The following is a 72,089-nucleotide window of genomic DNA, read 5'->3' as shown; positions in this document are numbered from 1 at the left end:
ATGACCTGATGACTGCGTGGTACTTTAAAGTAATTGCGGCACCGTTAAAAAAGGGGATGGATAAATTCTCATTGCATGGTAATGCTTCAGTTTGCGTGGGAACATTTCATTCAGGGTTACAGCGTGAACATTCATTCGCTATATCAATTGCTATAGAATTTCAACTTGCTTGCAAAATGCGAATTTTTAAAGCACAACACTTAATTCTTACATGTTAACTGAAGATAGCCTACCTGTGATATTGGCGATAACTATGATCGTTTCTTTGTCATCGCACTCGATAGTTTTCTGGTCAACATTCACGTCCCACTTTCTGTTGTCCTGGTGTTGCAGTTGCACCTGCAATGTGAGGAATATGAAAACACAAATAAAAGCGATTGGATTGTGTGGAAGTATTATTTTGGCTTCTTCTGTGAAATGAAGCATTTCTTTCACAGTACACTGGATTTATTTTCGTATGTCTGTTTAATATGTACCGGTACCGATATTGAATGTAACATTTATGCGTACGGTAATTGTATTGGTATTAATACTAGGGTATTCGATAAGTAATAGGTAATACCAACAATGCTGTAAATCAGTGCTCCTAGCGGTGACCACTGAAATTTTGTACTACGTAATAGAGCAGCGACTGTTTCATAAATTTGCAATATTGAAAGTCTCGAAGTAGGCCACATTTTTTTAAATACAGTGACTGTTCCTGATTTGTAGTAAACAATACAGCTCCAAAGGTACGAACAAAGGTGCTTAATAAGAAATCCAAATTGCAATAAAAAACATGCAACTCGCTGCTTTAGGGCATTACAAGAAGCCTGTGGGAGAGAAGTCCTACCATACTGAACTACCGGTATTGCAGGTTGGGTAGAAGCGAGGCATTCACTTTCAATCAAGAGTTGACATCAGAAGAGCTTTAGATTGATCAGTGAGATAGATATCCACAAATGCTGCTGCAGATGGAGTCTGCCGTCTTCTAAGAATTTGGCAATGTATTGTTGGCATGGTAGGAGACTATATTTGAAGTAATCCCTCCTCTGGTAAACTAGTGAAAGTGACAAATTAGCGACCGTGTACTTAAGGTCTATATTGTACCATTAAATAGCACAATAGAGACCTTAAGTGCAGGGTCGCTTATTTGTCACTTTCCCTAGATTGCCAGAGGATGGACGGATGTAATGTCAAAAGTAACCCATATAAATAAAATTTAATGTGAAACAGTAACTATGTTATCATTACTTTTCGAATGCCCTAGTATTATGTCCAGCACATAATGAACGATGATTATTTCCATTTTCCATTATCTTCTGTTTTCTTATATTCATTTTGATTGCTGCAAAAATAACAGTACAATTTAATTTGCACACACTTCCACATTCTAGACATTTCGCAGTTAATATTAAATTAATAGACTAAAAATAACCAAGTTCATGTCGTGAAAAGTTATTAAATATGCATGCAAATATGCTTTTAAAGGTTAAAAATATCCCATTAAACATGCAATAATAAATTAAAAGAAATTTCGTTTCCTGTAACAGTCCGAATGGTAATGAGTATGATCTTATATTATTTCTTAGATAGAGGTTGAAGCAAAGGAGCTTGCGTTGTCTAAAATCAGCGATGACCAACACGTGGCTCAGGTTTTCAATTGAGAAAGTGTGTCTGTTGCCCCCGAAGATGCTTTTATCTCGTTAAAAATTACTTCCATGTCGCACGAGGTTATTGGGGAGTATTTAAACTATGTTAATCGTTCCACAAACAGAGACGTCTTTTGTGTGATGAAGTATTTTTCTTCGAGAATGTCCCGAATATCTTACATTTGCTGTATCCAGAATTTTTTTAAAACAATGTTGGTCACTTTTTCCTTTACTTTTTTCCCTAAACTTCCAGAATAAAACTCAGATTATATCAAATACCTTACTATAAAAATACCGGACAGCTGTATACTAACAGCATTGACGAAGTGCGAAATGTTGCGGAGCTGACATTTAGCAGAGAGGTGTGGTATTACGACCACAAATACAAATTAATATTAACATAGCGGGAATCGGACTATTGTTTACAAGTGAGGTATGTACTAATATGGAATAATATATGAGACACTTAAGAAATGTTAAATAATATTTAATGTAACATTGTTATTTTATATCAAAGCTGTATATTTGAGTAATATTGCATACTTCGTATTATTATCTGTAATTAATTGTTACCTACATATTTATTCTTTGCTTTATTGAGTCAAAATTAATTCTGACATTAAAAATGAATTTACAATAACGATTTATATACCAATTGCTGACAACCGCAAAGATAAATCGGTAGTAATCTTATGCTTGTAATAATTAGTAAAGGCGTGTGGCCAACAATAAAACTTAATTTGATAAAACCTTAAAATTTCCAATAGGCATACATTTTAACTTGTATTCATTTATTACGCCTAAATATAAAAGCTAATTTTTATTATTCTATCAACACAGAGACGAAGGCATTAGGCCTACTGAAGAATTTTGTTGACTCATGTTTTATGATCCCTCAGAAATCGAAATTACGATTTGCAGCAGTTTGTAATGCTGTAATTGTAGTAGTTATAAACACCACATAAACACCCTGACATTTTAACACAGCACTAATTAATAAAACTATTTACGAGCCCAGCAACAATCTACATTATCTAGCTAGCAGCACCTGTGTAAAACTGCTAGCCGTCCGGTATTATTATAATAAGGTATTTGATTATATTTTGCTTCTTCAAAAACGGCTAGTGATATGTGATTCCTTTGGTAAACCGGAAAAGTTAGATTCCCCTCTAACTCATTGCTTGCCGGTATATTTTATGCTGTCTCAATAGATGCAGAATCAGACGAGTCCAAAAAATTAAAACCTCTTTAATGGCTTATAGATACTGAGAATAATGAAAGACTTCATCGAGCCACATTCTCTATCGGATTAACTGGTGCAGGTAGGAGTGAAATATGATGTGCTATTGATTTAAACAACTGAACTCTCGATGGATATTTATGGAGGCCACTAACCCATCTATCAGTGGAAAACAATTACGTATCGTCTCAGCAACACCATGAAGAGCATTATGCTAGGGATGTCCTATGAATCAGGAAAAATGCATTTTAAAATTTCTCCTGATTTGACTGTTAAGGTAACTGCATCTATAACATATAAAATTAGGCCTAACAGATAATATTTAACATCAGTAGGTGATATTGATTTTAAGGAATCCATCACACACTAGGTTACAGTTAACTCGGCCAAGGGCGAGTGGAGCTGTGGGCGTAATGTGAACTATCGCAATGACGCTATACGAACACAGGAGTAGTACCTACAAGTGGCGCTCCAGGCTGCAGGACTCCACTGGCCTCGGTCGAGTAATGCATTGTTAGTGGCTTGTAATTGACACAGATTAACAAGATACAGTGTGGTCTGTTTGTCCTTACTTTAGCTATTACGTTTGCCTTCAAACTTGTTGGATGTACGACAAAAAAAACTCGTACATCTTACAATTATATGCCCTATACACCTTGAAGTATTGAAAATATTTTGCATTTATAAAAATGACGAAAACATGCAGGTGTAATATGAAACCATGTTTAGTTAACTCAAAAATTGAACATTCATATAGGTCTAGCTAATGTATAAGCATACAGTTATACTCCCTAATATGAAAATGCATGAACTTCCGGGCCATAAAGTTAACTGTGTGAAAATTGTTGAACATGTCGTTATAATGTAAGGCAGGCTTATTTTGAATGAAATAAATGAAGGGTACACGGGAATAACGATCAAGGTCCATTTTAGAAAGTTTCGAGAAAAACGAATTTTAAAGTTTAAGCACTTAATACTTTGTTATGTGTGTATTTAACAGAAATTGACGTAGTGGAATGTCAAGAACGATGATTTCTTATTACTAGCTAGACCACATGATAGTACTTCCTTTCCACTATAAGATAGCATTATTAACTCAATTTCGATTTTTGATGGACCTTGATCGTTTTTCCCGTGTACCCTTCAAATTTTAATGTCAGCAAGACAATTCAGCTTTTATTAGGCGTATTTAATATGTCTTAAATTACAACAGACAACAAAAGACTCACGTACTCAACAACATTACCTTACATATTAAAATCCGAGCATTAGGACTATATTCGGAATAAATCTATCAATAATGTGTGCGGTACTATGGAACGGCACATTAAGATAGTGCTTGAAATTTTTTTCTGAAATGTGAAAATCATAATTCATAACATATTAAGAAGTTTTTATGGAAGCCTATGTTTTTTATAATTAACAACTACTAAAAATCATCACTATTATTCCACTTTTAAAGAATTAGTACAGTCAACTGAAATAACTTTACACAGTTTTATTCTTTTCATATTTTCGTCTATTTGACGACGGTCTTGTTCGAAACAAACTGTAGTCTCTAGCTTTGAAATTTTTCTCACGGAAATATTTCGTGAAGAGAAGAACGTTTAATGTATTCAACAATTAACCAAATTAAGAAAACGTAATAAAATTTTACACTCGTGGTAGCAGGAAATTTAAACGTGTATGTAGGCCTATTAGGTAACAGAGATAGCTTTTCGTTTCTTCCCACCTTCAATCAGCTACAGCTCTATTGCTTACGGTTATTTAAGGTACTATGTCACGTTGCACTTATCCAAGGAAAGTGCCACCCACTCGCTTGTCATAAGCACTGACAGACTCAAGTGATAAGTGAAGTTACATGGAAATTTCTACGACTTATCTGTACCTGAGTGTTGAGATATCATGGTTTTACCTGAAAGCTTAGAATTAGTAGTTATTTATATTTTGTTATAACATAGTTGTAGTCCACACCTGTGGAGTAACGATTAGCGAGTCTGGCCGCGAAACCAGGTGGCAAGTTACCTGGTTGAGGTTTTTTCCGGGTTTTCCCTCAACCCAATATGAGCAAATGCTGGGTAACTATCGGTGATGGACCCCGGACTCATTTCACCAGCATTATCACCTTCATTGTAGGGCTATCTGAGATCTGGGCCAATATAGATGTGACTAATCATTTGGATATTAGTTTAATCAGTTATTTGGAAAAGGCCATATATCCGGAAATAAGGCTTTTTTGAAATAAACAAATAAATATATATACTCTATTCAGCTGCATATAGAAAGCTTAGAGAAATGGCTCTTTCACGACAAATGAGCGGCTCTGTTCATAGAACACATTTATACAATAAAACGCATTTTGGAAAAATAGGATATATGGCCTTTTCGAAATAACCGGTTCAGTTGTACGTAACGTTGGAATGGTATAGTCGTACCTGTGCATTCCATTTTCCATTCTCGTTACGTTGACTGACAAGAGAAAATTTGAGGTCGGTAGCCCTTGTGGAGAGGCAAGGCAGGCCGGCATAGACGCCTCCTAGACAGCAAACGACAATACAATGAAAGAATCTCATTTTTTTGCGAGACCTGCAACACAACAATCATGTACACTATAAAGGAGATGACTGCAGTATGAAGGACGTTGGAAATGTTGGAATAGTGTAAGAAACATGAACATTTTGGGAGCTAACTCTTGCGGTTTTGATTTAAAGTTCTTATCGTGGTTTGTTTTGTTTCAAGCGGAAGTCTTGTGTAATAACGACTGTTTGGTGAGAGAGATGCAAATCAACAGCATCCGGATCCGGTATACTGCAGTGATTTTCTACTAGGAGGTCAAGGACATCTGGGAGTCCGCAGAGCTGTAAATGGAGGTTGGAACATAATAATAATAATAATAATAATAATAATAATAATAATAATAATAACAACAATAATAATAATAATAATAATAATAATAATGTTATTAATAAAAGTGTACAATATTAATGGAAAGCAGGAGCTAATTACTATTTTTAAGTTTTTTTCAGACCTGTCCCTTATTTCTGTGAAATGTCCGTTATTTTTAATCTATGTCCTTTATATTAATCAAAAAGTGGCAACCCTATCTGTTAGCAAACGAGATGGCAAGGCCTATCATTATGTTGTCATTACTTAGTGCTTGGTGGAAACAGTCCAAAGCCATTGTTTTATTGTATGTTCAAAAAATATATTTTCTGTTTGACTTCAAAAATAAACTTAACTATAACAAGTTAAGACTGCGTTTAGAAATGATATTTGGAGTAACATCATTATTACACCGGGGACAGAAGAACTTGAGGCTTCAGTGGCATCGCTACAAAAGAGCCCACACACAGCAGAATTGTTCGTTGCACTACAAACTGAAAATGTTGACCACCTACTTTCACTGATCCAGCTATGCTCTCACAATACAATAACTTCCGTTCAGAAAATGTTTTGCAGATGAATGGTACCGTACCTGCTAGTGCGGGAGGAGGGGGTGGTTGGACTGTTTAAAAGTAACAGTCTTCAAGCTTCTAGATGTTCTGTTCCCGGTGTATTATCAGATCAGGTCTCTTCATTTATGATCTCTGCTTATGGATATATGAAATTTTCAAATTTTTAATTTTTCGTATTTTTAATTTTTCAAATTTCAATTTTTGGATTTTTAAGTCTTCGAATTTTTATATTTTCAATTTTTTGGAAATTTAAATTTTTCGTATATTGAACATTAAATGTATTTTTCGTCTTTTCAATTTTTGCAATTTCTCGATTATTCAGTTTTTCATATTCTGATTTTTTCAAATCCTTAAATTTCCGCATTTTTAATTTATAGAATTTTCTAATTTGCAGGTTTTGGAATTTTTTTATTTTTAATTTGTTGATTTTCAATTTTAAAAAATTAAATTTTTCGAATTTTCAATATTCCATTTTCCTAATTTTTAATATTTCAAATTTTGAAATTTTATTTTACATTTTTCGAATTTTGACTTTTTCAGTTTTCAACTTTAGAATTTTCAAATTTTCGATTTTTGAATTTTTAAATCTTAAATTTTTTTAATTTTCTGATTTTCTAGTTTTGAACTTTCGAATTTTCAACATTTCGAGTTTTTTTTAATTTTATTTTGTAGTATTCTCAATTTAAAATAATGATATTTTTTCCAAAATTTTAATATTTCATTTTGGTGGAGGTGTGGAGGGAAAATTGAAGAGAAAATAGAGGGAAAACATAGAAGATATAGGGATTATAGAGGGAAAATAAATTGGAATGTGGAGGAGAAAATAGAGGGGAAAATGGAGAGGAAAACACAGAAAATAAAAAGAAATTAGGTGCTAATTGGATGAGAAAAAGCAGAATAGACGAGAAATGAGAGAGAATGAAAGAAAAATAGAAGAGAGTATAGAGCAGAAAATATATTGAAGAATAGAGAAGAAAATAAACGAGAAATAGAGGAGAAAACAGAGGATAAAACGAAGGGACAATAGACAATATAATAAAGAAAATGTAGAACAGAAAATAGAGGAGAATGTAAAGGAGAAAATAGAGTCGAAGAAAGGAGAGAAAATAAAGTCGAAAAAAGAAGTGAAAATAGAAGGTAAATAGAAGAGAAAGTAGAGTAGAAAATAGATAGGAAAATAGAGGAGAGGTCAAGGAGAAGATAGGGGGAAAATGGAAGAGAAAATAGAGTAGAAAATGCATTAGAAGATGGAGGTGAAATGGAGGGGAAAGTAGATAAGAGAGAAATGAGACAGGAAAATACAGAAGAAATTTGAGTGAAATTTGTAGGAGAAAATACCGGGAAAAATACAGCAGAAATGGAGAAGAAAATAGAGATGAAAATAGATGAAAAATGAGAAATAGAGGGGAAAATAGAGGAGAAAATTGAGGGAAAATACATAAGAATGTAGATATGAAAATAGAGGAGAAATTAGAGAATAAAATAGAAAGAAATTGAAGGGTATAATAGAGAATAAAATACAGGGTAAATATAGAGAAAATGGAGGGGATGATAAGGAGCATATAGAGTTCAAGTAGAGAAGAAAATAGAAGATAAAGTATACGGAAAATGGGCTAGAAATTAGAGGGAAAAGAGGAAAAAATTTGGGGGAAAAAGAGGAGACAATAGAGGGGAAAATAGAAGAAAAATAGGGAGAAAACTATAGTAGAAAACAAAGAGGAAAATAAAGGATAAAATTGAGGGAAAAACAGAGAAGAAAAGAGACGAAAATTAGAGAGAAAATAGTGGTAAAAGAGAGTAAATAATAGAGAGAAAATAAATCAGAAAACAGAAGAAAAATTGTGGAAAATTGGACGAGAAAATAGAGGAGATGATAGAGGAGAAAATAAGTGGTAAATAGAGGGGAGAATAGATGAGAAAATAAAAATAAAAGATATAGACAAAATATAGCGAAAATAGAAGGAAAATATGGGCGGAAATAGAGGGGAAATTGGAGGGAAAGTGGAGGATAAAAGAAAGACGAAGTAGAAGGAAAATACAGGAGAGGAAAAAGAGAGAATAGAGTTAAAATGAAGGAGAAAATACAGGGAAAAGAGGAGAAAATTGTGGGGAAAATATAGGAGAAAATAGAGGGGAAGATAGAGCACAAAACAGAAGAAGAAATAGGTGGAAAACAAAGGAGGAAATTGAGGGAAAAATGGACCAGAAAATGGAGCGAAAAATATACATGAAAATAGACAAAATTGAGTAGAAATTAGAGGGAAATAAGGAGAAAATAGAGGGAAAATAAAGAAGAATATACATGGTAAATTAGAGGGGAAAGAGAAGAAATAGAGGGAACATACAAGTTTTAATAGAGGAGAATGGATGAGAAAATGAGGCAGAAAATAGAGAAGTAGAGGGAAAAATAGAGGAGAAAAAGACGGGAAAATAGAGGAGAAAAGTGTGGAATATAGAGGAAAAAAGTAGAGGTAAAATACAGAGAAAACAGAGGCAAAATATAGAAGAAAATTCAGACGATAATAGATTAGTGAATAGAGGAGAAAATAGAGAACAAAGTAGAGGAGTATATACGAAGAAAATAAAGAAGTTAGATTGAAAAATAAATGGGAAAATTAGAGGCGAAACTAGAGGGAAAATAGACTAGGAAATATAGGGAAAATAGAGGAACAAGTAAAGAAGAAATTAAAGAGAATACGCAGGGGTAAATGGAGGAGGAAATAGAGGGAAAATAGATGATAAAATAGAGAGGAACATAGAGAGAAAATGAAGGGACAATAGGCAAGAAAATAAAGGAGAAAATTGACAGAAAAATAGAGAAAAAATTTGAGGGAAAATAGAGAGACCATAGAAGGAAAATGGAGGGGGGAAATAGAGGTAAAGTAGAGGGAAAATAGAGAAGGAATTACAGGAGAATATAGAGAGAAATAAAGAGAAAAAGGAAGGAAATTACAAGCGGAAAATTGACGGAAGAATATAGCGGGAAAATATACGGAAAATGAGGGGCAATTAGAATGAAAATAGAGGAGAAATTAAAGGGAATATGGAGAAGAAAATGCCCAGAAAAGAGGGGAAATTGGAGGGAAAAGAGGGGAAAATATTGTAGAAAATAGAGAATAGGACAGAAGGAAAATAGAGGAGAAAATAGATAGATAAGAGGGAAAATAGTGTGAAAATACAGGAAATAATAGAGAATAAAATTGAGAAAATGAAGCGATATTTGAAGGAAAAATAGATGAAATAGAGGAGAAAAGAAGAGAAAAACAATAGAAAGTAGAAGGAAAATGAAGAATAAAATAGAGGTAAATAGGGACAGAAGAGAAAATACAGATGAAATAGATGAGAATATAGGGCAGAAAATAAAAGGAAAAGTAGATTGGAAAACGGAAGATAGAATAGAGGAAAAAATAGAGACAAAATGGAAAATAAATTAGAGGGATTATAGAGACAATAATGAGTATATAGAGGAGAAATTAAGGAGAAACTACAGGCTAAAATATAGGGGGTATAGGGAGAAAATAGAGGCAAAATAGAATAAAATAGGTGTGAAATATAGGGCAAAAAAGCGAAATTAGACACGAAAATAATGTAAAAATAGAGAAAATAGATGGGAAATATAGGAAAGAACATAGGAAATAGAGGGGAGAATAGATGAGAAAATAAAAATAAAATAGAAAATAGAGTGAAAATGCAGGAAAACAGAATAAAATAGAGCGAGAATAGAGAACAAAGAAGAAAACAGAGGGAAAATAGAGGAGAAAAGCCAGAGAAAATAAAAGGAAAGTGCAATAGAAAAACACGAGAAAAAAAGAGGAGAAAATGGAGTAGGTAGAGGAGAAAATAGCGGGAAAACAGAATGGAAACAAAGAGAAAATAGTGGAAAATAGAAGAGGGAACAGAGAGGAAAATAGATCAGGAAATGAAGGGAAAACAGAGGAAAAGAGAGACAAATAGAGGACAAAATAGAGACAAAATGCAGTATAAATTAGAGGGAAAGTAGAGAGAAAACAGAGGGAATAGCAGATGGAAAAATATAGTAGAAACAGAGAATGAAATGGAGATGAAAACAGAGGGTAAATGAAGAAGATAATAGAGGCAAAATCTATACTAATAATACATCTGTAGCCAAAATTTTTCTGGTAATTTTCGATTTTCCAAAAATAATTAGTCCTAACATATATAATTAATCACCCTGAAACCGAAAATCGCTTTTTTGAAATTTTTGTTTGTATGTCTGTCTATCTGTATGTTTGTTACCTTTTCACGCGATAATGGCTGAACCAATTTCGATGAAAATTGGAATATAAATTAAGTTCGTTGTAACTTAGATTTTAGGCTATATGGCATTCAAAATACATTATTTAAAAGGGGGGTTATAAGGGGGTCTGAATTAAATCGAAATATCTCGCTTATTATTGATTTTTGTGAAAAATGTTATATAACAAAAATTTCTTTAAAAATCATTTCCGATAAGTTTTATTCTTTGAAAAAGTTTGATAGGACTGATATTTAATGAGATAAATGAGTTTCAAAATTAAAATAACTGCCATCTAAGGCGGTGTAATGAAATAAACAAATGAATTCGTCTATAAGGGGCCTTAGTCAACAACAATCGAAAGCTATGAATCACAGCCTACAGAGAATGTTTCTGTGTTTGCATGAAGTAATATCGGAACCTAATTAACCGATTTGTGTAATTAATTATTATTTCACCATTGGAAAGTGTAGTTTCTCTATATGGACATAATGCTACAATGTTATTCGTTTCCTGTATTTCTTAAAATAATGTTAATCTCAGAGAATTAACGAACCACAAGAGTGTACTGATTTAGTATGCAGTAATAATATGTTAGCTTAGCATTCCATTATTTTATAATCCAAATTTTAACTATGCTCAATTGAATCGTGTTAAAATAAATAAAATACATTTGCATTAAATGCAATGCAAAAAAATTGGGTAATGAGCCAAGCAGATTATGTTGCACTGTTGTAAAATAAAATTTGTTCCTCCTGAGATTCAAGAGCCCCCATAACAAATTAAAAACTTACTTATCGGTGTACATCCGTTATCAACACATTTTTTATATAATATAATATAATATAATATAATTTAAGTTATTTGAAGGGTTCAGAACCATAGTGGCCCAAGCGCCATTTACTGAATACGTAGAAAACAAGGGTTAAAATTAAGTTATTTTCATAATTCAATGGAAACATATAACAAGTAAAATAAAGTATACACATTAAATCTAAATGATATGTCAGTCTTAATTAAAGTATGGATGGATGTAATAAAAATTAAGAAACATGTTAAAGGAATTGTCATTGCACCAAATGAGTGGTCTCTGGACCAAAATGATCGCATTTTAATTATTTAAATACAATTTAAATTAAGTAACATAATAAACGATTTATCCTTCTATCAAACACGAATGTTCCCGGGATCAAATGTCCTATTTTAATTATGTAATTACTTTATATTCATTTCTAACGGGTGCAGCGGAGCGCACAGGTACGGCTAGTAGATAATAATAACAATAATAATAATAATAATAATTATTATTATTATTATTATTTATTTATACCGGCCATAGGGCCTTCTCTTACGACAATTCATCCCAAGAATAATAATTCGACCCACGACAAATTGTTCCAAGAATATTTCGTCCCGAATCTACGACGTACCACGATATATTGTCCCATTGCGAAATTTTAATAATTGAGAAATTTTAATAATTAAGAAATTTCAATAATTAAGAAATTGTCTAGCAATAATCCTTAGCAGTTGCTTAACAACAGACGAAAATTTAAAACAAGATCAAAATTCGTTGTACAGACTGATTAAACATCATGGAACGTCCATGTCTCACCATATCTCAGGAAGGCAAAACCAAATTAATCTGGAAAGGATATTTGTACACCAACCATAGGCAAGGAAGGGAGAAAACAAAATGGAGATGTGAAAGAATAGGAGAATGTTCTGCTAGAGTTCATTTAGAAGTAGGGTCACATCAAATTCTAAAAGAAAGTGATCGTAGGCATGCTCCTGATTGGGGCAAGTACAGAGCAATAGAAGTTTTAGCAGAGATCAAAGAGTGAGCGCAGTCATCAAACAAAGCAACATCTTCAATAGTGAATTGTCATGTCAGTGTGGTGTCAAGTGAGACGTACTTAAAACTTCCAAAAAAATCAACCATAAATCGTTTGGTGCAAAGGGTTCATTAAGAAAATTTATCTCCCGATCCTAAACACCTGGATAATTTGGAAGTCATACCAAACCATTTCCAAATTGATAAGGACAGCAGACGGTGGCTCCTCTCTTTCAATGCGGACAGTAAACTGGCAATATTTACATCAGACCATCTACTACGATTGAGTCAATATGACTATTGGATATGTGATGGTACATTTAGATCGGTACCAAACATTGTGTGTCAGCTTTACTCAATTCATGGCAATGTTAGAGGACAGTGGTACCCATTGGTAATGTTTTATTTCACTCAACAGTGTATTAATAAATACTTGTGAAAACATGACTTATTTGGCACAAACGTGGGATGAAAACATGTTGGGACAAATACTTTGGAACAATTTGAAGGGTACACAGGAATAACGATCAAGGTCCAGTTTAGAAAGTTTCGAGAAAAACGAATTTTAAAGTTTAAGCACTTAATACTTTGTTATGTGTGTATTTAATAGAAATTGACGTAGTGGAATGTCAAGAACGATGATTTCTTATTACTAGCTAGACCACATGATAGTACTTCCTTTCCACTATAAGATGGCATTATTAACTCAATTTCGATTTTTGATGGACCTTGATCGTTTTTCCCGTGTATCCTTCATTTGTGATGGTACAAATCTTGTAGCAGTACCAAAATGCATTATAACAAATAGGTTGGGACGAACTGTCACAGTGCGATTTTTCCAGGACAAATAGTCTTAGATTCTTCTGTTACACTCTACCAGGTCACAAAGTATACAAGCAGTGAAAATTTAACATAAAATTAAAGAAGAGAATACTAACATATTACAAAAAAATAATAATAATAGCATAACAAAATCGACACTAAACAACATGAAAATAATACCATAATAGAAAAAAAAGTAAAATACATTGGAATATAATAAAAGCAACTCTATTAGTACAAATAGTTAATATGGAAAACGTAAGGAAGAATATGACAAAATGGAATGTAATAAAATATTAATAAAAAAGAAGAAAAGAAATACGAAAATTAAATAAAATCCACAATAAAAAGGGTATGATAATAAATTCATCTGGTGATCCAGAGAACAAAAATGGGAAAAGGAAGGGAAAGAAATAGACTATACAAATTTTTACAAAACTATCGCAGAGAAAAAAACGTATAATTATAATACAAGACAGGCAGAAATTTGAGGCCAAATACAGGAAAAACATTCAGGGGACATTAGAGGAGAAAACAGGAGAGAAAATATAGGGGGGAAATTGAATGAGACAATGAGGAGAAAATAGAGAGAAATGAGGGGGGACAATATAGAAGACATTCGAGGGAAATTTATAGGAGGAGAAAACAGAGGGAAAAAATAGAAGAGGAAATAGGTGAAAAATAGAGGGGAAATTATAGGATGAAACAGAAAGAAAAATAGAGGGGAAGGTAGAGCAGAAAACATAGGAAAAATAGAGAAAATAGATTAGAAATTACAGATAAAATAGAAGGACTATACTATAAATTATAAAGAGAATATGGAGAGGATAACAGAATAGAAAGTTGAGGCATAAAAGAGGGGAAAATAGAGGAGCAAATATATTGGTCAAGAGAGATGAATATAGATGGGAAAATAGAGGAGAAAATACAGGGAAAAATGGAGGACAAAATGAGAGAAAACAGAGACAGAGGAGAAAACACGGACAAAAATGAAAACATAGAAGGGAAAATAGGAGAAAATGGAAGGGAAAACAGAGGAGAAAGGACATGGAAAAATGGAGAAGAAAGAATGAAAAATAGAAGAGAAAATAGGCCAGAAATGGAGGGAAATATAGAGGAACATAGAGGGGAAAACGGAGACAAAATATATAAGCATAACTGTAAAATGTACTCACCTATTATTTTCTGGAGAAACATTAAAGTCATGTTTCAATGTTGCTGACGAAAATGCCTCATAACTTCACAGCTCCTGTAAACCCAACAGTGACCTTTGATGATGCAGCAAACCACTCTAAATTGTTCAAAGCAGTTAAAATTCCGTGACATATAGCCAGAATGACATCATCTTCCTCACCTTCTTCTGAGACAGTTCTCTCACCTCAGACACACCTGCTGGTACATCAGATTCCATTGGAGCACATACGGCAAACATCATTATAAACTCAAATTCCTCAAAATTCAGAATGTATTCCAGAATGTCTAGTTCACGGTTTCACAAACTGTGGCTCGCGAAATTTTACAAGTGGTTTGGCAAGATTTTTCCCTAATGGCAGATGGTTTTATTGCTATGTTATCATTGCAAGTAACACTTGGAATATCGAACTGTAGCAATTATGACTCTATATGGATTAGACATATTGTTCTTTGTGTGTTTAGATATTTAGTGACAGGGAGTAGCTTCGTCAGTCTGTTATAATTAGGAAACAGATTTTTATGTGCTAAAAATTTAAATATATTTATTTTTATGTGCTAAAAAGTACGAAAATATTTGCTAAAAATAAAGAAAAAATATATTTTTTTAAATATGACAAAAATACCTTACTTAGCTTGAAAAAAAAAAATGTTACTAGGTACTCACCAATCATACTTGAGTATAAGTTACTAATAGTTGTCCAAGAAATGCAGTGAACAACAAAGGTCATTTCCAAATTCTCCATCACAAATGCATGCCTATTATCTCTGAACAACGACTTATACTGTGAAAACGATCTTTCCACATCACAGGACGTCAGACGTGCATATTTAAAGAGAGGAATGTCACAAACACAACACCGTCAATTTCACCTTCAGGCACACCCTCCAATACTTGAGCAACTTTACACATTTTTTTATATCCACTGTTTTGCCGTGAATGCACACGTGAAGCAGCGGCAATGTGCTTGTTTCCAGACAAATGTTGGGTTACTTGAGAGCTCTGATCTGCACTTACTGATTTACCACATGGTTGGCAAAATAACACTTTTCCGTCGGTAGTAAAAATGTTTTTAAATTCATCTACATATTTCTGTAGACGCAATCTTAAACTCGATTTGATTTTAGGCATCTTAAGAGCTAATATACACACGTCTTAACGTAAAAAAATGTTTCTAGCTACTGACTGACAATGTCGGAGAAAAGCTTCCTGTAGCGACGCCACCACATCTACACTACGCAGCTAATGCTTATGGTCCGATAACAGGGAATCACAAGAAGATATATTTCCTCACTTCATACGCATGAACGAGAGATTTGTTTAAATTAAATAATGTTTATACCCGAGCTCTTATCCGTTGTGTTTCACAAACAAATTGCGGAATGAAATCATCTTCAGCAACAATGAACATTTCTAATTATGTGTTGCAAAATCTCTCCTTCTTGTTCATGTTAATTTATTCTCATATAATAACATTGATATGCTACCTAGCAGTCCTCAAAACTTGAGGCGATACTATTACAAAAATGGATCACGGATACACCACACAGCCCATAGAAACACGAAGCAACCAAGAATTCTTAAAAAGATAACATATTTCTGAGTGATACAATTGATTTAGTTTTAAAATATTTAAAAGTTCTTGTAAAAAAATTATTTAAGTAAAAAAAAAATCCAAGATTTATGTGTTTATAATAGATTTCCTGAAAATATGTATTTACATAATTTTTTTGTGAAAATATGTGTTTTTATGTGAAATAAAATTCGGGTTTTAAACTTGAAACTGACATTCGGAATTTTTAACTTTGTTAATTGTGTTTTATCACACGCAAGAAAAATATTAATTACATAGAAATCCGCTTCTTAGTTATAATCAATAGACTGATTATCGACAGGGAGATGCTTGCCAGGTAACAGATGGAACAGACAGGCGGGTACAAAGACACACACTGCTATGCTGTGGCCTTATGCGATTAAATAGTAGAATCTGCAGTCTGTCATAAACAGCAGATTTATGACCCGAGCTACGATGCAGTTCGGAAGATATTCTTTGTAGAGCACTTGCATTTCTAATTCCTGAATGATTTCTGTATACTTACATGTGCAATTATGTCCTATCTGTTAATCCTATTTTTTTTTCTTTTTTTTTCTTTCTAATCTGTTAAAAAGTTTGCAGACATCATGTCTGAACCTCTGTTGCATTCTGGTAGCACTTAGAGTAGTCATAAAATGTGCTGAATTGTATACTGAGGATCACGTAAGAGTAATTCCTAAAAGACTAATTTGGCCATCTCTTCAGTGTTGCCAATTAATACTAGATATCACCAAAAGAGGATAAAATCACACAATGCCATGTACTATAATAATAATAATAATAATAATAATAATAATAATAATAATAATAATAATAATGAGTGTGTAAAGCGTGCCAGGAGTGCGAAAGGAGTGGGCAATAGTGGAGAAAAACCTGTCTATAATCTGAGGAAATGGTGCATCAGTGGGTTGAAATAATAGTAGGTTCAGCTAGGTAATGGATAAATGGAAGTGAACTGTTGTACTTTTTTCAGTGTTAAATAGTGTTATAAATAAAGTGAAAGCAATGTTGCTAGGATACGAGCGCTAATATGTTGTGTGAGAAGAGTTTAGTCAGTGAATATAATAATAGTTCAAGTTTTTAGTGAAATAGTTAACAATGGTTAGGTCTTATATATTAAATAAGTTATATGTATTGTTATTTAAAGTATTAAGTTAGTTATGAAGGTAGGAATGATTTTTAAGGGGACTGAGAATAAGAGAAGGGAAGTAGAATAGTAGTGGATGTTAAATGTTATGTTTTATTTAACGACGCTCGCAACTGCAGAGGTTATATCAGCGTCGCCGGATGTGCCGGAATCTTGTCCCGCAGGAGTTATTTTACATGCCAGTAAATCTACTGACATAAGCCTGTCGCATTTAAGCACACTTAAATGCTATCGACCTGGCCCGGGATCGAACCCGCAAACTTGGGCATAGAAGGCCAGCGCTATACCAACTCACCAACCAGGTCGACAGAATAGAATAGTAATGGATAAAATAAAAGGATGGTCAAGTGAAAGTGAAGGGACATGAAAGACATAGCAAGGACAGGCTTCAAGTGTCAAAATACGTCTTGTTTAAAGTTGTAAGTAGTGCAAGTAAGGGAATGCTGGCCCGAATACAGAAATGTGAAGGGTCAGCAGGACCGAAGATTTTGAAAAATATATCATAATAATAATAATAATAATAATAATAATAGTATAGTATAGTATTCACAATAACGATGTTTTGCTTATTTACCACATCTCATATTTATGTGGGGGAGGTGTTTCCTAAAAGATTCAATCATTTGTGAAAAAGTATATTTTTCTTCTGGACCTCTCCCACATTATGTTAGTAGTTAGTAGATTAGTGTATGATCTAATATTAGAATGTATTTTGTCTGGCAACATGAAATCCATTGCTTTGATTGAACAGTTTACGATTCACGAGAACCTAACCTAAAAATGTATTTTGTTTGTTCACGTGAAATGATTAGTATGAATTCCTAAAACAAATGCCACTTTGAAATGTATGTTTTAGAATATTTAATCCATTATTGTAATAAAAGTCTAAACATGAAAGAAATTAATTAAAATGTGAAATGGTATTTCTATCAATTACCCCCATGAGCATGTATCACACGACATATGTTATATTTATTTACACTTAGCCTACCTGACTCTAATCTTGAAATTCTAACCACAACACAATGCAACACATACAATAACTACCTACCTGACTCTAATCTTGAAATTCTAACCACAACACAATGCAACACATACAATAACTATTATGTATTAATATTAATACTGATATTAATTAATTATTAGTATGTTCAAATTTCACTAGCTTCCAGTAATGGGCTCATAAATCTAGAACAATTTGAATTTTCAGAATTTAAACTATCACTGCTGCCAACATAACAGTTATAAAATCACTACCAGTTGTACTATTTCTCATTATCGAAATTCGAAACGAAGTTGGCAAAGGAAAATTCAACCTGCAAACTAGAAAATCACCATATTCCACTAGCTTATGTAGTAATGGGGGGAAAAATGGTTAGGTTTCACCCTTAGGGTAATAAGTAAGCTGACCCGGACTATACTTTGAGTTGGATTTTATCCTCCTCAAGCTTGAGACATTTGTTGTTTTGTTTTTAAAGTTAAATGTAATTCTACACTTCAAAAAAGTCACTGACATGAGGAAAAATGCTGAAAAAATTCTGCAGGTTACAGTTATGGCACAAATGCATGTATATTATACTATACTTTGGGTCTCTGCACGTACATCTTATATCATAATCATGTATTTTTATTTTATTGGGTTATTTTACGACGCTGTATCAACATCTAGGTTATTTAGCGTCTGAATGATATGTAGGTGATAATGCCGGTGAAATGAGTCCGGGGTCCAGCACCGAAAGTTACCCAGCATTTGCTCGTATTGGGTTGAGGGAAAACCCCGGAAAAAACCTCAACCGGGTAACTTGCCCCGACCGGGATTCGAACCCTGGCCACCTGGTTTCGCAGCCAGACGCGCTGACCGTTATCCCACAGGTGTGGACCATAATCATGTATTAAGTATGGTATAGTGTATTACACTGGTCAAAAAGAATTTTGCATATTGTCATAGATTCCATACAAGATCCACATCAGAGAAAAAAGTATTGTATCTTGCCTTTTTATGATCTTTGAAGTAAGTTTCATGTGTTTACCTTTTGAAGCTCCAAGTCAGTTCGTGACCAAGCAACAGTTCAAACGTGAGTGAGAGCGGTTGGAGAGGCTGCTGTTTCTTGGTGTTTAAATTACAATAATGCCACAACACACACTATTAGCAGTAATCACATTAGAATAGTCACTTTAAGACAGCAAGGTATGACACAATGGCTCAAGAAGACCAGTATCTCTGTATTTCTGCACAGTGATGCCCTACATTCACTGTAACTCACTTAGAGAGAGATCTTCACAGGGCTACAGAGGCCAACTAGTCAACTCAAACAGTATGAAATCGACTGCACAACATAGGGCTATGTCCCCTGAAATGGGTAAAGAGTAAGCGGAGCAACATGATTTGCACTGTCGAGCAGCAGGAAGAGGTAGAGAGCATACCTGCCAGCAGCCACGAATGCATGCTGTATGTAAGAGACCTGCGGGTAAGAGATGCTAGCCCGAGAGTGCACTGCTGCTCTAAAGGTTTGACTCAGTCCACAACACAGAGCACATCGTGTAACATGGACTAGAGACCACGTAAACTAGACTCAGGAACATTGGAGCCAAACATTGTTTACACATGAAGTAAGGATTGGCCTCCATCCAGATAACAGCAGCATTCCTGTGTGGAGATCCATAGTCAACGTTACAATGAATTGTTTATGGCTGAACACTACTAGCAGCATGGTGGTTCAGCACTGTTCTGGGCAGCAGTCATGTGGGGATATCGCTCATCATTAGTTCACATACAGGGAAACATGAATGCAAAGAGGACAACGTTCAACTTATCATTAATGGATTTGCACAGGATATTGGGATAGCATTCACATTCATGGATGACAATGCCTGTCCACACTGTGCCGGTGCTGTGAATACCTTCTTGCAGGGACATGAAATTCATATAATGAACTGGTCTGCAGCTTCTCCAGATATGAATTGTGTAGAACATGCATGGTGCCTTCTGAAAAGAGCAACTTCCAACTGTCCACACCCTCCAGAAACCATAAGGGATCTGATACCAGCTGCCATACAGGAATGGGACAATCCTCCTCAAAATGAATTTGATAACCTGGTTTACAGCATGCCACATTGTGCCCAGGAATGTGTAAGAGTTCGTGAAGGTCACACACATTATTGAATTGATTCAAACTGTGTTTTTGATTTGTTTCGCCAAATCAATGAGATTTTAATTTTTGTTGCAAATTAAGACTTTTTTTCCTTTATGTGGTGTAAGAAGTTTACAATCTTATTTTGTTTTTCCTTTAAGCAATGTACATGTAATAGAAATGCATAGAAATTTGTGGCAAATCAGATCCAGAAATAAAAAATTCTGTGCTATGAAAATTTTTTTGTTGGCCGGTGTATACTCTCAGGACTCAGGAGGTTAAAAGACATGTTTCTGCATCAATTTCTAAAATCCACACTTTCTTTCGGGAATGGTTAAGCTCAACCCCAGAAAATGAACAACAAACCAATCTTATATTTCTGCAGTGCTTGGGAAAAGTGACATAAGTCAGTTTCCACAAACTTTTTTTGATAATTATTTATTGACAACTTACACTGGTTTATGTCGATTTGATTTTTTTTCTGTATGAATTATTGTAATGGGAGAAATACTTACCGTATATATTTTTTTCCAAGCAAGCAGATTTTCCGTAAGTTGTCAAATTATCAAAAGAGGTTTGCGGAAACTGACTTATGTCACTTTTCCCAAGCACTGCAGACTTATAAACGTAATAATAACCAATCACAACTATAAAATTTTGTAGTCTCAACAATAGGCTGCCTCTACTTGACCTGATTGGCAAATGCAGTTGCAGAATCGCTTCAGTTCACATCTAAAATGGATAAGTTGTTGAAAAGTGGAAAACTGAAATGGAGGAGGAACGAGAGCGAGTGCTGCGTCAAGCTCATTGGGTGATTCAACTTCTAGTGATGTGTGTCAATCCCACGAAGGTCAATCGTGTGTAAGAGTGTGTTTACCCATTTAATTTCCGTTTTAATATATTATTACAATGTACCGAAGTACATATGATATTTCCGTGCAGATATTCTGCGTCATCATATGATGAAAGATGAGTGGAACGGAGAAAAATTCTCTCCGGCACCGGGATTTGAACCCAGGTTTTCAGCTCTACATGCTGACACTCTATCCACTAAGCCACACCGGATTCCTATCCCGATGTCGGATCGAATCCTCTCGATTTAAGTTCCACCTCTTGGGTTCCCTCTAGTGGCCTACCCTCATGCACTGCGTCATAGATGTATGACAGTGGCACAATGTCCACACATGTGCAGAGGAGCACTCGTTATAAGTGACTAAGTGGCCGGGATCCGACGGAATAAGTGCCATCTTAAATCACTAAGTGATTATTTTTCGCATATCATATATTACTATTATGTACCGAAGTACATATGATATTTCCGTGCAGATATTCTGCACCTCTGCACATGTGTGGACATTGTCATACATCCATGACGCAGTAGTGCATGTGGGTAGGCCACTAGAGGGAGCTCAAGAGGTGGAACTTATACTGAGAGGATTCGATCCAACATCGAGATGGGAATCCGGTGTGGCTTAGTGGATAGAGTGTCAGCACGTAGAGCTGAAAACCTGCATTCAAATCCTGGTGCCGGAGAGAATTTTTCTCCGTTCCACTCATCTTTCTTCGGTTTTAATGTTTTAAATGTAAAATAAATCTTGCAATTATTTGAACTTATGCAGTTTCAATGTTTTAGGTGTTGTTGAGTCACTTTTGGAAGTGAATCCCAAGGAAAGCCTATTTACCGTAACTACGAAAATTTAAGATTGTTAAATGTTATTTATATTAATAAGGAGTTCACTATAGCGGTTTCAGAATAAGAAGGCATATGGCCTAAGCCAATTGAGTGCTAGCAACAGTTCGACGTTGTCACACAGTGCACGGTGCACGAGACGTGGAAGACAGAGACAACAGATAAGGACAGAACATATCAGTTGCAGCTCTCTCGCTGCGCGAGCGGGTCGAGACCTGTTTCTTCATTGTGTGTAATGTTTAAATATAATTACTCTTACTGAAGTAATTCTCATCTCAATTTTTATTACTTCTTCGCTTCATAGATCAGTAGCTCTTGGAGTCAATGACTTGCGAAATAAAGTGACAGATATGTAGAAATTTACTTTGCTAATGTCTGAGAAAGAATGTTTTAATTCTTACTCAGACTTCCTTGTACAGCAAGCTGAATTTATTATTGTTTATTTCTCCAGAGGAAAGATAAGGTACAGTATGTTTGTAGGGGCAGCCTAAGAATCTAGCGATAACAAAACGAAAACATATCTGTAGATACGTAATTTAGTATTGAAGTTGGAAAGTATTTTATTTTTCCTCCGTTAAATGAAGTCTATATAATTTAATTTAATTCTCTAGCTTATACCTAGGGGTCCAGGGTTCTACATTCTGGTTACGAATCTGGCTATAATGCAACGTAATCATAATGTGTGTTCATACATAATTCAGTACTCATACTGGAACTGTAGATTATTTTATTTTTCTCTGATAAACTAAGTCTATCTAATTTTATTTTATCATATAATTTTTACATATCTAGAGGTCCAGTGTTCCATATTCTGGCTAAGAATCCGGCTGTAAGGATATAAGCATATCTGTTCATATGTAGGCCTAATTCAGTACTCATATTGAAACTGAAGATTACTTCCTTTTACTTTATTAAATCAAGCCTATCTAATTTAATTTAATCCTCTAGCTTATACCTACCTAGAAGTCCAGGATTCTATGTTCTATCACTCTGGCCTGTGGCAATATAAACCTACGAGTGAAGGTAGTTGTATAGAAGCGAATATGAAAACTGTAATCCAATAATATCGTTAATATATTGAAGATAAAATTGTATATTAGAAAACATCGTATAAAGTGTAATATATATAACGAAAGGTTTTTAAAATAAAAATTGAGTTTTGGAATTATAAAATCTCCTCGTTCCTAGCATGCTTGTATTTATTTTAAAAGTGAAATGTAGTTAATGTGCTTCATTTTATAAAGTTTTCTAATGCTCTTAAGGAAGTGTTGTTAATGCTCTTCGTATAATTCATGGAAAAAGAGGCAGGAGTGTTTATGTTTATAATATCATCCAAATATCTCAAGTTTATGCAATATTTCGTCTTATACCATGTATAATATTCCAATGAAAAGTAAAAGTCGTATCTATGATTATTCTCAGCTTTCTTCTTCTTTCCACGTTCTATTACAATGGCACTGCTAACACATACTACTAATGTATTTAAAATATCGTACGATGAAGTAATACACGGTTCTGAAAATTGTACAAATAATTGACACGTTTGTTTTGCGTTATTTTCCAGGAGAGGTAAATTCAAGTATACCACCTATTTTAATTGTCTCTTTGTCCTGTCCGAGAATATGAGATAACGTATGCACTTCTAAACCACACGTCTCTGCACTCAGATTCTTTGTTTGTGAAGAACTGACACGCACTGAAAAAAATTATGTACAAAAATACCATACTCCTCGCTTGTGAGTGTTGTACTATCCCTTTGCGTACAACAGATGAAACACCAGAGCCAATTGCAATCCCTTCAAGAGACATTGTTACGGTAAGTTACGCATCACACAAGAGAAAACAGTCCACATCTGAATTTGAAAATAAACAGATTCTATCTTCGTTTACAGAGACGGAATTCAGAGCAAAATATGTTCTATGCCATAGGTTGGATATCTCTGTTTAGTCTTAAAGCGATCAACACACGAACCAGTTGACATACAATTGCCATTCTTGTACTGTTGGATTCAGAATTCGTAGCTCTATCGAATGCAATAGCTTAAAATTCATTCCTAGCCATAAGTATTGTGCGCGCAAGAAAGAAACTAATACGCGACGCTTCAGCGAGACTTCGCGACGATTTAACTAGGCAACACCGCTTCACTGTCACTGGCTAGTCGACATAGACCGGCCTGAACTAGCTCCGCCTTATATGCCTTCTTATTCTGAAAGCGCTTTAACTCTGATCTTTGTGAAAGGGGTTCGTGAGTTGAAAAAGTATGGGAAGCACAGATATAGTTTATGTACTCCAATCATAACGCAAATGTCCTGTTATAGGTGCTTAGTACATTTTATGGGGGTCTCTTTCCAATTAGTTGCAGTGCATTTTCTGTGAGCAGATGTTTGAAGTCTTCCATTAGTTTCTCATGGCCAATAATGGTTGCTGTTCAGGTTCATAACGATACAACAAATAATACAATAGAACCTCACTAGATTGAACTAATTGGGATCAGGTCCTGTTCGTATTATCGAAATTTCGGACAGGTGGGGGACAGGAATGCAAGCAGAGAAAGCACGCCTTATCCCCTACAATCCTTTACTGTCCACTCCTCTGCTCAGTTTTGAGGTCACTTCTGGTTCAGTGTAGTGCATTCTGCAGTCTCTTCACCAGAAGAAGCTGACAGATCATCATAACACTATAGAAAAAAAAGGACTAATTCATTCACTATAGTCCCGACGCTGTTATTTCTGGCGTGACTCCACCCCTTTGCTTACGTCTTAGAAAGTAAAGGCTCTATAAAGTCTACTAGTAGCAGTAGGTAGGTAGTATCGTTCGCCATTTTTGTTCTCACATTGCCGAGCTACCATACGAGGAATCTATTTGCCACACTTGTAAACATTATCATGTTGTAGCTCCTATGATAATAAATCAAACGCAATGTAATTCAGCAAATAATTGAGCGGCAAATAACATCTTCATATGCTTTCTGCGAATGCCAAAAAAAGAGCTAAAATGGCTGGTGATTATATTAAGTATTTATCGAGCCTTAAGAAATGAATCAGCGAATCATAAGACGCACACGTTTAAATGTAGCCGACCTGCAACGCGATTGGCTGCCGGAAATTAGAGCGACGGGACTATAGTAATGAAGTTTTATGCATTGTATGTTGTATATTTTGAGTTTCTAAATATTGTGGCATTAAGCTGAGTTTCAGTTCAAATACTCTTCCCCCCCATTTCTTTCTTCCTTTCTCTCTCTCTTTTTCTTGGGCATGTTCGAATTAGTTGGGTTTGGATTAGCAGGGATCTGCTGTGCAACCTCAATGTACAATGCAATTGAAGTTATATAAACGTCAAAATATATCAAACCTTGCTTCAGTGATTCACTCACATGTAACAATGTATTTATTTGATAAACTAATCTGTGAAAATGAGGTGCACACTGTTCCCCACCTCTATCTCAACTGGCACTTGAAACTTCGAAATTTCCAATGAAAAGTAGGAATTATGTAAATAATAATTTCTCTTAGAAACGAGTTCTTTCATAAATAACATGACTCACTTGTCACTTTATTTTGTGTATTACAAGCACGAATAAACTCTTAAGGTTTGACTGGACCAACTCATCACTGTATTTCCTAACAAAGCTTCTATCTTTCCACGAAATTGTCTTCATTCAATATATATATTATAAATAAATAAATTAGAGGCAACATTTTCAATAAAACATTTTATTTTTTCACGTCGTTAGGTATGTACATTTATGAAAGAAATCGGACTATTTTAAATAACATAAAAAACAGTGTAAGTGAAATCGACAACTGTCATCCACAGGAGCATAAAGCAGCTATCAGATAAGATGGCAATTCTTCGAGATCCAAGATACAGATATTTGAGAGTAGATATTCCATCACATTGTCAACTCCTGAAAAAATAAATAAATAAATTTTAATATGATAATTATAACGCACATCTCACTCACTCACACACGCACACAGACACTGTATCCCACTTAAAACACCAATAAAACAAATGGCTACAACTTAAAATATATACGCCAAAGAGAAATAAATTTACCTAGTTTGGTAGTGCAATTCTTGCAATTTATGTAACAATGGTTGTCACTGAGATTGAGAAATGACTAACTGTTAATTCTGTGAAGCTAGAACTATGTGGAAGATTGAGCACAAAATCTAACGTGTTCTTTGGTTAGCAGAAACAAAGTCTATGAAGGATGTACAATGTAGATTTCATTGACTATTACACTTTTACTACGTCATAATACTGTACGAAAGGATGTCTTAGCGCACAATTTTATCGCGTCCCTAGAATTTGTTTAATTTTATCGCTTCCCTAGCATTTGTTTATTTTTATCATTACCCTAGCATTTGTTTCTTTGTTTGCCAACATTTTAAACTACACTGGTCTGGACGTCAAAAAAACAGAAAATTACAAACCACTCCAGTCGATGCACAGCAGTTTCAAATATGACTCGTATTGGCATTCAAGAACAAGAATTAATAAAGATCACTGGTCATAGCTATGCATCTTCCCTGAATCCCTATTTACAAATAAATGAGGAGCACCATTCAGAAATCCTGAATAAATTGAGGAATACAACATGTACATCAACGAGTTCCACTTCTTTTACGCACACGTCCAATATAACATCAACTGAATCACCACCAATATAACATCAACTGAATCACCAACCACTAAAACATTCAAATTTGAAAATTGTACTTTCAATAATTATTCCTTTTAAAATTATTCATGTTTATTTTTTATGTCATCATCGTTAATTAGAACTCTTCTAACACTTGTTTATATTATTTAGGTTATGTTATAGCTTCTGCTATATGATATTATGGATAGTCACGTATCAGAGATTGTTTAATACTAAGATTTATTGAAAATCATCTGTCAAGTGACGATTACTGGGATCCGGATAATGCAACTGTTTTAATAAAAATGAAATTGAATCAACAAAGCCTTCTTGACTAGTAACCCTCTACAGAGTTCAATGAAGATTCCATAGTTGGCACAACTGATAACAAGAAAACAGCTAATCATAACACGCTACTGCCATCTAGCCATAGCATCTAGCATAATATTTGTAATGTTGAGATGGTACATAATACATTTGAAGAGTTTTATTTTCGTAAGCCAATTAATATTTTATTGTATTGGAGTAGTTCGTTACTTCTAATCTTTATATACTTTCTTCTAATTGTGTAATAGTCAATTAAACCCCACTCGTGTTCTATGTTAGGCACAGCTTCTTGCTGGAACCATTTATCAGCAAGATGATGCTCCTCCTCACTTCACATGTCAGCTATGTACTTTTCTTAATGACAAGTTTCCGAGACAATGAATTGGCAGAAGATCCGAGACCACAGCTTGGCCGCCGTTTTTACTTGTACATTTCAGGGGGGGGGGGGGAAATACAGTACTTGTATTCTGTTCACCTATCTAGTCACCTATACTTACTTACTGGCTTTTAAGGAACCCGGAGATTCATTGCCGTCCTCACATAAGCCTGCCATTGGTCCCTATCCTGAGCAAGATTAATCCATTCTCTATCATCATATCCCACCTCCCTCAAATCCATTTTAATATTATCTTCCCATCTATGTCTCAGCCTCCCTAAAGGTATCTAGTCACCTATGCAGGTGTTATACTGTACACGTCAGATTCTCTTTAATACACTTAAAAAAAAGTAGTATTTTGACCTAACAGACATTTCCAAACATTGTGCATCCACAATCTCATGTTGCACGAATTACTTTATCACATACATCCATCACACAAAACCTAAGAATGTGTATTTCTAAATGATAAATGTACATACTCACCATAATTGCGTTGACAATGTCATTCTGGTTGTTTTTGAGTGCCTTTATAGCCTTTCCACGGCTGACATTTGCTTGGGACATCACAAGATCCACGTCCTTCTCCTCCACACCAGTCTCATCGACATCCTCTTCTTCAGATTCTTCTTGGATGGGCGCAACCACCTACGAAAAGGGCATTAAAACATGGCCTACTGAACTTGCTTTCGTGAGTTAGCTATGCTTAAAATATTCTGAGCAAGTTGTGCACAACTCAGCCTGCCAAGGATTCTCAGCAATGTAATTTATGAATCCTAATGTGCGAAACCTGACAGGAAATTAATCATCATAGTAGTGCATTATCACACACATTATCGTAATTTAAATAAACTGAACAAAATTTATGTAGTTTTATACACTTCATGGATCACAGTTTAAAGAAACTTCATTACTCGCAAATACTATACTGTTTACTGAAAACAAGGTATTAAAAACATGAAATGTATTTCTTTACATGAATCATCATTAGGATACGGATTCTTAGGTCGTTAAAATGTAATTTTAGGTGCCTAAAATAGGCTTAAAAGTGTAGGAAATAGTCTCTAAAGAATTGAAAACACGTAGGCTCTAACAAAAAAATAATGTTTTGTTTAAAAACACGTTCCAAATCATCAGGAATTCACTTCTAGAATTTAATAATTTTAAATGCTTATACACCGTTACCACCACTACTACTAAACGTACAAGAACAAATATCTAACTAGTTATACATAAACTAAACAATTAAATGTGAAAAATAAGTTTTAGATATAAATTCAGTACACAAACAAGTTAAAGATAATCAATTTTTACCAAGCTTTCTCCGTTAATGTCCATAATTAGCTTATATAAATGATTAATACTTTTCTAAATTTTAAACTAAAAAGCATGCCGTCTATCACTGAACACAAATTTATAAGCTGAAAATGAACGCCCCACACCCACTGAAGTAACAGGGGCGTATTTCAATTTCGACACTAATTGGACAGGAATGTTACATTGTAAATCCATGTTCTTCCCTGCTAGGATATCTGAAGCAGTACGCAGGTCCTTCAGTCCTACAATTCTCTGTATAACTTGCTCCAGATTATCCTGTATTTTATTTCCAAATGACTTTATTGTCAAACGCCTGCATTAGAAAACAACATTTCCAACAGAACCACGAACACATTCGGAATTTAAAATACAAGTTTTCAAAATATGAATGGGTGTTTTGACCTATTAGAGATAAAACATACTTAATAGGTCAAAATAGGCATTTTTAGGTGCTATTAAAATACCAATTTTAGGCATAGTTTTATATGAAACGTGTACTTGCAAGTTTTTATGAACTTATCTTTTAACGATTAAAATAGGTTTTTACCTAAAATCCGAAGTCTAATCATTATTCATATCAAAATTTCTGCTTAATATTAAAAAACTCAAAATTGAAGTAGACCAAGTACAAATTTGTCGCATTTCAGATAAACACTCCTGTATATGTGAAAAACTGTATTTTTCAAACAATATAGAACCAACTTCTTACAACCAGATTACAATTTTTATCAAATGGAGGACTCGTCAACTTGGTCCACTTCAACACAAACCAGAAGCACTAACAAGAGTGAAGGGCAGTAGGGAAAATCACCCTAATGAGAAGACAATCTTTACTTTTAATATATTAAGATTTTTTAAACATATTGTGTCATTGTGTTCATGACTAAGTAATTTTTCATATTTGTGGGTTCCATTACAATATATTGGAGGAAAAATAATCAGCACAAAATGTTACTCTTAAAAATTAGCACTTTAGGTATTGAGGAAATGTTTTGTTCCCAATGAGGTGAAAAGCTATTAGTACTCCTGCCCTGAACCCTCCCCTTAAAATGCTCTTAAAGAGAGGGTAAGGTATTTATTTATACAAAGGTCCTGCAACTAGTTGAAGGAGAATATTTAAAATTAAGGATAATGAAGTCCAAAATTAATATACTTTATGATCTAGGTTCTGTTTTTATGTATGTAATCTCGTCCAAAAACATTTTTTTAATTTATAATATTAACCTTAAATTCTTCAGAAGTGGTCTCATTTGCCATACATCACTATTATGCTTCGTAACACCATTTGAATATCAACTATATTACGAAACTGTGAAAATGTAGTTGTGGTACAAACAACGTAAATCTTAACTGTTTGTGTTCATGTAAAAGTTTAACTTCAAATAGGACAACTTTATTTTGGAAAGCTAAAAGGCAAATGCACAAATACTAAGTGCCTAATGCTATTGACAAATCAACAACAAAACTGTTTACATTCAAAGACTACACATCAGTGACAGAAGTATAATAAATTTATAATAACTGAGCCTCTCGTAATTCTTACAAACATGAATTTGTACTTAATAGCATAAAATATAAAAATAATTAACTTACTGTTGTACTGCCACCTGCTTCAGCTGCTGGTGAAACTTCAGGTGCCTTAAACTTTTCAGCTGCTGCTACCTGGGCTTGTTGATTCAAGTCTTCAATCTGGAAAGAATATAAAATAAACAATATTAAAGACAATTTCTGAAACATATTATGAAGCAAAAATAACCACTACTTACGCATGTGCATGTCTAATTATTTAATATTACAAGAAGTTATAACATTCTCAACAAGAGGTTTCTACTAACCCTACAATTTTGTAGTTTTTACAAGGCAATCTACAATACACATAATACAGAGTGTTTCACGAGGAAAGGTCGAAAATTTAGGATACGATATCTTAGGCCATTTTGAGTGAAAAAGTTCAGATGAACATAGGTCTGTTTTCGAACGATGGTGGAGCTAGGTGCATTTTTTTTGGCAAAACGTCTTGCCCCAGTGTGAATCAGACGTTACCTTATGCTGCTGACATGAGAATGTGAGACAAGTCACCAATCACAATGAATGATGTAACATTGCAATCTACATTGTGAGTGATGTAGATAAGAGAAACAAACCGGGTGGTGGGGCACTACAAATGTCCAATTGCCTGCCCTGGTCTGATGTAATGACACAGAACCAGCACATAACATAAGTACACTATCACTTACCAGTTCACAGGAGTTCAATCAGCTACCTACATTACAGTAGTTATACAGGTACAGTTACTGTCTATGGGGTTGAATGAAAAACTTGTTATAGCAAAGGAAGGGGGAAACGAGAGAGGCGCTAATCGACCGTATTTTGGATGCAGCATAAAGAATAGCCATGAGCAACTCTCCTGAGCGACGAGCGTGATTCACGCCTGAGCACAACAGTGCATTGGAGCAGAAGGAGGTACCTTTGAAAATGTGCGAAAACATCGACCCCGACATCTAGAATATTAGGTATGTATGCATACGTGAATATAAACTTTAAATTTGTCCGTTATCTGTCTCTAAATGCGAGTTAGTACAATGGAATCTCAGAAGTTTTTGTGAAATCAAAGAGCTGTAACCATTTGAAAACAGACCCACATTCATATCAACTTTTTGACTCAGTAACTTCAGAATTCACATCCTAAATTTTTTACCTTTCCTTGTGAATCACCCTGTATAATTGAAAGTGTCACTTTCCAACAAATGATCTGAACAAACAACACTTCACTTCCAACTTGAAACCATGTTACCAAATGTGCCGATAAGTAATCCAGATAGTTGACTCTTACTCTGAATCAAACATATGTGGGGATACAACGATCATATTTTCATTTGGCACAATTTATTAAGGAATAAAGGAACAATCTAGAATAAAATCATCATTTATTACACTTCTAGTGCTTCCTTTGATTAGGGCAGCGTTTTTTAACCTTTTTCAACATGTGGCACACCAAAGGTGTAATTTAAAATCCTGCGGCACACTCATACAATCTAAACCAGTGGTTCCCAACCAGGGGGGAATCTTCAGAGTTTTAGAGGGAATGTGTTTACTGAATGTTGGCTTGTGCCATGTTCGCTGAATGTTGACTCTTGTAGACTCAATTTTTTTATTACTCTTCACTTTTATTTTTCCAATTTACTATGACAACTATTTTCATTTTCTCATTGTTTACCAGCGGATCATTTGCAGCACACCAGATGAAAATGGCTGGATTAGGGTGATCTGTTACAACCTGTCAAAAAATCACACTTAACAATACTAGTAAATGGTCCTTTTTAATGAATATGATTTATTTACCCCATAATGCTCAAGCAAATCCCACTCATTTCAGCATTCACCTATGATCATGGTTAGCAACTACACAACTTCTACGGGTTCACCTTTCGTTGGCTAGTGGCCAGTCATAAATTGCTTCGAATACTTATTTTCTCCATACACAAACACTCATTCAAAAAGAACAAACTAAGGCTCGGTTACAGAAAAACCAACAACAATCAAGGAGGGTTTGATTGGCCATCAGTTCTATTTTCGCTGCAGAAAAAACAATCATTATTTGATCTAAAATCAATCTTCCATCAGATATGATCAACAGATTTTTGCTAATTATTGACTGATCATTGATCAAGTGTATTTGTTTGTAGTAAAGTTATAATAATTATATAGGAAATAATTAAAGTAAATAGTTATATTGTTCTAAAATGATCTAAAAGATTTTTCAGATGAAGAAATTTTCAAACAATATGAAGATATATTCGAGAAATATTCATAAGCAATGTCAGACATCATACGGTGAATGACGTGATTTCTAACAGGGACAGAAAAATTATAAGTTTTTTATTTCCTGCTTCACTGAAAGACCACCTGACTTATTTTTTTTATTACATTCATAAAGCCCTGTATAACGTTTAATAAGAGGGCTCTATTACTATTGCCATTATTATCAAAAAAATTTGGCCCTTCACGTTTTTAGTTCGGTTTAATTTCTTTTACTTTATTCTAAGTCTATACAGATGGATCGGTTTAATTTCTTTTACTTTATTCTAAGTCTATACAGATGGAATTCGCCTGTTTTACCTCTACAAAATTCAAAACAGAAAAGCATTCATTTTTCTTGAACAGTGCCCACTTGATGCATTTGTTTCTCCCCTCTTAAAGAGCATCAAATTGGCTGTGGTTGCTAAATAGCGCTGATGCCAAATGCATTTTTATCAAATCAGAAATTATTACATCGAGACATGTTAATTGGAGATTCACTTTCGTGCAACACAATGAACAATAAAATGGCAATGAATTACCTGAAAAAATTTGTTCCAACATAAAAAACTAACCTTAGCTTCTCCAAACACTATGTATGTATCTGATGCTGGATTCTTGTATACGTCAGGCTTGTTAATAACAAACAAAATGTTTTTAGACTTGCGAATTGTCACCCTACTAACACCCTGGACCTGTGAACAAAAGAAAAGAATCATAGTACACACATTTAACTCAAATTATCAACAGTAATCTCACTAGAGGTTTTGATTTATCTAGTGAAAATCAAAACTCGAGTGGGATTTAATTAACTATTACATGATTAGAAGTATATAAAAATTAGAAAAAATAAAATGCTCTAATACAATAAAATATTAAGTGACTTACTGAAATTCTATTTCACTAATGTTAACTTCACTGAAACATTTGAACGAAGCCATTTTCAGTTGACTGTCTATGCTATAAACAAATGACGATCACAAAGCATGTTTTATAGTACCGTCAGAGCGTTTAGAATAGAAAGTGTGGTAACTCGGCAAGGGTCTAATGGGACTTTTAAACTCCCTAGTGTCACCGCGGCAACTGAGCGAAACATTGGCGTGGCGATCGTTCTAAGATTGCAGTTTTCCTCTTAATACTGTTGACAGAGCATGTAGAACCCGTTCTGCTATGGAATTAAGAAGATATTTCTTGTGGTGTTTGGGTGATTTTTATTGTGCCGTTTATGTGACCGAGTACTAATACGCCTAATTGTTTTGTTCTTGATGTAATTCCAATTATAGATACTCTATAATCTGTAAGGAAAAAACTTTCTTTTATCCATCCATAGACTAGACTATTTTTCAGAAGTGGTGTAGAGCAATTCCACGAACACAGAAAACTGTATGCTCGTTCTTATATCTGTGATATCCATTTTTCTGCGGTTTTGATTGTGATTTTTTACAATTATGATTTATTTAACGACGCTCGCAACTGCAGAGGTTATATCAGCTTCGCCGGTGTGTCGGAATTTTGTCCCACAGGAGTTTTTTTACATGCCAGTAAATCTACTGACTTGAGCCTGACGCATTTAAACACACTTAAATGCCATCGATCTCGGACGGGATCGAACCAGCAACCTCGAACATTGAAAGCCAGCGCTATATCAACTGCGCTACGGAGGGCGACTTTTGATTGTAAGAGCCGATAAATTGATTATTGCCAGTAAAGAGGTAGGACTTCCAGGCAAGAACTGGCGACCAAAACCGTATGCTATAACACATATTTTCCCAAACTTGCCTCGATATTTTAAAAAAAGAAAAGAAGAGAAAATATCCAACGAAGAGGACATCAATCCTTTCTCATAACAATGTATCCTTACCAAGTACCATCTGGCTATGACCAATTCCATTGACGCTAAATAACCCAGCAGTTGATACAGCATCGTTAAATATCCGAGTAAAAAATAATTGGACATGACACCCGAAAACCAAGAACACCTTAGCTAACCATGCGCTTGTATGCATTTATGTGCCATTACTCCACACCTGAATGCCCAAAATTATGTCTAGTTACATTGACCGTAAATCCTTCCAGTGAATGAACTCCAGACCAGCATTTCAGCTGTTTAGTGTGAGTTTTTCAAAATCGATACATTTTTTAGAGTCATAAACTGTGATGGGTTCGAGGAAAGTGAAAATACAAAAGAATTCAAAGGTGAATGAACGACCATGCAGATAAGTTGAACTCAAAGACTCCCTCGTCTGCCCTGTACAAAGGATTCTAGCATTACACGATTTTAGAAAATATATTACACGTAATTGGCAATACAAAGAACACGTTTGCCTAAGAAAGAACCCTTGAATTATTTAGAGTGACAATTCAGAGCACTAGCGAAATATATTAATTCTTGTGGGATAGCAGATTTAAATATATTCAGACAGAAAAAAATTAACTAGGATCCTCTATAGCGATATTTTGGAATTAGAAAATGATTATCTTGTGATGATTACCATAGACTTTCTACATGTGAAGATTTTTCAATCTATGTGCCGGTTAAAAAATGTGCTGTATTAAAGTGCTAATTGTGAACTCCTAATTGAATCCAAGCACCTAGCTTCTACTTCATTAAATATACATGTTCAATTATTAATTATTTTATTTTTAATAATAGCACTTTAGTCGTAATTAATGTAATAGTTATTTCGGTAACAAAAGTACAGTATAATTCTACTTTGCATCTAGGCTAGAACTTAATCTGGTTTACAATTTTATTACATTTGTTTAATACGTTTCCACATCATAAGAGATTTATAATTGGCATATGAGAAAGTAATAGATCTCATGGAAAAGTCGTTAATTTAATGTTCTCCAATAAGTAGCATACAACTGCTTAATACAGTGCTACCAAATTGTTTTAATTTTACAAAACACAAAATAACCTAGGTATTTCAAAAGATCAAAACTTACATTAGCATAGATATAATATTGAAGCTTAATTTATGAGTCTAAGGTGCACATAATATTTTTTGTTCCCCTTAATTACGCATAAACCAGATACAACTGCAACTAATGACTAAATAGTAGATAAAAACTATTGGTGAAAATAAAGTGTCTCCTTTATTATATTACATTCTTTCTTGTGTATAAAAACTATAATTTCATGTCAATGCGTACTTTATAATGCAATAAAAATTTTCAGTTTTGCGATGCTGTACTTTTTTTTTTTTTTTTTTTTGCGTATTTCTGGCTGAAGCCGGCACAATGTTCCATTTTTCGGTTAATTATTATATTTACTATTCAGAGTTGTGTTATATAACTCACAATTTGTTAATATAGTAATATTACAATTTTAAAGAAGTAAAATATTGTAACTAAGTACTTTACAATACATTCTTATCTAATGGGTTATTTTTAAAAACCTTTTGCATTCACTTGAAAAGTGATCCTGAAACTGGGCAGTGAAAACAGGGCTAGCGCCATTCGGCTACGATCCACTGAACTAGAGGAAGTAACGTCTTCTACCCGCTCTGGCAGTAGTAAAAAAGTATTGGTGAAAATATAATGTCCCATTTTATATATTATATTATACTTTCTTGTACATCGAAAACTATAATTTTGTGTCAAAATGTACTTACAACAACTCAAAAATGTTCAGTTTTGCGAAGCTGTACTTTTTTTTTGCGTTCTTCTCACTGAAGCTGACAGAATGTTCCAGTTTACTGTTGATTATTATACTCGTATTTACGATTCAGGAATGTATGATATAACTCAAGAGTAGTTAGTGTAGTAGTATTACATTTTTTAAATAAATAAAATATTGTGATAAATTATAATATACTTTTATCTAGTGGGTATTTTAAAAACATCTGCATTGACTCTAATAGCGCTCCTGAAACTGAGAACAGAAAGCAGAGCGAGAGCTGCTCTGCAATGAACCGCAGGACTAGTGGAAGTATCGTCACTTTCTCTTCTACCCGCTCTGGTACCGTAAAGAATTTGCAGTTTGAAATGTTGGCAAACAAACAAACAAATCGTAGGGAGGTGATAAAAACAGAAGTATATAAAGATTAGAAGAAATACAATAAAATAGACATTAATTGACTTATTAAAATTCTATTTCACTAACATTACATTCACCAAAATGTTTGAACGGAGCTGCCATTTTCAGTCGACTATCTATGCGGGAAAACAAATTACGATCGCATAGTATGTTTTATAGTACCGTAAAGAATTTCCAGTTTGAAATGTTGGCAAATAAAGAAACAAATGCTAGGGTAGTGATAAAAACAAACAAATGCTAGGGAAGCGATAAATAAAACAAATGCTAGGGAAGCGATAAAATTGTGCGATAAGCAGCCATGATTGGTTGAAAGACGTCCTTTCATACCGTTTTACTGGTCAAAAGTAGTATGATGTGGTAAAAGTGTAATAGTCAATAATAAATTTAAAGAAGAAGTGCATCAAGATTTAATTCACCCAAGCAAAGACAAAAATGGAACATGCTATCACAGAGAGATACAATTGCTAACCAAAGAAGAAAAGAATTGATAGAAGCATTCCACATAGCATCAGGCCACAATCTTTAGCAGAGCAACTTCAACTCTCCATTCTTCCCTCACCAACATGTGTTCTGTGCGAAGATTCCAATAGTGTCATGAACTGGGACCATATTAAAAGGTGCAGTGCTATGATGCACTTTAAATACAAGTTTGTTGGAGAATTTGACGGTCCCAAGGAAGAACATTGTAACTGACAAAATGAACTTTTTCAGTAGAATTAAAAACAACTTCAGATGGCTGTGAAAAATCAGGGTTTTTCATTAGGCCTTTTTTCTTTGCATTACCATTATTGAAATTGAGTCTTACTCCATTGTAGTGATTACACTTTCTCTGAAATCATTCCTTATATGCGTATTGTTACTTACAATATTACAAAGTTAACATAAATTCCCGGTAAGAACATTGTATGTGACAATAGTATTGCTTGTGAAAGAAGGAGCGATGTCACAGTTTACACTTAATAGAAGTGTAACTACATAACTACAAACAGGAATGTACATAAATATTTACAAAAAAGTGTAGTAATTTGTTTTACAATGCCACTGAATTTAATGTTATTCATCACTGCCGTGATAAATACCAGGAATATGGGGTTATTTCATCACAGTGATAGCAGATCGATGAATAATTTGCTTTGGGAGATGGGTAGTGGAGCAATGTAATCATATCAAATTAACGAAATACGGCCGCATTTTTCATTCACAGACGACGATTTTTGTATATAAGTAACGCACCTATTTAGGGCGAGTTCGGTGGACCCACAGCTCTCCAAGTGATCACACCTATTTGTACTAATGAATACTTTCATTTTATAGTTTATTTGAGTGATTTTGAAAAATGTAAGAAGTGGAGTTCCTGTAATTCATAATTTTATCAAAAGTGTTTTATTTAGATTTTATCACAGACAAATTTTAATTTAAAAAATACAATTTGAATCAAGTTCTGGGTTATATGACAGCAGTGCTAATTTAAATAATTTCAGCAAAAATTCCCTTCAGGGTACACAAAAGCATACTGCATTTCGTAAATACAGTGATGAATACTTGCAATACGGTTTTACATGGTATGGAGATGAATATAAACAAAATTCCAAGTGTCTTATATGTGGAAATATTTTGTCAAATCAGTCCATGGTGCCGAATAAACTAAAAAGACATTTAGAAAGTAATCATTCTCATGTAGCTTTCTAGAAGTAAATCAATGATGCGAGTGGTAGAGCTTCAAGACGAGCTTACTTTTTTTTATTTTTGAGAACGAAAAGCCAAAGTATGCTAAACTTTTGGAAGATAATTTTTGGTGTGCCAAACTAGCATATCTTGCCGAAATTTTCGAGACTGAACTCTTTAAATGCAAGCATGCAACACAAAACAGAAACTATTATTTCAGCCACAAACAAAATTCAAGGATTTTATAAACGAAAAAAAATTGAAGCTTTGGGAGTCTTCGTTATAGCAGGTAAATTATTACCCTTTCCTTTAGTTGAGAGTTTTGAAAACTGACTTGCTGGAAATGAAAAAGAATGCCTGAAGAAGTTAATAGTAGAACACCTAAATGCGTTACAAACTTCAGTAACAAAGTACTTCCCTATCTTGTCCGTTTCAAAGTTAGAATGGGTAATTTCTCCTTTTGGTATTTCTGGTGAGATCAACATTCAAAATGCCATCAACCTAACCGTTGCTAGGTTTGTCATGCGATTCTACTATGAAAACAAAATTTCTAGACAATTCAGTGCAGTCTTTTTGGATTTATGCGCGATGTTAGAGTCTCACAATTGCAAATATGGCCATAAACATTTTGCTACCGTTTTCAACATCGTACTTATGTGAATCAGCATTTTCTACCATGAAAATAAGCAAAGAAACAGACTTCTGCATTTTGAAGATGATGTACATGTTGGTGTGTCAATCACAAGGGCATGTAACTTATACTCTATGCAACCCACAAAATGTAAACTTCACATTAATTTAAATAGGTGAGTTTTCAAAAACGATAATAAAAATATTTTATAGAAAATCCAGCATAGATATGTTCCGATTTTTAACACATATACCCTTTGTTATTGTAATGCCACTTAAGTTGTTGCTTGTTTTTTAGAATTTTCGATTGCATGTTAACATCGACCAATCTACAACACTGGATGCCCAACACTACATAGAAGTTATTAGTGCTTTTTTTTTCTAGCGGAATGCATTGGAACGGCGTTCCGGCACCATTTTGTTGCATTTTTCACCATGGAACCGAAATATGTGTGAATAACTATGTTTTTAATATAATTTTTCTTTGAATTCCACTTAGATCTTGGAAGTCTTAGTTGGACAAAAAGGAGGTTAAAAACAACAAAATTCCCGTGCAGTGTATAGCTATACACTGCTATAAAATATTCCACACAGAGTTTCACCGCCTTTTTCTCCAGAAGAAAAGTATTAAAAAAACAAATAAGTGTGTCGCGATATTGTGGATGTTCAGTAAAGTGTGTCGTCAGTCAAGAAAGATTGGAAACCACTCATTATTGTACTATTGCCGTAAAAATTACAATAACTAAAACGTCATGAATTCTATTAAGAAGGCATAACTTGTACCATAAAGTTAACATTATGAAACAATTTGCCAGTGTTATAATATTTAATATATCAAATTTGTCATAGCAACCTCTTTTTCATAGACCATGATAAACTACACATCATTACAAATCTGATGTTATTTCTATTGTTTTACAATACTATCGTACAAAAAAAAAGTTTATAAAACTCATTTATAATGTTATATAATTGTCCGTTTCATACATTTACTCATGTAATAAACTATAACATTATACACAGGTTTCATAATATTGCTATTTAAATTTTGTTCGTTACTTCAACGTGAACTACTCGTATCATATTTTTATTTTTTTCTTTAGTTTTAAATATTTTAAAATTTTATTTTTATAATGTGAAATATGCATCATCACTGTTCATGATCTCTATAATATTCAACTGAAATGGGAGTGTAGGAATATTTCTTAATCTTATCCATTTAGTTTGAAAGAAGCATGTCTTATTGCCTATGTTCTCTCAACATTTAATTAAAATTAGGTTATAGAGTTTATTTTAAATTGTCAAAGATTTTGTTTAACTTGAAACAAGCTGTGTTCATTCTCCATTATCTAACACAGTTCAAAAACAAAAATTAAATGGTATATCATCTGTATTTTTTCTTAAGAGTTTAAATGCAATGTACATGGCATGACGACATTGACCTTCAACAACCCAGGTGGAGAGGTTTGTTCAGGGCAACACAACTCAGCTGGTTTTAGGGAGCAGCATTGCAATTTCTCATAATTCATGTATTTTAAAATGCAGGTTTTTCTGGAAAACTATTCAAAATATAGCAAAATGATATTTGACTTTTTTGTTGCTTTTTACTCAAGGAATCACCCACTAGAATTGACATTACTTACAGTTCACCCTGTATACAGGGTGGATACAAGGTGGAAAGTAAGGTAGTACATTAATTGTAGGATGTGATTCCTTGAAATATGACGAACAAAAAAGTATACCATTTTGCTCGTTTTTGCAAGGTTTTTGAAGAAATAATACTTTTATACCGACATTTCGAGCGCGAATTTTACGAATACTGTTTAAAATAAGGTTTAATTTCTTGTATAACAACGAAGAGAACGTTTATTATGTTCATGTTGCAGCAGTATTTTAATTAGAAAATTCCCAGATTTTGAATTAATCGATTGAAGAAGCATTGGAAACATTGTCGGGTCACGTACAGAAGGTTTAAAAATCTGGCATCGCTGTCCAGACGGCAGACAGTTTGCCTAGTACTCGCAACTGATCAGCTGTTGTGATGTTTACATTGCATTAGTGTGCAGTTGGACGTACAGCAATACAGTTTAGTTTATTTCAAAACTATGAGATGCCAGAGTTCACAAATCGTGAGTACTTAGACATGATCCAGGCCGTGGAAGAAATTCAGAACAGTGAAGAACTAACTACTGGCCAGAGTTCGTCATAATTGGACTATAAGATGTGAAAGCTGCACGCACGCTAATGGTGGACATTTTGAACAGTACCTGTAAGATGTGAGTGGAATTGGTTTACAAAGTTTATTACTCTTTATTTCATTATTAATGCCAAGAATTAGTGGTTTGTAAAACAACAAATTGTAATGATAATTACATCTTATTCACAATGTTACATCAGTTTTATTTTTTCATCAATTGTAACTGAAACTTCAATCCTAAGTGTTTTCACTAATTTGGACATAATTTCCTGATTTTCACGTTATTTCTTGTTATTGCTGTACGTATTTCTTGTTTACATTAAAATTATTACGCCATATTTAGTATTGAATTGTTAGTGTATTGCATTGTAAGTTGATAATTCTGCATTCATTGTTGAACTGCGCCCAGACACGAGCTATTTTGTTCATTCGGGTTATTAATTTACATTTTCAGACATTAAATTATACAAACTAAACAAATAACAGTTACGTCCCTATCCGGAGTTACATAGGTTATTTTCGTGTGAAGATTTATCCCCAGATTAGCTCGCGAAGTATTGCACCGAAGCTCAGTACATTTGTTTGCTGCTGTCCTCCCCTCACCTGCAAGATCACGGTGAAAGGTAGTTGAACTTAACCCACCCCCTTGAAGTCGCTGACCTCATGGGGTGTGGGGTACTACAGTCCATGAGGATTTACTTGTCTAGTCCCTTTTAGAAAGAGAGAGAATGCTCACCATCTCTCTCTACCCTCATTTATGATGGTCGACACTCCTTCAAACGACCACGAGTTACCAGTGGCGGCATTCTCTTCCTCTTCAAATTCTGACTCCACTCCGCCAGAAAGTTCGTCCGTGTCCGTGTCGTCAAAATTGATTACGAACGAATAATAAATTTCCATCTACAAGTCCATCCTTCGCCCAATAAAATTTTTCAACCTTTTCTATGCGTTCACAGGCCTTCCTCAAATTTTCTTTCGTCACTTTTGGAAGTGCGCTCATTTTTAACCTGTTACACACGTTTTTTAAGAGTTCTGTTCAGGCGTTTCTTTCCTGGAGTTCGCAGCACACTTCCACTTCCGCTTTCTAGCGCGTCCTTTTGGTTTTTTTGTTTGTTTGTTTGTTTTTTTTTTTTTTCTATTTTAATCCTGCTAACACCACGAGATGATATACCTGTCGCTGCAGCAGTACTTTCGATAAAACTCGGCACAGATATTGTCTGTTTTCCGCATTTCAGTGCCTCATATTCTCCAGTAAAGAATTTATGTGCATTAATAACCATGTTCATACCGTCCGACTTCAAGGCTTACCCGCGTTTTCCCATATTGCCTACCATTATTATTAAATACAAGAGCACAACACCCATTACAATATTTAAGGTAATAGTGAAACCATGTATCTCCGAAAACATTTTAATTTGTGAATTATATTATATTAAATTGGTACAACAAGATACAAACTCGTCCACACCTGTGGAGTAACGGTCAGCGCGTCTGGCCGCGAAACCAGGTGGCCCGGGTTCGAATCCCGGTCGGGGCAAGTTACCTGGTTTTCCTCAACCCAATACGAGCAAATGCTGGGTAACTTTCGGTGGTGGACCCCGGACTCATTTCACCGGCATTATCACTTTCATTTCATTCAGACGCTAAATAATCTGAGATGTTGATCCAGCGTCGTAAAATAACTCAATAAAAAAAAGATACAAACTCACTTCACTATTCACAAAATACTACTAACTAATGAACTCGAACAACCCCGAGACGCCACTGAGAGATCAACAAATTGGGTTTGCAAAAGTGTGAAGGGAGAAGGGAGGAGAAAGGGCATTCCAAGAATTGTACAAAAGGAAACCTCTTGCCCGTCACATCTGGTGGCAGTCGGAAGACAAGGACCTCAGACAAGGACAGTAGAAATCACGCCAACTTAATCCTCATGCACTGTACTTATGTGGCATTGAGAAATCTTGCAATTGCCATCAGCGCTTTCGCAACACTTGTAATTATCTCACTATCCGTCCTATAATTTTTTTATTTGTATGTATGTATTTATTCACACTGCAATGGGTATATACCCGGTGGCAGTGACAAAACTTACTCTAAATAATGAGTTCTATGGCTCCTGTCAATTAATGTACTACTTTACCTTCCACCCTGTATATACACATGTTCAAAGTTACAAAAAAACAAAGGAATTGCTATATTAAACTTCTGTTAAACGTGCATTTATATATAAACTTGTTCAATGTTGACCATGTTATGATTGAGAATGTGACGTCGCGCTGTAGCCAGCCTTTCTCGTTAGCCGCGTGAAAATATAATATAAATGAACTTACAGGTTTCAGACCTAACTTGGACATAATTTTGCGGGCTTTCTTCTCGCCTCGGCTCTGCTTGGCTTTGCTGACCATATCCATGGGAAGCCCAGCTGCAGCAGCCCCTGGGAACACACCAGCAGCCTGGCCTGTTCCTGGCTCCTCAAGATCTGGTATCGTGTCATCAGAGTCAGACTCAGTGCCAGAACCTGATCCATCTCCCCTTGGCTCAGTCATGGATGCTGTAGCTTTGTCCAATTCAGTCAATTCAGGCATTGTCACAACCTGCTGCAAAGCAAATCAAAACTACTCATTCCAACAGCCAAAATACTTACAAAATGTAGACTGGGTGTATTTAAGTTGAATTTTGCTATTTTATCGGTACATAAAAAAATTAATAAATCCTTAAAATTTATATTATTCAATAGAAGAAAAAAGAATTTTATCCCAGAATTGCGTAAAAATGTTTAACTTACATAGCTTTTAAATAAAAATAAGATGGAAAAAGATCAAAGTGAAAGTGAAATAAGCTCAGCAGAAACTACCTACTCGTACATTATAGTGCCAACATTTTCCAACTCATTATTGTGCTACGAGGGTTGAATGAAAAGCAATGCCTCCACCTCTGTAACTCGTCAGTGCATGGAAGAACCGGCATGCAACAGGTGCTGATAACTTGTGTAGAGTCTTCACAAACATAACAGACGTTAGTGGGAAGACATTATAGTGAATGGTTAAGTTATGCTGTAAAGTAAGGTGACCAGACATGCCATTTTTAATGATATTGTCCCTTTTCATCCTCTTGTCTCCTGTCCCAAGAAAAGTATGCTTGGGATGTCAAATGTCCCGTTTTCTAAAAATGGCGTCCCATTTCCCTAAATAATTGTTAAATTATTTCTTTTTCTTCTATTTTATTATGAAAGAAAAATACATTAGTTTTACAAACATAATTCAGATTTTAAGTTTTGTTTAAGAATACTTGGCACCAAAGCTTCGTAAGAAAGAGTGTTTCCATTGATGAATTCAGTAATTCAATTTGGTCTGACAAAAGAAATCAGTTTTCAGTTAAAACGATGAAGGCCATGTTAATCACAAAATGTAATTTCAAAAATGTGTCTTGCATGAACTTCTATAGTTTTCTGAAGAAAAAACCAACACTTCTAGAGAAAATTCACTCATTAAAGAAATATGATGCAGGTTGTACAGTTGATCTTCATGGAGAATGTTAAAATAGTTCAAAGGTAATATGAGGCAAAAATGTTGTTATGAAACAAGTTCAAAATACAGTGAAATGGAAATGATGTACGGTCCAATTAACCAGAAGTAATTTTTAAACAGATTAAGTTAACCTAATTAATCCAGACTAGTTGCAATATGAAAACTTGTCAACAATGACTTAAGCCGAGTATCCATGCTACTCTATTATGTACTTGCATAATTATTATATCCTAGTTATTGTAAACAGTATAGTATTTATTACTTTAAAATTTATAAAACTGGACCTTATTGCTCACCGACATAATATAAACACAAGTAATAATGAATGTTTAGATCAACATTTCTCAAACTATGATCCACGGACCATCTGTGGTCCTCGAGGTCTGCCCTTGTGGTCCTTCAAAAAGGACAGAAGAAAAAATAAAATTCTAACGAATTGCATATCACACTATAGCTAAAAATCTCAGAGTTTGGAAATGACACACGGCAATCACCTTTCCTTTTTTCTCCCAATACTGACGTTTTATGAAATTTATTACTCTACCTGTTTATCGACTTCCCACTCTACTCTCAGCAACAAAAGAGGGATTTAAAGCACTATGAACGTGGTGTTTCTCGCCATCTTTTCCCTGCACATCAGCTGATAACATGTGGCTAAGTACATTGGCATATCTTTCAGATGTATTCTCAAAACTAAACGAACTAAATCTCTCTCTGCAAGGTAATTATTTGATTCTTGGATTTTTTCACTATTTCCAACCCTAAAGTCTTTTTGGTTGAAAATTATTTCGCTATTGGAAAAGAATTATGCAATGACATTATGTTCGCATCTCGAAAATCTGAGATCACAATTTGAAACTTATTTTCCAAGTAAATATGACGAATTTTCATAGATTCGTGACCCTTTCCTTGCGATACTGAAAATAACAAACTTTCATTAAGTGAAAGAGAACAGTTAATTGAACTCTAGAATGACACCGGACTTCAAATGAAATTCCAAGCGGAAGGTATGGTTAATTTCTGGACCTCATCAAAAGTGAAAAGAGAATATAGTGAACTGTACAATGATGCTTTACAGATTATAATTCAGTTTGCTTTCACATATCTGTGTGAGAAAGGGTTTTCATCACTAGCTCTAATAAAAACAAAGCACCAGAATCGACTCGTATGTGACGATCTCCGACTTAAGCTTACCAGCATAGATCTAAATATAGAACCATGCATCGGCAGGCTTATCCATCTCATTAATGTGAGTACCAGTACCAACATATTTATTTTGTTCAGTTAGTACGTTAAAGATTATCCAAACTCTAATAGCCTTGGTTTATTAAAAACGAAAATGATTTTTTTCTTTTAACATTAACATAATTAGTTAATACTAATATAAAATTAAATAAATTAAATTAATTTTAATTAGTTAATTCTCTTTTAAAATATAAGTATACTGGTATTAAAATATGCTGCAAAAATGATAAATTTGCTTTTGAAGGGAACAAGAATAAGGTGGTCTGCAGAAATGTTCTGACTTAAAAAAATGGTCCCCACTTCAAAAAAGTTTGAGAAACGCTGGTTTAGATAACCTGTTGATTCATGTCAACTTTAATAAATGTCCCGTTTTTTTATTCTGGAAATCTGGTCACCCTACTGTAGAGAATGGAGTCCTGTGCAGGAGCCCAGTCACTTCGATTTAAGCAATGTGCTGTCGAGTTGACTGATGAAGGTGTCTCTCCAATTGAAATCCACCGAAGAATGCTAGCCATGTATGGTGGCTGTGTTGATGTGAACACCGGGCATCGGTGGGTCAACATGTGTAAAGATAGCGAGGCGGGATCATCTGACAATTTGTGTTACAATCAATGATGTGGACATCCTGTGACAGCAACCAGAGAGACTCTCAAGGAACAAATTGACAGACTGATTCATGATGATCTCCACATCACTCAGAGACAAACTGCTGACAATGTCGGTATTTCAAAAGTGTATGTAGGCCATATCATTGCTTTGCTTGGATATCTGAAGGTTTGTATGTGATGGGTACCCCCTGATGCCTGAAATGGAAATGCACAGAGACGTGAAATTTGTCAGGAACTTTTGTTTGTGTTACAAAAATGAAGGTATACCTTCAGAGAAGACTATGAATCAGAGATGAAACGCCAGTCCATGGAATATCAGCACAAAGACTCGCCATAAAAAAAAGAAGTTCAAGTCACAAATTTAGTATGTTACATCACAATGCTCCGAACTTTAAAATGGCGACTGAGGAGGGTTCGAAAGGAAAGGGGAAATGTCCTGCAGCACGACAATGCCAGGCCACACACATCACGCGCCAGGACCGAACTCTAGAGACTTAACCTCACAAAAATACAGCCTCCAGCATATAGTCCAGATTTGGCACCCTCACATTTTCATATTTTTCCTAAGCTTAAAGAAGATCTGATAAAGAACTTGAACAGGCTGTGAGAAGTTGGTTGTGGAAACAGATAGTAGACTTTTTTCTTTCGTGAAGTGTATTCAGCTATCTGGTGATTATGTTGAAAAGTGAATGTATGTAATTAAACGTCACATTCTAAGAACTATTTGTTTGATTTACTAAAACAGGGCTGGGCACATTACATGATTCTGAGAAATGAGAGCTGTTTACTTTAAAGAGCAATTCTCCCGAGCGGTGTAACGCTTGCATACTGTACGTCACTCGCTCTCATTGCACTGGTTGATTGTGCAGTAGGATGACGAACTTTGAAGATGCATCCACCTGAGAAAGCTGTATGTCAGACGAAAACCTAAATATCTTGAGACTGAACATGGCTAAATCATTTGTTCCAAACATTAAACAACTTCTGCAAATGAAATGACTCATAAGTCTCGGAAAACAAGCACATAGTTATTTTGGTTATTGAGTTTGAAAAAGTTTTGTTTCAATAGCAAATATTTATTGATTTCAGATTGATAGAAGTACGATTTTGTTACAATAATTTATTCATACAAAACAAAAAATGTTTAAGAGAATGTTTATTTTTAATTTTCTTCTTGTGTTTCTGATTTAAATCCTTTATTACATATGCTTATATTATTAATACCATTGTGTAATTGTTAAAGCATTGTGCAATGTTATGTTTTATTTAATGACGCTCGCAACTGCAGAGGTTATATCAGCGTTGCCGGATGTGCCACAGGAGTTCTTTTATATGCCAGTAAATCTACTGACATGAGCCTGTCACATTTAAGTACACTTAAATGCCTGGCCCGGGATCGAACCCGCAACCTTGGGCATAGAAGGCCAGCACTATACCAACTCGCCAACCAGGTCGACAGCATTGTGCATATAGATTGTGTAAATAAGCCTAATGATTTGTGTGTGTGCACGTGCGCGCGTGTGTACATATGTGCAGAGCGAAGTTTACTTCATTAAATTAATACAAGAGTTATGAAGTCTGTACTGTACAATGGATTGATGTAATATCCTTATAAACTATTGTACTGACAGAATGAATGAATAGAACTGTGGCTCTTGTTATATTAATGCAGCGAAGGTAACTGCAATGTGAATCTGGCACTGCATGAGCGTTCTGCTCAGGCTTGGAATTGAAGTGCCTTGCAGAATAAGAGCAGCTCTGGCCGGCTACATGGAGCCACTCTCATGCCCGGCACTGTACTAAAATATTCCCATCCAAACATGAGCTATGATGGTGGAGGCATTACTTTTCATTCAACCCTAGTAGATACCGAAATGCACAAACATTGGAAACACAGTTCACTTGTTAACTAAGTCAACTACTCACAAATATGGAAAAACCTATGGAGCAGCAGCCCATAAAGAGTCAAGGTCAATCAGCTAGCTGCTGATCTATGTCCACATGCCTCAGCAGAAAGTGAACTATCATCCAATCAATACGAGGGTAACATGTGGTCAACAAGATGATTCTGCCCCCAACCATTACAGTTAATTTTCGAAACCGGATTTCGCTACCTAATGTAGCTCTCTAAATTTATCACAATGCTTATCTCATAAGGACTAGAGCCAGCATGCGTGATGCTTTCACATTAGGACTCTACAGAGAGGGACCATAAACATAGGTAAGCGTATACCAATAGTAAATGACAGCTGTGAGCAGTATGAAATGAAGATACATGCAAACAAGACGAAGAGCATGGTTGTTGCAAGAAAAATAAAGAAGGTAAACTTGCGAATTCTAAATGAGGCAGTAGAGCAAGTGAACAGCTTCAAATACTTGGGATGTACTATAAGCAGTAACATTAGCTGCTGTCAGGAAGTCAAAAGGAGGCTAGAAAAAGGAGCATCTTCTGCGGACCTCTGGAAAAATAACTAAGGAAGAGACTAGTCAAGTGCTTTGTGTGGAATTGTATGGGGGCAGAAACATGGACATTACGACAAAGTGAAGAGAAACGACTATAAGCATTTGAAATGTGGATATGGAGAAGGATGGAGCATGTGAAGTGGACAGAATAAGAAATGAAGTTGTGTTGGAAAGAGCGGATGAAGAAAGGATGCTGAAATTGATCAGAAAGAGAAAAAGGAATTGGTGGGTCACTGGCTGAGAAGAAACTGCCTACTGAAGGATGCACTGGGGAAAAGTTCAGTATACGGATTCCTCACTGACAATTATATCTTATATTACTAAAAAGAGCAGATTTGTCTGCGTTTATCAAATGCCCATCATCATGCTTACGAAAAGGCACTTTTCAGCGCCAATAATTTATTTTGTGTGCACAAGGCTGGAATTTTGAAGTAAGAGGAAAAGGAAGGAATCCGTGTCCTGAAATTTATCCTAGTTTTGGCCACGTACTGGCACCTAACCAAGGTTGGCATACAAAGTGTTCAAAAAGTTTTAAATAAGTTTAAAACTAGGTATACATTTATATCATGTTTCTTTTTAAAACATTTCGTACAAGATACTTCTCTTATTTTCTGGTTGTTTTATTTCATCCTAATTGTTTACAATATAAAATCATGTTCGCCTTCTATTCAGACCTTTTATAAAATTTACAGTCTATGAATTTATTTTCCCATATTTACAGTGGTGCTCCTGACTTTATGGAGCATGCTCTTTCAACTACATTCCTTAATAAATAATATATTTTTTATTTTGTGTTAGAAGGAAATACTGATATTTGACCATTTTTTAAAATGAATTTATTTTTTATCAGACAATCTATTAAAGATAGAGAAGTGATCTTCCGGAATTCTGCGTTACCATATGATGAAGGATGGATAAAACAGAGAAAAATTCTCTCTGGCAACGGAACTAGAATCCGGGTCTTCAGTTCTACATGCTGAAGCTTTATTCACTAAGCCACACCGGATTCCAGCTCTGATGCCGGTCGAACTTTTATTTTTACCAAACATTATTATTAATAAGGAATTTATATAGCAGGCCTACATAGCAAACTACTTGAATGCTGGTATCTGCCTATATGTTTAACTGTCTAAAGCAGATTTCGTTATATTTATAAGAAATCCACTGAAAATAATTTTAAGATGCTTTCATAAAATATTCTGGCTTGTCTATAGCACGCGACACAAACTTCCAACTTGCATTTTTTTTCTAAGTTATACGGTATGGAAATCTGCGACAGGTTAGGTTAGTTTATTCATAGGCTTTTCGTATGTCTTGCATGTATATCTTTGTAACAGATTAATTTAGGTCAGGTTAGTTCAGGATTTTTGTATGCCTTGTATATATTAAGTGAAATGAAATATGCGTTTCGTGTTCATTTTAAAGCGTTCTATTACATCTTTATTTCACGCGTTAAGTAAACACTTTTAGGTTAGGCCTACCTATCTACACCAATCAAACATTTTCAATTTTTAGCAATTTTCTAAGATGTTTTCAATTCAATTGATGTACTTGATTTCTAGTCGAGTCATATGTGGGCTACTTACCGTAAACAAATGAAAAAATTGAGTGCCGACACCAATTTTGCACCGAAATGTGTGCAAATTTGCTTCAGATACTAAAAGAAGCATAGGCTATTTGTCGGCGTTTGTCGAATGTACATCATCATGCTTACGTAAAGGCACTTTTCAGTGCCAATAATTTATTTTGTGTGCACAAAGTTGGAATTTTGGAGGAAGAAAGGACGGAAGGTAACCGTGTTCTGAAGTTTATCCCAGATTTTTCATGGTCTATTTATTTATTTATTTTTATTGGGTTATTTTACGACGCTTTATCAACATCTAGGTCATTTAGCGTTTGAATGAAATGGTGATAATGCCGGTGAAATGAGTCCGGGGTCCAACACCGAAAGTTACCCAGCATTTGCTCGTACTAGGTTGAGGGAAAACCCCGGAAAAAACCTCGACCAGGTAACTTGCCCCGACCGGGATTCGAACCCGGGCCACCTGGTTTCGCGGCCAGACGTGCTGACCGTTACTCCACAGGTGTGGACTTTCATGGTCTATATTCCTAAACATTTGCTCTGTAAACCAGAATAAAAATGTGAGATACCGGTAGGCCTATTTGAAACACCGGTAAAACTGCACTAGCAGTGTAAGTACAGTAAATATTATTTTCCTTACAGCTGCCTGTCAACCTAACGCGCTTAAAACGTCAAAATAGAATCCTTCACATGTAAATGACAATAAGTTCTGGGTTCTGGGCCAATTATCCGATTTAATAAATAGAAATGCACTTCCAAATAAACATAATTTTCTATAGATATACGTTAAATAGGCAACATACGCAAATCAAACTTCGTCATAAAATAATTATAGTCTGAAGTAAGAATCACTATGACATAACCATACTTGAATTACATTAAATATATTGTATTACACACAGCCAAGGAGAGCTCGACACTACAATCACAACTGTTAACAAAGCACTCACGGCATTTCTCCAAGGCTTCCACACTTGCATTATACCATACCTTGGATGCACTATCGCAATTGTAAATATACAATAAAATATCACAAATAGAATTACAAAATAATCACTCAACTACCTTACATTAAGATTACATTAACGTATCTTATGGATGATACACGATAAACTTCACAAAAGTATATAATCCTAACCTTCTTTCCGCAATGGCGAGTATTGCAAAGATGGTGGGTTGGTGGCATTGACTGTATAAAATGCGAAGAATTCGACTTGCTGTGCATCATGGCTATGCATAAAAGAGCGAAGAGAACCATGTCCTATAACCGTTGAAGTAAAACGACTCCATTGTGAAAATATTCGCCGTTAGAGGTGCTATAAGCAGAGTCTTATAGAGTTCCTCGATAATAAAATTATTGAATATAAAAGTTGAGAACAGAATCCAAACATCAACTACTTTGTAGCATAATCCAGTAACCACTTACAACGGCTTACTTCTATAATAGTTTACAGTTAATACAAGTTAACAGGTTTTCCTTAACTCTCAGTGATGAACTATTTTCTTATAGCTGTAATAGCATATAGTTCAACCAAAGTCTACTATATACAGTCACGAAGCTTGAGTTTTGAGGGTGCTAGAAACAATAGACTGTGACGGTTCTATTTTGCATTGCCTGTAATGAGGCGATATTAGCGATCCTAGTGGTGAGCAACTACCTAATGTTTGCATATTTACTACGTATTGAGCTTCGCGACTGTATATACGAGACTGTGGTTTAACCAACGAGTTAGAAAGAGAGATATATATATAGAGTGGCCATTGGGCCGCCATGTTTGAAGAAAATTGAACGACCGTCCGCCATTAACAAAGTCCCAAAACAAAGTGGGCGTGGCGATAAGTTAAATTGCAATCGCCAGCTGTCAAAATTTCGTTTGCATAAATCAGTTAAACTGAAGTGGAAAAACCTAGTATTTCGTCAAATATGTGCTAGTAACTTAATCTAAAATAAAGACTTTATGTACGCTAAATTCAAAACACTTGAGCTATTCCTAAAAGAAATAACCTAAGCAAAATTGTCATGTACGTATGACAAGAAGCCTAGCAAATATACTGAAGAAAATATTAATATTCCTAGCTTCTTTTAAATGCGACCCGAAAGATTGCCTATAAAATGAACGAGTATGATTCGGTTGATTTTATTAAATTGTTTTCCCAGTCTCTACACGTTGCAAAACTATTTATTATATGATAAGATATAGAATGAAAGTAGGCCCTAACTCTAACTGTAGCAAACACTCTTTACCCCCAAGCTTGTAATTAGGGTAAAACTAAAGTCGACCGTGAGCAGTCACATATCTCTTGACCTCAAGATTGCGATGCGCGAAAGTGTTCAATTTTGGGTCGAGGAAAAGCGCTCCTAATGAGTCTAGGTTAAACTATAAAACGTCTTTGGTGCTCGGGGCCTGTATATTTATTTTTATATCCCACCCTTTCCAGCTGCAGGTTACTTGCGATAGAGATAACAGCGGTGAGTAACTCGCTCTGGAGTTCAGATTAACAAAATTCACCTGCCAAAATCTCTGGCACCCACTTTTTTGTACTTCTGCGTTCCATATCATTCAACGCCATCAGAGTTTAATGTCATCATATCATGCAGGCTTGTATCGTCCTTAGCTCCTACTCCGCGGGCAAAGTAAAGCACATTGCACTTATCTAAAAGTTATAGCTTATCGATATAGAGCAGTAAATTCTGGTATAAATTCAGTAGTACAGATAGTAACGCATAAACAGTTTCCTTCACAGTAACTTAAAGTGAGCGAAAGGTAATTACATTACGTATGCTAAATTATTATTAGAACGAAATACTGTATTCACAAATAAAAAAAGTGTCTACATAAAAATTCAGTTTCAAGTTGTGTTAATTATAATTAATGTTAATGTTCTGTATTTCCCTTTCAAGCAATTTAAAATATACAATTCTAGGTTAAAAAGGAACTTTACTATTGCATATAAATGTATCTTTACTGAGCGTTTGTAAAGGAATAGAAGCCAGAGCTGGGGTGATACTGATGTGGAGGACAATAAGAATAAAAGATGACAACGATGAGGAGAAATAGTTACTACCATAAGTAACAACTTAACCACAACTTTTCGTTCACAGATACAACGTCCACTCTACATTAGGACCTACGTCCATTTTATTAGCTGTCTAATGTCTGTAAATAATTAAATATCTCCTCAATTTTTACAGTTAAACATAGTCAATGGAATTGTGCTTAAGAAAATCTTTTCGGTTACACAATAGACCTATATGCACTTTCCTTAGAAAAGACGAAAGTATATAAAGAAGACCAGCATTTGAAAATTACAGCACAAGGAATAAACTCGGATTTAAAGCTACAATTAATTTTCGTGGAATTCAAAATTAGTGCAATAAAAACCGCTCAAGGATCGTTCCCAAATAGTATGGTAAAGGCATGTCTTTTTCGTTAAAACATTTGGCGTCATTCAGTAAATCTTAGACTTCAAAAATATTTCATAAATAATATAATTCGCATTGGCTTTTGTCGCCTTCTGATCTTTCCTCCTGTTTCATTGAAAGATGTAGAAGATAATTTAGACCAAATAGCAGAAGTTGTGAAGATGATGTCCAAGATCTTTTTGCATACATTGACAAAACATATGCAAGAGACTGAAGAGGGCTAGCTCCAAGATTTTCGCCCACACTTTGGAATGTCTATGGCCAAGACAAATGTTAAAATCTTATGTTTTATTTAACGACTCTCGCAACTGCAGAGGTTATATCAGCCTCGCCGGATGTGCCGGAATTTTGTCCCGCAGTTCTTTTACATGCCAGTAAATCTACTGAAATGAGCCTGTCGCATTTAAGCACACTTGACATCGAGCTGGCCCGGGATCGAACCCGCAACCTTGGGCATAGAAGGCCAGCGCTATACCAACTCGCCAACCGGGTCGACTGGCCAAGATACAAATAGGGTGAAGAGCACTAATAAATTATGCGGAAGTGTGGCACTTCCGTTTTCAAAAAAATCATTAGAACACATCATTCAAACTTTCGGACGTTTTAGAACACATTGAAAAAATCGTCCGGAAATACGAGTACAAACGGCGATTCTACAGTTATCCACGAGACACGTAAACATCAGATACCTTGTTAAAAAGATAGTCTGCATCCTGAAGCAACGGTAACTAGAACAAATTGTGGGTAGATATCAAACATACTGTAAACATAACAACATTAACCTGTATTTGAAAATCATAAGCTACAAAATTAAATTGTATTCGGTAGAACCACAAGAAGAAAGAGAACATTAATAGCTAATGTTGAGAAGTCATCATGTTCATAGCTGAGAACGTTAATATTGCTTCCACTTTCATCTTGGAACACGTGAACTTTGATTCACAGAAGTTCTTCGCTAGGCCAAGAGTTGAGCACGGGTAAACAGTTGTCCTCCAGCCGACTACCTGTACAGCAGTAAGCCCACTAAGCCTACCCGCGGTCCTCGTGAACTCTTGCTTCAGAGTTCGAGCTCGAGAAAATGAACTCTAGCCCGACAGAGACCGAGACCGCTAGCCCGCGGAGCCCAAGCAGACCTGCCTGCGAACCGCAGCGATTCCTTCACAGTTCGCTTCTTTACTTGATGCATAATATTTCTGTAGCATAAATAATCTTATTCATTTGGGAATAGTACCTCAAGTTTCAAACAATAGTCCCATACCTGGGTTGGGTGAAAAGAATTTTAGTACATCACCTTACTGTTTACATCGAAGCTCCGTAGTATAATAATTATTTCATACTTCATATAATTTTCCTTTATTAATTGTAAAATATTTTTCATTTGTTTTAGTAAGACAACATTAATTCTGTCATTAACAAAGGGATTGCAATACCGCATATTTTATTTCAAGATACAAAGTTACACAACATGAATTATGGTACAAATTGCACAATTAAATTATTAAATCGTATCCACATATCAGACTTAAATAAGAAAATTTCATATTTCAAGCGTATGATATATTCATATAGGTACGTACGTTTGTATAATTTGTATTCGATACATTCCATTCGGTGAAATCGCACAGAAAGAAATTCGCCTTGTTTAAATTGTTAGCCTACTTAGTTATAAATGGCTTTCACAGAAACCGGCCCTCACATAAGCCACCATCGGTCCCTATCCTGAGGTAAATTAATCCAGTCCGTAGCATCATATCCCACCTCTCTCAAATCCATTTTAATATTACCCACCCATCTATGTCTCGGCTTATCCAAAGTGTAGAGCGCTGAAATACACAACACAGTATGACGAAATGATATTGTTACGTTTTCATGGTTACCAATTATCTTTACGGTTATGGACATTTATTTCAATCGATGCATTTAATATCGTGCTAATTGTGATTTGATTAGTGGTTAACAAAGCGCGTGAAATGTGAGCAGGATCAATCTACATCTGTAACAAATATCTAAAAGTAACGCTGTGACGTAGGTATAGCGTACAATGTGATCCGTAATCAAGTCTTCAGATAATTCAAGCAAGACATGGCATGGATCCTCAGTCTGCAGCCTGACGTTTAGTGATCAATGAAACTTTTCATCAGAAAGATCAGTTGCATCCTTTTTATTAAATAATCTAAGGTTAGAAGTTTAATTGGCATTAAATTAACAAAGGCTATATGCTATGTATGTATATTACTTCCAGCACAATATGATTAATAACGTGGCAATAATTATTATAACTTGTGAGATACCAAATTCGGAAGGGGTATTTAGTAAAACTTTACTTTCAGTGTACTTAAAAAATACAGCAAGGGACAATAAAATATAAATTCTTCCTACAATGTGATTTGTAATCAAACCTTCGCTTACTTCGCATGAATCCTCAGTCTACAGCCTAATATGCAGTAGGCCTATAGTGATCATCGAAACATTTATATACCGGTATCTAATATTAGAAGTTAATTCACATTAAATTAATAAGGTTTTATTCTATGCACATTATTTCCACGTAGACCTACTTATGTTTTCAGCAAAATATGGTTAATAACGTGGCAATTCTTATCAAACATATGCGATAATTAAATTATTTTCTGTGTAAATATTTCAAAATGCTTTGATTTTCAGAACAGTAGGGAACAATAGGCCTAACGTACAATCTCTTACTACAATGTGATTTGTAAAGAAGAAACACGTTAATTCAAGACAGATATGATATGAATCCTCAATCTACAGTATAACGTCTAGTGATCGTCAAAACGTTTCATCAGGATCGCTTTTAATTTATATTGCAAGTAGTCCTATATCTAAGATTAGAAGTTTCATTCATATTGAATGTGAATGAATGTATATTTGTCTTCAAGCAATATACTTTTTGGTGAGGCGGCACTTCACATTATTAGTATACAGTGCCGACTCACCGTTTTATACGCCTCACGTACAAGTCATTTAGGAAATTACTTATTTCTAATTTATTACTGCAATTCTTTCACTAGTCTTTTCTTGTCTGTCATCAATTCTTCCACAAGTTTACTCCTAACCCATTATTATACCAAAAATACTATAACCCCCTCCTGTATGACACATTTCCCCTCACTCAACATCTCTAATTATTTGCACTTTTCACTACTCACTTTTCCACATTGCTACATTTTAGGTCTTAGTTTTCTTTTCCCCTCCATACCATTTCCTTAAGTCATACTGTTTTTTCACCTTGTTTTCCTCCTCTTCCTTCATCACTACTCCCTGAACTATCTCCTACTTGCGTTACTCCACTTCTCGTCAGCCTCGATGTTTCATTCATATTACATTATAAGATTTTATTTCTTATATACTATTTGCGTGTAGGCCCTACGTTTCTTTCCAGCATAATATGATTAATAACGTGACAATCTTGTAGAACCTATGCGATATATAATTTCGGAAGAAGCATTTAGTACATAATTTTTCGGTATGATTATTTCAAAATACTTTGGTTTTCAGTACAGTAAGATAAAATCTCTTCTTACAATATGATTTGTAATGAAGTCTCCGGTTACTTGAAGAAGGACATGGCATGAATCCTCAGTATGCAGTCTAATATATAAGTTAGTGATCATCGAAACGTGTTATCAGAAAGGCAAGTTCTGTTTTTTAATATGTTTTCTATATTTAAGATTGGAATTTGATTTCGGATTAAATTGTGATGTTTTTTTTTTCCTATGAATATTATTCATATGAATATTAGCAATTCTTCAGAACTTGTGCGATAATTTAATTCGAAACGTGTATGAAGTACAAGTTAATTTCAGTGTATGTATTTTAAAAACCTTTGATTTTCAGTACATAAGGGAACAATAACGTAGAATCTCTTGTTACAATATGATTTGTAAAGGAACATCGCGTTAATTCAAGAAAGATATGTCATGAATCCTCAATCTATATCCTAACATATAAGTTTAGTGGTCATCGAAACGTATCATCAAAAAGACCAGTGCTATGTTGGAATTCGAAGTATAATTCGTATTACATTATAAAGTTTTATTCCATGCATATTATTTGCGGGTACATTAATTTTTTGCAGCATTATATTATTAATAACGTGGCAATTCTTATTTAAATTCCGAAGGAGTATTTAGTACATTTTTAGTTGTTCTTTGCAAAACGTGTTATGTCCACTGATAATATTTTGTTGGTTTTTTGCGATATGTTGTTCCTTATTATCTTCTCTATCGATAAAGCTACAAATAAAGCGACTAAACGTGTTCTGTTCATGGTAGAAAACGATTGAAGAAGTTAGGTGCAGATGCAAGGAATTTTTTGTCCTCCTACTATACAGTTACATAATGTATTAATTCCTCAAATATGTAAAATGTGTTTTGTTCAATCATAAATCCTCTGCTACCACTATTACATCTGCAACCAAAGTAATTACTGTCCAATAAATGATTCCTTTGTGTATAATTCATGCTATTTCTTCTTTGTTGTGGCACCATGTTATTTTAACGATTTGAAGAGAATTTTAAAAAGAATGTTATAATGTTTTCAGCATTGAAGAACAGCTATGTACTGATTATTGTTAAAGGAAAAGTTCTTTTGTAGATACGATTGGAGTTTTAATAGCTGCCATTTAATACAGTGCATTGACAGTAATCATGAATGAGGAAAATAGAGTGGCAACCTCAAACAACAAAGTAATATCTGCTGCTCCCGACAGAGCTCGAAAAAAGACGAGAAATGAACAATCCTTGAAAGGAAACAAGGCGAAACGAATGAGGTTAGCTATGTTCAGTTACTGCCTACTGTATTCAAATATTAGTATAAATAATTTATTTTATGCTCTATGATAACTTGTTTAGTTTATTATCATTTCTATAATGCATGTAATTTTACAATATTACTTTATATTGTTTCAGATACACTGCAAACGTTTCCCAAGACCCCCAAATTGTCAGCATCCACAAATTCAAAATTCAAATGCTTTGAATTTACATTACAGGGTGTGAGATTAATCAACCAGAAGTTCTTCCAGGAGCCAGATCTACATGCAAAATGAAATGGTTCTGAAGTATGTGACGGTGCTATCACCAAAACGCAAACGATCTCACAAGAATTCTTTCAGCAAGTCTGTATCAGTAAAATTTTACCGAGTAAATATGAAGAGAGGATAATGTTCTCTCAGGTATGTACAGAGCGGTCTATGACATTCTCTACAACACTCGGCAGCAAGTGAGCCCGGCACGGTGTCAGCGCTTGTCACTACCGGTGAACGGGGTCCGCCACACTCGCACGCTACAGTCTTTCTTTCTCTGTCCCTGCTTTCTCTCTGCCTACCTTCAAGGACATAGCACATGCCACATTGCAACAGATAGCTGCTCTTCAGTTGTCTATGAGCTCTGTTGACGTTTGAATTGATGTACGTACGTCTTAGATGAAGAATGAAGATTGTGGCTTAATAACTGTGGCTTGTAAACTTTTGTGATGCCATACTAAGCCACAATCTTTATTCTTCATCTAAGACGTACGTACATAAATTCAAACGTCAACAGAGCTCATAGGCAACAGAAGAGCAGTATCTGTTGCAATGTGTCCTTGAAGGCAGGGAAAGAGAGAGAAAGCAGGGACAGAGAGAGAAAGACTGTAGCGTACGACTGTGGCGGACCCCGTTCACCGGGAATGACAAGCGCTGACGCTGGGCCCGCTTGCCGCCGAGTGCCGTAGAGAATGTCATAGACCGCTCTGTACAAATAATTCTGTTCCTAGAAGCACTTCAAATAGGAAGGTCTAGTTTTCAAAATTTATGTAACAAATTTCTCAAGCAAGGTGTTTGGTCAAAAAAACAAGAGATGACATTTTTCGAAATAACAAATTTGCCAATAAGAGACAATCAGTTAAAATATTGAGAAATAACCATCTCAGAGTCACTACTGCAGATCAAAAAATGTAAACCAACCATTTAAGCATTTCAGCTATGTGGGATGAGTACAAGAAAGCTCATGACTAGGAGCTTCTTGTCAATTATGAATACTTTCTAAGTATATTTGTTAATGGGTACAACATAAGATTTGCAAGTCCTGCAACTGATTGTTGTTCAACATGTTTACGAATGAAGGAGAAAATTAAAAACTGTGCAAATCCTGCAACAAAAGATAATTTTCGATTACACTTTAAACTATATGAAAAGCGAACTGATGTATTTTTCTTCTACTTAAGTCTAACGAAGAAGAGCATCTTACTTTGAGCTATGATTGCCAAAGAAATTAGAATTAGTAGAATCTATGGGTATTCCCATGATATCAGCCTCAACACTAAGTGCAAATTATATAAAACATTAATAAGACCAGTCTTGCTGTATGGATCTGAAACCTGGGCAGTTGGCAGTGCCCACAATTGTAGGCTGAGTATATTTGAGAGAAAGGTTCTGAGGATGATATACGGACCAGTAAATGATGAAGGCAGTTGGAGGAAAAGATATAACTATAAATTATACAACTTTTTAAAGCACCAGATGTTTGCAGAGAAATTAAAGCTAGGAGAGTCAGGTGGCTGGGCCTTATCTGTAGGAAAGATGAAAATGATCCTTGCAAGAAATTGACTCTCACTATACCTTTTGGCACCAGAAAAGTAGGGAGACCTCAGCTAAGATGGCTGGATGAAGTGGAGAAGGATATAATACCAGCAGGTGTTAGAGGATGGAAAACAAAGGTGTTAGATCGAAGGACATGGAAAAGCATCGTTGGGGCGGTCAAGGCTGGAACCCGGGTGTAGAACCAAAGAAGAAGAAGAAGAAGAAGAAGAAGAAGAAGAAGAAGAATCTATTCCCCGTAGAATTGATGTTGTAATTAAAAGTAAAAGTTGAGCTATAAAATACTGAAATTCCCTCTCTAAAGAGTGAATGCAAAAATAACGTGAATATTTAAAATAAGTGTTATTTTTTTCACAATAAGTTTTTATTATATTTATTTACTTTTCCTTCTCAGCATAAATTAGTTTAAAATTTTCTTGATATATTTTTTAGCATAGAATGAATACTTCTCTACGTACTAGATGGGTTCTGTTAAATTGTTGTGCGTTTATCAATATGTTTCATCATATGAAGCCAGTTGTGTAGACCAATTTACAGACAGTCATCCACGGTGCGCCATAGAAGACTGGTCTTCATTACACCCACTTTGAGAAGAGGTTGTGGGAGATTTGTTAGGATACCTCAGAGGAACAGGAGCTTCCGGAGAATACCTGTGTTAATGGATGCGTGCTTATGCCGGAGATCGAACCTGGGTTCACAGGATTGAGTGCAGCGCTCTAGCCACTGGACCATCGTGATGGTTTTGTATAATATGTATAAATGTTGTGTGTGTGTGTATATATATATATATAAGTGCTCTGCCCATGGGCAGGTCTTTCATTGCAAACCCAGTATTTTCCAATCTTTCCTCTTTTCTGCCTTCCTCTTAGTTTCCTCATACAATCCATACATCTTAATGTCGTCTATCATCTGCAGGGGCGGACGCAAGGTGGGGGATTAAGTGGATATATCCCCTCCCGAAATTTTGAGAAAAATACGAAACAAGAAACAAAAATAATATTATTATAATGTACCGAAGTACATATGATATTTCCATGCAGATATTCTGCGTCATCATACGATGAAAGAGTAATGGAAGGGAGAAAAATTCTCTCCGGCGCCGGGATTAGAACCCGGGTTTTCAGCTCTGCGTACTGACGTTTTATCCACTAAGCCACACCGGATTCTACCCCGGCGTCGGAAGAATCGTCTCAGTTTTAAGTTCCAACTCTTGGGTTCCCTCTGGTGGCCGCCCTCTGCACTACGTCATAGATATCTATGAACCTAGGACCGAAGTCCACACATGTGCTGAGGTGCACTCGTAATGAGTGGCTAGTTGGCCGGGATCCGACGGAAAAAGGACCATCTTAAATCACAAAGTGATTATTTTTCGCATATCATGATATGCACCTCTGCACATGTATGGACATTGTGCCATTGTCATACATCTCTATGACGCAGTGCATGAGGGTAGGCCACTAGAGGGAACCCAAGAGGTGGAACTTAAACTGAAAGGATTCGATCCGACATCGGGATGGGAATCCGGTGTGGCTTAGTGGATAAAGCATCAGCACGTAGAGCTAAAAACCCGGGTTCAAATCCCGTTGCCGGAGAGAATTTTTCTCTGTTCCACTCTTCCATCATCATATGATGACGCAGAATTTCTGCACTGAAATATTATCATATGTACTTCGGTACATCGTAATATAAGCCATACAGAAACCAACATTTTTAGTGTCAATGATTGTAGGTTGCCATGTTTTTAGCCTGTCACATGGTTTAGCCAGTCTACTACAGTCAGAACAGATGGACCTTAAGACATGCATTGAACTATGTGAGAATCTAGGAAGAGAACTGGAAGATTTTCGTTTAAATTTTCAGCCAGTGAACCTAGAGGCAAAAAGTGTTGCTGATCTTACTGGAATTACGCTGGAAATTCCAAGAACTGCAGGGAGACAAACACAGCATTCTAACTTCAAGACAGAGAGTACTGAAGAGTATTTTAGGCTTTCAATTCTCCTTCCCTTCTTACTCTATTTTATTAGTCAGCTCAAGGACAGGTTTTTAAATCATAAGGGAATCCTAAAGTCCATACAAACTTTGCTGCCTAGAAACTTAGTGCGAGCATCAGATGAAGATTTAGAAACTGCTGTTGAGGCTATAGTAAATCAGTGGCCCAATGATGTTGATGCATCACCAGAGTCTTTCTTCAATGAATTGAAGATGTGGAGAAGAAATTTCCTTGATCAGAAAAATCTTCACCTAATGCCTACTGATTTTATATCGTCTTTGAACAGGTGCAATGAAATTATTTTTCCCTGCACTCACAAGGCGCTAAAACTTTTCTGCATGTTGCCTGTAACTACAGCAACACCAGAATGGTCGTTCTCAACATTGCAGTGTTTGAAGACTTACTTGAGGAGCAGACAGATTAAATGGACTGGTCTTGATGTTGATACATAAAAATGTAGAAATAAAAGCTTATGAAGTACTGGATGAAATGTCTAAGAAGCCTCTTCACCTTCTTCTGTAAATATCACTCTGTCATTGTTTTTGTATTCAGTCATTGTAAATATTAAAATTTAAAAATTGTGAATAATTTAACAACACTCGCAATTGCCGAGGTTATATCAGCGTCACTGGTGCGCCAGAATTTTTTTTCCCACAGGACTTCTTTTACATGCCAATAAATTTACCGATATGAGGCCTGTCACATTTAAGCACACTTAAATGCTATCGAACTGTGCTGGGATAGAACCCGCAACTTCGAGCACAGAAGGCTATACCGACTACGCTACTCAGGCCAACTTGTAAATGTTTGTGACTGGGAAACAAATTGTGAGTATATAAATTTATTTCTCATTATTCCATTTTTACTATCTCCTCAAATCCCTCCCCGAAAAAAAATCCTGCGTCCGCACCTGATCATCTGGTATCTTCTTCTGCCCCCAACTTTTCTCCCTTTCACCATTCCTTTCAGTGCATCCTTCAGTAGGCAGTTTCTTTTCAGCCAGTGACCCAACCAATTCCTAAATATAATAATCAATTATTTGCAAATAAAATATAAATATTTTGTGTCTATTTATGGAATTATCCGATTTACATCTTGAACACATTGCAATATTTGGTTTTACCCGTTTGTTATAATTCTTACAACTTTATATGCAGCATTCAGAAGCCACCAGACTGAGGATCCTGATTTGTGAAGGGAGAGTAAATGTAAGTGAAGGAAAAATGGAGGTAGTGCTCAAATGGTATTAATAGAAATCAAACTACTTTTGTATATTCACTAATACAATTTTTTTTGTTTTATTTTGTTTCTTTTGTTTCAGGCCCCGCTCATATCCTGTGCCTCATCGTGGCGAGCGGGTGAAACAAAGAATGATGCATGATGCCAGTTTTATTAATGGCTGAAAGTATTTTTCCAATTTTCCGTGACTTGCCTCATTTAGGACACTCGATATTTTAATTAATTCATGTTTAGGCCTATAACAAATTTCTAAGATTTCACTTACATAAAATTTCTTAGTAAAACTTTACCTACCAACACAATAAATACTGTAAAATGGAAAGGTTAATGCGTCCTTCTTTGGCTAAACAGGATAACTACAAGTAGTGGTACATACATAAGGCCAGGTCATGGACGCTGTTGACCGGAGACTCATTAAAGTAAGTTAGAGATTACAAATTGACTTATTTTGTTTCTAAATATAAATGCATCATTGGTTATAATTTGTATCACACATCATTGACTTGAAATTATTTTTTTCAGTAGAAATATTCAACGAAGTTCACATGAAATAGGTTTACAGTGAAGTGTTCTTTGTATTTATTTCCCTTTTCTCCTTTCGTCTATTTTCCCTGTGACTCAAGGTTTCTTCATTTCCACACCTTCTCTGTATTCTATTGTTTCTCCTGCTGGTATCTTTATACAGCTTTTTAGACGAGTCCAGTATTTATTGCTATTCTCAGGTGTGGATTTTAATGTAGCAGCTTTTTCTTGAAAATTTCTTCGTCACCTGTTTTCCTCTTATCTTCTTCAGACGAAAATCTACTTCGATTACCAACAGGATATGGTCTGAGCTAATATGGTAAAGCCTTTGCATTTTTAAAGCAATTTCGGAATATTTCCTGCACCAGTATGTAGTCTAATCTGATATCTGATTTCGTACCTTGGGCATGTCCAGATGTATCTTCTTCGTTTATGTTGTTGGAATAGTGTATTTTCAACATTCACTGCATTTCTCTTACAGATATTCACCAAAGATTCTCCTCTGTCATTTCTTTTTCCCAATCCACATTTTCCAACTGTTCATCCATCTTGTCCTTCTCCTACTACTGCGTTCCAGTCGCCCATTAGGATTACGCAGCTCCCTTCTTCTCTTTCTCAACTACCTCTTCTATCTTGTCATAGCTTTCTTCCACTTCCTAATCTGCTAATCCACTACGTGGCATGTAAGTTTGCATAATAAATCCACAAAACCAGGGTCGTCTTATATGGCAGATAAAAGAAAAAGAGATATTACAATTCTACATTAAAACCATTATAAAAAAAACAAATCACATTCGTTGTCTCAGGCAAAGAGCTCGTAAAATATATCCTGACTTTCACTGTTGACAGCACCATCATATAGGTACCATTCTGAATGTGACGAGTCGGTTTCTACTTCGCTATAACCAGTCCATAACAAATCGTCCTTTGTGCTATCCATCGCGTTAGAAATTCCATATTTCTTTTAAGGATTTTATCACTGTTTACGCTTTCACTTTTTCCCATGACAGTTGATAGTTTGAGGGTATTTTAAAGGACAGATCTAAGCAAAACCATAATATTGTGCTTCAAATTTATACCTCGTATTATCTGAAGACTATCTTATTTGCGAACAGTATGAATAACATTGGCTTTTTGTTACTGCTACAGAAAAAGTTTTTATAACTGTCATGAAAAACAGTCATGCCGTCTTCTCCTTTAATTCATCTTCTTGATTAATTCCTCGTCACGTACAAGGGCACAAATTTGAAGTCCATTGATCTTACAAAGCATAAAAGGCTGAAACTATATGTTGCAAACAATTGAGGAGCGTTTTTGCTAAACTCGATAGATGCACAAAACTACTTTTCTCAGAAAACGAGTTTTATTGCATACACAGTTTATGTTGTGGGAAGGAGATATTTCTAGTCATCCTCTACGCACGGTATGAACCGAGTTATGCAAAATCTGACTGCATAGGGTGATACAGAAGTTAAACATCATATAATTGTGATATGTAACTCATTTTCGCTAAATTTTGCATCTATCGAGTTTAGCAAAAACGCTCCTCAATTACAATCAGTATTCAATGCTCTGACAAACTGTTTCATCAGGTCAAACTTGATGTGAAGTGAGGGAAAAATGATTCTGTCTCGGCTAACGATTGGTTCATATCATATCATAAAGTCGACCGTGGTAAAGCATGACCAAACACGCTTTCAGTTTTTTTTTTTTTTTTGTTACAGTAGAGTATAATTATTATCGAAATGTGAACGTGAGGCCAACAGCCGGCTGGTCTGTCTGAGCTTTTCAAGGGCTGTGGCACCACAGATTATTATTAATGTTAATTGAGCACCCACGTGGAATAATGGGGTAAATAGTTACGAAATATATTCATACTTACCCCATTATTGCATGTAGGTGTCCAATTATGTTCTTTCATGTCCTTCCAGTCAAAATACTAACAACAATATGGCCTACCACAGAGTTTTGCGTTATTTTGGATGAGAGTGTCGAAATACAATTTTAATATTTTATTGCTGTCACTGGGTTTGAAACGGAATTGTAGCGGTTTTATCCGTATTTAGTTCAACTTTATTACTAGTGAACCATTTATTTGATTAATAGTTTGTCTTTGAAATAGACCTACTTTTTATAAGCTACAGCTCATCGTCTTCTTCTATAAGCAGTAAGGACACAGGGAGCAGAAATGAAGGATGCTGGTGTCGAAACACAATTTTAATATTTTATTGCTATTTGTTTTTCACTGGGTCTGAAACGGAATTGTAGTGGTTTTATCCGTATTTAGTTTAAGTATATTACTAGTGAACCATTTATTTGGTTTATAGTTTGTCTTCGAAATAGGCCTACTTTTTATAAGCTACAGCTCATCGTCTTCTCTATAAGCAGGACGGACACAAGGAACAGAAATAAAGGATATTCATATTACATAATTTTGTTCATTAAGAAAGCACTCAACACTTAAAGATTTTTTCTTCAGAAAATATATTAATTACATATTATATGTAAGAGAAAACACTTTTCAATAATTACAAATATATTAATAAAAATAATACACTTCAATTACTTACGCATTAGGTATATACAAGAGAGAAACCTACACTTTTCCTTTAGAAAACAAAGATTTGTTAAATCAGTGGATAAAAAACACAACAAGGGTTAAATGGCATCCCACTAAACACAGCTTCCTATGCTCTCCACATTCAGAAGACAAATATATGTACATGACAAGGAGTAGGAGGCAGTTCTTGACGAGGCAGTACAAATAATTGCTGGTTTTCTTGCACATTTACAGAACAACATGAACTTCAGATCCTCACCTACGAAACGTAAAGCTTATGGTATAATAAAGACAGTGTTAATTTCATTTTTTTTTCAAGAAAATGCAATTCACCTAAACTATAGTAAATAATTTAGGGATTTGAACAATAGATTGTGTGAAACTGCATCATAAATTATAAACAAATGTTTTCATGGAGTAATGAAAGAACTTCTAGAAATTAACAGCTCGGAGAGACACCATTTGTCTCGTTTCATGTTTATTATCCACTGTTTCAACAGTTCCTTTTTTTTTTTTTTTTTTTTAAAGGGAATCTGTAAGAAAAGAAAAATACTGTACACACCGCATGGTATGCCGGGCGTTGTTACACATTTATGCACGAAAAGAAATGCAGCTAATTAACAAAACTATGGACTTAACTTCATAAAATTTACATGAAATATGATAAATCAGTTGTCTTTTTCCTTTTGACATTGCAGTTATATGCAGCACACACAACAGGCATGTTTTTCCTTCGTTCTTTTGTAGTTCTTACCTCCGTTATACAACATTGTAAGCAGACGAATTTTTACAATGGTGGGCGCTTAATTCATATCTGCCGTGTTTCGCGGTGGCACCGCAAAGAACGCTGCACAGGACAACATGGCCACTCTATACTCTTCTCTTTCTAACTCGTTGGGTTTAACAGTCTTGCAACTCCATACGTATCCAATATGCGAACGATGCGAACGTTTGACAGCTGGCGTGATATTAGCGCTCCAAGCGGCTAGCTGGTTTTTTATGTTTGCATATTATTATATGATAACACATCAGAAAACTGGTATATATTCATAATTAATAAGATTAGCCTCGTTGAATGTTGTCTGAAAACTTTTTTAACGTAAACTCACGTTGTAACTTTTAGCTGTGTGGTGACATCTGCTCGTTATGTAGGCTACATACATTATATATGGTCAGTTTAACAAGTTTAAAATGTGATTCTCTGGCAACTTATTTTCTAAAATATGTTCCTAATTGTGGAAAGATTGCAAGAATATTCAACTGTTGGATCACAATGTTTATCACACGATGTAACACAGGATCCTTAGGGGTATGCCACTGTTATTTATACATCTTGATTATATAACTTTAAACACTGTATCACTTCGGAATATGTATGATAAGATTACACAACTTTAAACACTGTATCACTTCGGAATATGTATGATAAGATTACACAACTTTAAACACTGTATCACTTCGGAATATGCATGATAAGAACTGTTATTTATTAACATTTCTGTGTAATCGCTGTTCAGTGCCATATTTTTATAATCTCAGGTGATAGTATAACAACACTCCCATTATTCTTTCATAAAATGAGATTTTGTTTACTGCTTGTGCCATAAAGTGGTTCTCCATATTTATCACAAAATATTTTAATATTAATTTAATTCAACAGGAAAATCACCAATGTTTACAATCACATTTCCAGAATGTTCTGTCATTGAGAATGATGTAAGAATGAGTTGTAAATTATTGTTGTCTGCAGTTGAAAGTTCAAAAAGTCATATCGTCTCTGATTCTAAAAACACTGAGAATTATTATTATTATTATTATTATTATTATTATTATTATTATTATTATTATTATTATTATTATTATTATTATTATTATGTACAATACATAGTAAATAGATCAATTCAATTTACAAGCATACTTTCGGCAAGCTACAAAAAAATGTAAAATTCATATCAAGTAGATTAATACAATTTATAAGCATATACAATTTATCAGTTGAGCTATACAAAAATATGCAATACATAGTTAACAAATTAAGTCAATATACAAACATATTTTAGATGAGCTATACAAAATTGTGCAATTCATAGCAAGTAGAAAAATTCAATTTACAATCATAAACAATTCATCAGTTGTGTAAAAGGTATGAGTATGTAGAAATTTGGTTAATTCTTTTCTAAAGCTTTTCTCATGATCCTTCAAAGCTTCAAGATAATTAGGCAACGCATTGAAGATTGCAATACATGAAGAGTGAGCTCCTTTTTTATAACAGCTCAGATTAACAGATGGTAGATGAAGATGTGATTTATGTATTGTATTAAAATTATGAATGCCTTGATTAGTACTAAATGTATCTTGGTTTTTAATGTAAAACATCATTAGGGAAAGAATGTACTCACAAGGTAAGGTCAAGATTTCTAAATTTCTGAAAACATTCTTCATGATGTCCTTTTATACACACCAGCCATTATTCTTATAGCTTTCTTTTGTAGAACAAAAATGTGTTTTGCTTCAGACGAATTACCCCAGAATATTGATCCATACTTCATTACACTTCATTACAGAGTGAAAATATGCAAAGTATGACAATTAAAGTATGTTTATATCACCAATAGCAGTTAAGAACCTTAATGCATAATAGGCAGAGTTCAATTTAGGAGTAGTACATTCTATGTTTTTTTCCAGTTCAAGTGATTATCCAAACCAAGAAACTTTGTGTTAGATTCTTTGAGATGAGTTCCATTTAATCGAATGCTGTAGGAAATCTGTGCACTATTGTGAGTGTACTACATTTAACTATCGGTACACTGATTTTATCAACATTAAGTCCTAGTTTATTTGCATGGAATCATTCATTCATTAGATTCAGCACTGTATTAGAAGTGTTTATAAAATGATCGTATTCTTTGCTTGAAATAACCACACTTGTATCATCTGCAAATATTTTAACTGATACCAACTACTGCAGGAAGAGGAAGTTACTGATGTTTGATGAATGAAAATTTGACAATTTTCGGGTGTGAATTCTACTGCAAAATTGTGTTTTGATCAGTCCTTTTAAAATTTGAATAATAAACCGTGGCTACCGGGTATTTGTTTACTACAAACTGCAATAATTGTCGTGAAATAGCGTCAGCAATCTCTGGAAACAACCAGTAATCTAATGAGACGTCGACCTGGTTGGCAAGTTGGTATAGCGCTGGCCTTCTATGCCAAAGGTTGCGGGTTCGATCCCGGGCCAGGTCGATGGCATTTAAGTGTGCTTAAATGTGACAGGCTTATGTGAGTAGATTTACTGGCATGTAAAAGAACTCCTGCGGGACAAAATTCCGGCACATCCGGCGACGCTGATATAACCTCTGCAGTTGCGAGCGTCGTTAAATAAAACATAACATTTAACATGAGACACTCCCACAGAAGCACGGCCGGCATTATGGACGTCGACAGAAAGCTGAAAGCATTGTGCTGAGTTTCGACTAGTTCAATACTTCGTTACTTACTGTATGAATTTTAAGGAAAACCCTATGGGTACTATTCATGGACATTTCGCTAGCCCGCGCTATGAACGTGCTAAACTAGCCCCGGCTATCGACTGGTTACTCGTACAGGATTCATATCATACCATATCATATCATATCATATCATATCATATCATATCATATCATATCATATCATATCATATCATATCATATCATATCATATCATATCGTATCGTATCGTATCGTATCGTATCGTATCGTATCGTATCGTATCGTATCGTATCGTATCGTATCGTATCGTATCGTATCATATCGCTAATACTGGTTTATGAATACGAAAAACGTTAGTTCGCTAATCATCCACCGCGCTAAAAATGTCTATGAATATGGCCCCAAGCGACTAACACTTTGCTACGAGATCCTGGATATACTGTATTATAAGGTGAAACTTTTGTGTGCTTCACATTCGAGATATGTACAATGTGACAATGAATTCATTATTATACATACATGTACAGCTCACTTGGTGTCAAAGAACGATCATTGTTTCAATACATCTGTGATATGATTAGTAGCCTATAATATGTTACTAATCAGAGATGTATGCAATGAAGGGGAAAAGGAACTAGCCACCCTACCCTCCTTAGTTGTCTCGTGAGTGATGCCTTATTGGTGTCAATTATGAGGTTCAAATCTGCCTTCGGTCAGTTTACTAAACAATAAAGGATGGTAATATTATTAACAAAAGTTAACATAGTTGCAAGTGAAGGGCTCCGGGAGATATAGTCATAAGCCACAATTTTATCATTTTTCAGATTCCTATTCTAATTTATTATTTAAACCTCTCCCTTTAAATTCAGTTGAACTTTCTTGTTTTTACAGTATATAGCAGCAAATTACAGATTAACTTTGCCATCTTGTGAGAAGTTAAGAAGATAATCATAAGCCTCATCAAAATGGCATCCGCTTTAAGACGAAGTGAAAATGCTTGCTACATTCAAAGCACTTCTGACAACGATAATTGTGAAAATGAAGAGTCAGACACATTTGATACCGTCAGTGATGAATCTTATTGTTAGTATCCATCTACCATCAGTTATAGCTCAGATGACACTCCAGTAAGTATTAATACATTATTTATTAAGGAAAATCAATTAAGTTTACTAAAATATTATTTTTCGTAATAAATGAGTGGTACAGGATGAACTAGCAGGGGCTAGACTCCTAACCGCACTCACGGCGGCTGATTCATAGGTAATGACGCTACCATATGCGGAGGATTCGTTCCGCGCTTTTGCGGTTAGTATTGCGTAATGATGCACTTACCGAATTCACAATTCATATTCGAAATTACGTTCTTGTGATACATGGCAGCTGCACAACTTCTGAAAACTTGTCCAGCAACTCGCCGCAGTTCGTTCTCCGAAATGGTTCGAATTTCGTGCCGGATATTTTGAGTTTCTCGAGTAAATGTGGGTTATTCGAGTAAACTTTACTTTCCAGTGTGACCAATAAAAAATCGTAGGGATTTAAATGTGGCAATCGAGCTGGCCATAATCCACGACTAAGCACCCTGTCATCAAACACTTCTTGAATGCCGGTCTTCGACACATGAGCAGTGTGAACTGTGCCATTATCCTGCATGAAATAACTACAATTTTTCGTCCTCACTCATCTCATTAAAAATGGAGTATGAATTGTGTATACCTCTGTGCATTGACTATTTCCTCAAAGAAAATGAGGCCAATCAGTCTTCGTCCGCTCATTGCACACCATACCCCTATTTTTATGTAATGTAGCGGTTCGTGAAAACTGTGGATTTTCACGTCCCAGTAACAATTTATTTATTTATTTATT

General features: G+C 34.9%; 2 protein-coding genes across 7 annotated transcripts in view; both read right to left on the bottom strand.

The window, feature by feature from the left end:
- LOC138703882 (hemolymph lipopolysaccharide-binding protein-like) overlaps positions 1-14,612 on the bottom strand; it is a 25,151-nt gene extending 10,539 nt beyond the window's left edge. The window contains exons 1-3 of one of the 2 annotated variants that reach the window (XM_069832067.1): positions 14,413-14,612; positions 5,307-5,407; positions 234-339 (exon numbers count right to left, since the gene is read on the bottom strand). In XM_069832067.1, the coding sequence (XP_069688168.1) occupies positions 234-339; positions 5,307-5,407; positions 14,413-14,443 (238 nt within the window). In that variant the 5' untranslated portion in view covers positions 14,444-14,612. Of the gene's footprint in view, positions 1-233; positions 340-5,306; positions 5,605-14,412 lie in introns of those variants that run through there. The other variant, XM_069832066.1, reaches the window with a different exon arrangement.
- Positions 14,613-25,689: 11,077 nt separating this feature from the next.
- On the bottom strand, positions 25,690-51,707 carry Nacalpha (nascent polypeptide associated complex protein alpha subunit). Of its 5 annotated transcripts, none has more exons than XM_069832054.1 (6): positions 51,556-51,707; positions 43,323-43,589; positions 33,034-33,153; positions 30,254-30,349; positions 27,830-27,991; positions 25,690-25,899 (listed from the first exon to the last, which is right to left on the bottom strand). In XM_069832054.1, the coding sequence occupies exons 1-6, from the start codon at positions 51,673-51,675 to the stop codon at positions 25,885-25,887; spliced, it is 780 nt and encodes a 259-aa protein (XP_069688155.1). In that variant the 5' UTR covers positions 51,676-51,707; the 3' UTR covers positions 25,690-25,884. The 5 variants fall into 5 exon arrangements, with proteins under 5 accessions (XP_069688155.1, XP_069688165.1, XP_069688166.1 ...); XM_069832064.1 differs by having other exon boundaries at positions 51,483-51,587; XM_069832065.1 differs by lacking the exon at positions 51,556-51,707 and adding an exon at positions 51,408-51,432.
- Positions 51,708-72,089: the final 20,382 nt, after the last annotated feature.

Source organism: Periplaneta americana, chromosome 1 (assembly GCF_040183065.1).
Source record: "Periplaneta americana isolate PAMFEO1 chromosome 1, P.americana_PAMFEO1_priV1, whole genome shotgun sequence".
Classification (NCBI taxonomy): Eukaryota; Metazoa; Arthropoda; class Insecta; order Blattodea; family Blattidae; genus Periplaneta; species Periplaneta americana.
This window is presented reverse-complemented; position numbering and strand designations above follow the sequence as displayed.

Bases quoted from the DNA above. Each gene is read 5' to 3' on its own strand.
- Nacalpha (XM_069832054.1), bottom strand. From the start codon at position 51,675: ATGGTTCTCTTCGCTCTTTTATGCATAGCCATGATGCACAGCAAGTCG. The intron at 43,590-51,555 runs GTTAGGATTATA...TTTGCTTTGCAG, and splicing joins CTCGCCATTGCGGAAAGAAG to CAGGTTGTGACAATGCCTGA. The intron at 33,154-43,322 runs GTAAGTTCATTT...TTTTGTTCACAG, and splicing joins CCAAGTTAGGTCTGAAACCT to GTCCAGGGTGTTAGTAGGGT.